The sequence below is a fragment of the Euphorbia lathyris genome, chromosome 1 (assembly GCF_963576675.1).
Source record: "Euphorbia lathyris chromosome 1, ddEupLath1.1, whole genome shotgun sequence".
NCBI lineage: Eukaryota > Viridiplantae > Streptophyta > Magnoliopsida > Malpighiales > Euphorbiaceae > Euphorbia > Euphorbia lathyris.
Window position 1 is genome coordinate 110,688,894 of NC_088910.1, and position 72,089 is coordinate 110,760,982.

Consider the following 72,089-nt stretch of genomic DNA (forward strand, 5'->3'; position numbering starts at 1 on the left):
CAAGTTGTTCAATATGCCATGCTTTTGCGGTTGCAATAGTTAGAAGTGTACGTATTGTTGTGAATTTGGCCACTGGTGCAAAAGTCTCTTTGAAATCAATCCCTTCTCGCTGTGTAAAACCCTTAGCAACCAGCCTTGCTTTATATCGATCTATGCTGCCATATGTTTTGTATTTGATTCGAAACACCCATCTGCAACCAATGGGTGTTTTGCCCTTAGGTAAATCTGTGAGATCCCAAGTATGATTAGATTCAAGAGCCATTAATTCCTTTTGCATTGCCTCCTGCCACAGAGGGTCTTTAGCAGCTTGTTGGTAAGATTTAGGTTCAATATGGCAGGTAATATTAATGGAGAATGCACGTTTATGTGGTGATAAGTTGGCGTAGGAGAGCTGCTGAGAAATTATGTGAGGTGTTTTGGATAAAATGGGAAGGGTTGTATTGGAGAGAAGGGCTGTATGATAATCTTTGAGATAACTAGGTGGATGTTTAGGTCTAGTGGATTGGCGAATTTGGTGAGGAGAAGAGTGAGGTATGGAAACTGTGGTGAGGTCAAGAATGGCGTCTTGCTCCTCAATATTTGGCGGAGGAATGATGATAGGATGTGCAGGTGACGATTCAGATAAAGTAGGTTCTTCATCTGGGATAGTATTGTGATAAGCATCCAGTTGAGCATCACTTGAAAAAGGATGAATGGGTGATAACTGTGAAGAAAAAGGAAATTCGGTTTCATAGAATTTGACATTTCTAGAAACAAAAATGGTATTGCTATCAAGATTTAATAACTTGTATCCCTTAACCCCTGGTTTGAAACCCATGAAAACACATTTAATAGCTCTGTCACTAAGCTTATTTTTGTGTATGTCTAAGGTAGAAGCATAAGCAAGACAACCAAAAACTTTGAGATGGTTTATCTGTGGCGATTCACCGTATAGTTTTTGATAGGGAGTGAGGTTTTGGATGGATGTAGAGGGTAAGAGATTTAGTAAATAAACTGAATGTACCACTGCAGCTAGCCAGAATTCTTTTGGCATAGAACTCTGAAGTAAGAGGGCTCTTGTGGAATTCATAATGTCTTAGTGTTTCCTTTCAACTCGGCCATTTTGTTGGGGAGTTTCAGGACATGATAATTGATGAATAATACCATGTTGATTGTAGAATTCCGGCATATAGAACTCAAGACCGTTGTCAGATCTAATAACCTTGATATGCTTCTGAAATTGAGTGACAATATGAGAATGAAAATGCTGTAATAGGCTTTTAGCTTCTGATTTTGATTTCATTAGGGAGATCCATGTATATCTGCTGAAATCATCAACAATGGTGAGAAAATAATGTTGTTCTGTGAAAGATTCCTTGATGGGACCCCAAATATCAATGTGTATTAAATCAAAACTTGAAACAGCTGATTTCTCACTCAAACTATAGGATAGTTTCTTTTGTTTTGCCCTCTGGCATACATCACAACATATCTCATTTTCAAAAGCACATAATGGAAATAACTTTTGTAAACTCTGCTGCCTCTTTTTGGATGGATGACCAAATCTGGCATGCCAGAGATTCTTCTTGGAAATAGAAACTGCAACTGCTGTATTGCCTACTAAAACAGGAAATTGAGGTGAGGAAATGGATAAGTGGTATAGTCCATCCTTTGCTTCAGCTAAGCCAATCATCTCCCACTTTGTAGTGTCCTATAGTATGCAATATTGCTTAGTGACAATGACACAAGTATTGCTTTCTGAAGTCAACTTACTTGCTGAAATTAGATTGTACTCAAACATAGGCACATATAACACACTATGCAGTGTTAGTTTTGAGTTAAGAATCACACTGCCTATGCATGTAATAGGCACAGACTGACCATTTGGTAGTTGCACTGTATAATTATTCACTGAAGTGTAAGCATCAAAAAACTTGAGATCACAGGTAATGTGATCTGTTGCGCCAGTATCTAATATCCAGGATTCTCTACTTGAATGTGAAATAGAAGTGTTAAGAATTATACCAGACTGCTGCTTGGTACTTGTGTTAGCAAAGCTTGTGTGATTTTGATGCTTAGATGTAGAGCTGCTTGGAATTAAAGCCATCAATTGCTGATATTGGGCTTTTGTAAGCACATGATGATCTGGCTCAATATTTGCTTGCTGTTGAGTGGACTAAGCATTATGAATACTCATGTGATCATCCTGATCAGAATCAGACTCTGATTGTTCATTTTGCTGTTGATGTGATGCATAATTCGCTTTTGGTGTGTTTGCCCTGTATGTGCCTTGATTCCTGTTATGGTTAGGTGGATAACCATGTTTTTTAAAGCATATTTCCTCAGTATGGCCAGGAATGCCATAATAGGTACAGATAGGTTTGTTTTGGTTCTTTTTGGTATTTGGTTTATGGTTGGGTTTGTAATTGGAATTGTATCTCTGTTGTGTATTTGTGAATCCTGCGAATGGTGTGGTATCACTTTTGGTGTTTTGAGCAGAATGATGGATATGTCTCTCATGTTGCATAGCAAGACCAAAAACTCGACTAAGAGCTGGCAGGGGTTCAAGTAAAAGAATCTATGAGCAAATTGTATTATAGTTTTCATTTAAACCCTGGAGGAAGGTGATAACCTGATCTCCATCAAATTGTTCTCTAATAGTTGAAAAAGCTCCACAATCACATGCAGGATCACAATTGCATTTAGGTAGAGGTCTTAAATTGGCTAATTCATCATACAGAATCTTTAAACCGGTATAATAATCATTCACACCAAGCTCACCTTGCTTATAGTTGTGTATTTCCTTCTTTAATTCTGAGATCCGAAGAGAATCTCCTTGAGAAAACCTTTCTCTTAGGTCATTCCATGCTTCTGATGCTTTATCAAACCAGATGATGCTTTATGCAATCTGTGGAGAGACTGCATGTAAGATCCATGACATCACCATATTATTGCATCTTTGCCAAGCAGAGTATATTGGATCATCACTGGCTGGTGCCTGGATAGTTCCATCAACAAATGCGAATTTGTTTTTGGACATAAGAGCCAATTTGGCTGTTCTGGACCATTGATGATAATTGGTTCCAGTAAGAATTTGTGATACCAGAACCAATCCTGGAGTTTCATTTCCAGGAAGAAAATACGGGCTTCCTGGTACATCTACCCTGGCTGCCATTATAGAAAAGAGAGCTCAGCTAAGCATGCTCTGATACCATCATGAGAAATGAACATTGAAAATGGAGAATAAGATTTTTCTTATGTGAATTGTTCATCAAGAATACATCTATTTATAGGAAAAGAAAGCAGCTATTGAGAAATCTAAGATCTGATCTAATGATTACAATTAAAAGTAATAATGATCTAATGGTTCTTAATGATTGGTGCAGGTGATTGATAAAGTGAGCTGTCAATTGAGTCTTCCTTAAATCCAGGGCAGTAGCACAGGTGTCTAACAGATTATTTGAATTCTGTTATGAAGGATTTTGATGGCCTGAGTGTGTGTGCAACTTTAGATAGGTGAGGATCATTATTGAAACGATGTGTTTCAATGTTTTTAATGAAACTCTGCGTTTTAATCAGCTGTTGTCAATGTGAAGCTTTATTAAAAAAAACGTGGTGGAATCAAAACAAATCAAAATGGTTGTGACAACCTGTGTGTTACTGTAAAAAATAAAAATTGAAGAGAAACTTTAACTCACCAAGGGACAGAGTTGGTGTGGTAGATTGACTTATTTTTAGAATAATATGCAAAAAGATTTCCAATGAAACAATCACGAGGAATCTTACCCCCAACGTTGGAAATTAAGAATAACTTTACTTTACATCTAACTTTATTAAGTTGGATAACTTCCAAACATCATTATACAGACATTCTATATCAGTTGTCTATCAATTGGATTAAAAAAAAATCATTTTTTATGATTTAGTAATAGAATTGAAAATTAATATTTTAAATTCCACAAAATATTTGAATTTTTTTCTAACTTATTTAAAATACAGTATAATTTTTTAAAAAAATTCCAAATTATTTTTACAACTATTCGCATAATTGTGATATGCAGTGACGAAACCAGGACCCCGAATGACCCGGGGTTCAAACATATCAGTAAAAAAAATTCAAAACGTCAAAAACAAAATCAAAATTAACTATGTGATTGACGGTAAATTTTCAAAGTGCAGCCCGTTAGGACTGGGCAAATTTTTTTTAACCTCCAAGCATTAAAACTATAAAAATATTATCATTTTTAAAAAAAAACTAGCATTGAACTAATAGAAAATTAAACATGTTTACTTTTTTTAATGGTAAAGACATAATAAAAATGAATATTAAATATGTCTACTTTTTTTAATGATAAAGACATATTAAAAATGAATTCAAAAGTGTTATCAAAATAAAAATAAAAAGGCAATTTAAATTAATTAATAATGGTAACATGTTTTTATAATTATTGAAAAAAATAAAAAATAAATAAAAACAAGGTCAAAGGGAGTCAAACATAGGACCTCTTAAATAGAAATACGCATCCTTAACCATCTCATCTACCTTTAAACATTAAAATAATATTACATAGAGTTAATATAATTCTCTCCAAAATATTACCAAACATCATTACTAAAAAAAATTCTCAAGTCTCCGGCCGCCTGTCGGGGCTCGAACCCTAACCCCCTTGGTTCCGCCCCTGGTGATATGTTACTAATAAGAAATAAAATGTAATATATATAAATCTAACATAACAAATGTTAAAATTTTATCTTTAGAGTTTATAAGGTGGGGCAATTTTTGGTGTTTGACATTGGTAAATCAGTAAAGACTGATTGGAGTAAAAAAAAAAAAAATTAAACTCAATCCTAGATTAGACTTTTATTATTATTTTTCCCTCCTATGCCAAAACAATAGTATCATTTTTGCTAGAGGTAAAAGAAATAGAAGGATACATAAGACGTAACGTAACTACTATGGTTCCGTAACTGTCGTGAGCACATGCCCCTACCTCTTAATCCAAGTAAGAGCAAAATTCTCCATGTACAATCTCAGGTATAAAATTGCTCAAACTGAAAATTTTAATCATAAAATTCTAAAGTTGTTTTTAGTGATAGAGAGATACTGCCATGTTTGGTAAAGAGCGTTTTGGGATAAAAAGAGCGGTTTTGACCAACTTTAGAGGTTTGACCACTGAAACCGCTAATTGGAGTGTTTGGTGGAGAGAGGTTTGGGAGAGAGGTTTGGGAGAGAGTTTTGGAATGAAAACGCTAATATAGAAAAAGCTCTTAAAATGAGCTTTTTCAATTAGCGTTTTGCAATATTAAAATTAATAGATTTCTTTAACCCTAATAGATAGACTCTCTCTTCTCCTGCGCCAAAATTAATGTCCTTATTCGTCTTTTTGCACAAACCGTTATTATCAATCAGCTAATTTTTACCAAACAGATCTACGCAAACAGCTAATGTAATCAACTAACAGCTAATTCCCAAAGACAGCCACTACCTTCCTTTTTTTCTTTTAAGCTAGAGATACTACATTCCTAGAAAAACTTCTAGAGAAAATTGGACATTATCCCAAAATTAAAAATACTCAAACATAAATTTCCAAAATTGGACCTTTCCCCTTCCCCTTCCCCTGTACTTTTCCCTTATAAAGTTCAAAACTTTGAACAAAGACCCAATTGAATTTGAATTCAAACAAAAACTCTCAGTGATCACCCACTCCGCCACTGTGTTTCCTACAAAAGAGGAAACCAGAGTGGTGTGCGTTTCAGAAATTTTCTCCACATAAAATGTCTTCCCTCCTCCTGGGTACTACAACACCTTCTACGCCTGCCAAATTCAAGCCCGACAAATCCTCAATATATCTTCACCCTCACTACCGTTCTCTTCGATTGCATTCCTTTCTTTCTAAACTCAGTTTCTATTCCTTTCTTTTCCTCATTCTCTTCCTCTTTTTCTTCCTCCTCTCCCCTTCCTCTTCCTCTTCTTACTCACGCCACCGCCGCAATGATCTCTCCGGCGCCACCGATTCTCTCTGGGAGAAAAAAGTCACCAAATCCGCCCGACCCAAATCACAATCTGGCCTCACCGTTTTGGTCACCGGTGCCGCTGGTTTTGTCGGAACTCATGTTTCGATTGCGCTGAAACGACGAGGTGATGGCGTGCTTGGACTCGACAATTTCAATCAGTATTATGATACAAGTCTTAAAAGAGCCCGTCAAAAGGTACTAGAAAAATCAGGGGTTTTTGTAGTGGAAGGAGATATCAATGATTTGGGATTATTGAAGAAGCTTTTTGATTCAGTGTTTTTCACTCATGTGATGCATTTAGCTGCTCAAGCTGGGGTTCGCTATGCAATGCAGAACCCTAAATCTTATATTAACAGCAATATTGCAGGGTTTGTAAATTTGCTTGAGGTATGTAAATCAGCGAATCCCCAACCTGCAATTGTTTGGGCGTCTTCTAGTTCAGTTTATGGGCTTAATAAAAAAGTACCGTTTTCAGAGAATCATAGAACTGATCAACCTGCGAGTTTATATGCTGCAACTAAGAAAGCAGGAGAAGAAATTGCTCATGCTTATAATCATATATATGGTCTTTCAATTACTGGGTTGCGTTTCTTCACTGTTTATGGTCCTTGGGGAAGGCCAGACATGGCCTATTTCTTTTTCACTAAGAACATTTTGAAGGGGAAAGGGATTGGGATTTATGAAACAGGTGATGGAAGGAGTGTTGCAAGGGATTTCACCTACATTGATGACATTGTAAAGGGGTGTTTGGCTGCTTTGGATACAGCAAAGAAGAGTACTGGAAGTGGAGGGAAGAAGAAGGGTTCTGCTCAACTTAGGGTTTTCAATTTGGGGAATACATCACCTGTCCCTGTTAGCAGGCTTGTTGGGATATTAGAGAGCATTTTGAAGGTTAAGGCTAAGAAAAAGGTGTTGCCTTTGCCTAGAAATGGAGATGTTGAGTTTACACATGCCAATATTAGTTTAGCTCAGAGAGAACTTGGATATAAGCCTGCAACTGATTTAGAAACTGGATTGAAGAAGTTTGTGAGATGGTACCTCAAGTACCATTCAAACTCAAAGAAGAAGAAGGGTTCCTGGTGAATTATAGATCTCTATTGTCAATTTGAAATATGTATGTATGCTTGCACACACTTTGAAATCTTCATTCATTTGTTTATGCCACAAGTAGAATTACTGATTTCGTTGCAGGACATATCTGATTTGTATCAATGTCTATGTATTTTGATATACCCACAAAATTTACTTCATTATTTTAGGACTTTGTGTACAGTTTAGACAATGTATGGTTCTGAAGACATAGCAATGAATACTTTTGATTCTGAATTTGGGCTTAAGTTTTACCCATATACTTGGATCAGAATGTAGCAAAGTTTGCTAAGATCAATGTTTGTTGTATGCATTAATTAATGGCTTTCATTTCTTGTGTTAATTCATGGGATGGTGAAATCACTGTTATTTTCCATTACTAGGTATGATGTTGATATAGGATGCTGAAATTCTGGGGGTGATGTTATTAGTTAGTGAGTAGGGTTGTTAATTTCTGACATGATAAAAACGATTCACAAAGATAGCCCCTGACACGATCGCATCATATATAATCAATGTGAAATATAGATCACATAGCGATTATCACATAATTCGTTTTGACATCCCGGTGAGTATAGTGATTCCGATAAACCTTTGTGGGTTGCTTATATCTGTAGCACTGGAAAGAAAAATATATACTACTTGATGGCTGAAGTTGCTGGTGAAATAGCTCACTTTCTTTGAGACTTTAGTACTTTTGCAGTTCAGCAATTTGGACTAGTAGGTAATTTAGAAAGCAATAGCAGCAGCAGCAGATTTGTTTGTTAAGTAAATGCATTCCACTTTATTAGAATGTACTGAGAAGTATGTTAAGTTCATTACTAACTACTTGTTTTCTGGATTTTACTGTCATCAAACCGTTCCTAATTTGTGCATAATTGACTGTGTATTTGATTACAGATAGGGGTGGTAATTCGGGTTATCATGTTAAAATCGTTTTAGAAGAGAGTAGTCGTGAAGCATGCACGAATCAATGTTTATTAATATACAAAAAGAAACAAACCTTTTAGTATATATATCTAGGAAACTGACTGAAAATTATCAAATTAGTGTACTTGCTACCTGTAACAAGATCAAATACCATTCTTAAAAAAAAAAAAAAAAATCAAATACCAATATAGATGTTTGGCTTAAGTCTAACTTTTAATATGCGGCTATGTGTATTAAAAATTCAGCTTACTATTAATGCTTAGTTATTCTCTCTCATCGAAATTAAGTTCATTCCTGTTGGATGGGTTATAGGCCACCACCTTCTACATGGTTTGTTCCCGAACAACATATCGTATGTAACGGTTTAATCCAATACCATATAGATATTATTCGTTCTGACTCGAGTCCAATTTATTGGTTCTTGCAGTTTAAACACTTATGTACATGTATCATAGTTAACTTTATTAATATATGCCAATCACTCTCTTTATTTCTTCATTTCATTTCCGATATGAAATTCCATTGATATCCTTTAAAATCCCTCATCGCTCAAATTTTTTTTTTATCCTAGCATCACTCAGTTCAGACCGGTTAATTATGCTATACCACTGTTAAAAAAAAATCCATAATCAGGCCAATATTGGCGAATAGTGAGTTAGCCTCGAAGCAATTTTAGCCCAAATTCCACTGGATCGCAAAAGATACACAGAGGGTTTTTTTTTTTTTAAGCACTTCTTTTATTTTTTGTTTTTTTGTTTTTTCATTTTATAATTAAATTGTGTTTCTATTTTTGTATTTAGTACTGAATTTTAGTGCCAAGACATCATTAGATACACGCATATATTTTCGAATATTGCTAAATTATGTACTTTTTTCATACTACAATACACTTGATGACAGCAAAAGAGTTTTTTTTTTTATTAATTGGGTATATAGACCCGAATAATTATAATATTTCAAAGAAATGAAACTATTAAATGGTAAATGCTAGAAATAAAGTACTTGATTTTAGGTTTTTAAATTTTTTTATGAGAAAGTATATGAAAATCGGTAATATAAATATATTTGAATAGCATATAAACTGTATATTCACTAAAAATATAATTTAAATATTTTTATTTTAAAATAAATGATTTTTTGACTTAATTGAAAATTTTAAATTGTGTTATTAAGAAATAGATGAAAATTAAGAAATATTTAATTCATTAATTTTCAATATTGAATAGAAAGTTAGTATTCAAAAATCATGTGAAAATCATGTTACCATTCAAATTTAATCAATATTAATAATAATTAATAATAATTTTTTTAATGTCAATTCATGATAATTTGAGATATTAAGTTAATAAATTTAATATGAAATAATTAAAAAATTATTAAAATTCAATAAGTACAAAAATTAAAAAATATATATATATACTTTTAAAACTAAATAGTTATTGTTTTTATTAATATTACTAACATATAAAAATAATAAAATAATAGAATATGTATTTCATAAATTAACTTAAATTATATAATTTATTAAATTTTTAAATTTTATTTCTATGTATTTAAAGTTTAAATGTTAATTGAAATTTATTAATATTGAGAAGATAAAATAATTTTTTGTGATATTTATTTAAATATAAAAATCAAAATAAAAAAATTAACACTAAATAATATTTTAATTATATATTTTAAATGATTAATAATAATTATAATTGAAATGGTAGTAAGTGGTGAACATTAGTGTTTATAGTTTAAGAGTCCAAGATTGGAACCTTACATTTGTTAACATTTACCAAACTGCTCAATTTGCTGGGTTTATCGGCATGTTTTCAACGATTCAAAATCCAGATTAATTATAAAATGAAATTACTATAAAAAAAGTTAAAGGTTTAAAACATTTTAACCAAATTTACATGATATAATAATGAGATTTGGACAAGATAAAGTGTGTACCATTTTAACCAAATTTATGGATCTAATAAATCATTGTAACAACTACAGGAGTCAATATGTAATTTTAAACAAGTTTAAAGGGACAATATATCATCCTCAAATTCATCTTTCATTTGTTAATTCATTAATCCCTTGATTTTTTATTTGTACACTAGTATTTTTTTATATCTTTGACCTTTTACTTGTCAAATTAGTTAATTAGTTGTGGATATTTAATTTAGTTAAAAAAATATTATTATTTTTATTTACGTTTGAAATTATATTTTTTAAAATTTAAAATAAGAATTTTAATTTTTCCATTGTCACATTATATATTAAAATTTATTTTCAAACGGTAAAAATATAAATTTTGAACGCATGTAAAACAAATAATACTCTTTAAATCTGATTTTTTTAGTCATCAAATATTTAATGAGACTAATTTAATGTGTCCAAATGAAAGACCGATTGGTTGTTTTTTAAGTTAAAAAATAAATTTTATGGTTTGGCCGGTTTAAAGTAGGGTTCTGTGTTTTGTGCAGTTTACAAATTCAATCATTTTATTAAAAATTATTGTCTTGACTATTTACCTTCAAAAAAGAACGATTTGGAACAATTAAAAAGATTAACTAAAAAATTGACTCACATATCCTTTACAGAAACAAGTTTATTGTGTATAAAGAATACATCATGTCGAAGTGGCATTTGCATCGCTCATGTTGTGCGGGTGCATCTCTAACTCGATGGTGCTTCGATTGTATCCCTGCGCGTAAGAGTGTATTTTCTCTTGTAATTTGTTAAAGACTTATAAAAACCTTTTACTTATAAACTAGTGAAAACTCTTACTTTTTTTCTACGTAGTATTAGGAAGATTAATTTTTTTATCCTTCTCAAAACAATTTTAAGTAGTTCACTTTAAATATCAAAGTTTCATTCATCACTTAACCGTTTTGAACTTGTAATATACCGTTAAAAAAAAATCTCACTCCATAAAATAAATTAACGTATTTCAAGTTATTTCTAAACTTTATTTATTTGCTATATATTTAAGCTTCATGAAAAAAAAAATATTAATAAAACTTATTACTATTTTAATATAAATTTCAGCACTTTTAAACGACCACGTTCTACAAATTGGAAAAACTAAGAGATTTATTTTTATTTTATTTTTTTCATTTAATTAGAACATTGGATCTCATTACGAATGAGCATATAGAACGCTGACTGGCAGTTGAAAACGTTACCGTGAATCGGCCGTTAAGACAAAGCCATGTGTTAATTTGCATCAAATGAATAACAATAATCACCTCTCTATCTATTGCTAAATATAATAAAAACAGAATCGAAAGATTAATCAAAGCCTAATTCCTAACAAAAACCATCAATAATTATTAGGAGAGAGAAACCCAAATCGAAGAAATTTTGTTTCTCAAAGCAATCAATCAATCCTCTCTGTTTATCAAACCCCAAATCCCTTTCCTTTTTCATGTTTCAAAGCCGCAATTATCAATGAAAGGCGTCTCTTCGGCGCCTGGTGATTTTGTTTACTTCAAGTCTCAAGTCCCCCTCCACAGGATCCCTGTATGTTTTCTCATTTTCTTTTTATCTTTCTTAATCTGAATACGATTTTGATCATGGGTTTTATTGTTTACCTTCATTTCCTCACTGGCTAGGTAATTGTTTTACTTGTCAGCTCTTTTTTAATTCTTTACTGAATTGTCTGCATTGGGTTTCGGCGGTTTCTCGCAATTCGATATATTGAATTGATCTGGTTCTGCTTAATTCTAGCTTGATCGCGGGTTTTGGTTGTTTATTTGCTCTGCGTACTAGGTATGCTTTTACTGTAGTTATGAAGTAGCATTAAGTCAATGATAAACTTAGACTTGAACACAGGGGTTCTGTTTTCAATGTGAAAAATGTAATTGATTTGAGGTTTAACGGCTGTATTGTTATGAGAGGGATTTTGATTTCATGTTTCAGTTGAGAACTGTCACTTCTGTTGAGTGTTGATATTGGATTTCATTCTGTTACTTTCTTGATTGTTGATATTGCATTCGAATTTGTACCTTCTTCATTTGTGTAGACACTTTATTCAATATTACTTGTCTGGTTGTGAACAGAGGAACAATTTGATTTTGCTCCTCATTCAATTTTTCACAATGTATCTTAACTTGTATGTTACCACTTTTCCTGATTTATAATAGATTGGCACAAAGCAATGGCGCTATTATGATTTTGGGCCTAAAGTAGTTCCTCCACTTATTTGCCTTCCTGGAATAGCAGGGACAGCAGAAGTTTACTATAAGCAGATTATGGCATTGTCCATGAAGGTAATTTTCTTGAAGTTTGTGGTCCGTTGTTGTGAATATCTCTAGATATTCCTTTTTTCTTTCTGTTTTTTTTTTATACTTTGTGGAGGATTCTATGAAAGTTCCCCTTTTTAAAATACTAATTATAACTTGTTTATTGTTTTTAGGTTTTCTGAATCCATTCCGTCTGTAGTTATTTTGGGTACTACTTGTGCAACATCACTTTTTACGTTTTGGATTTTTGTTTTGGTTGTTATTTTCCAGGGTTACCGAGTGATTTCTGTTGATATTCCACGCGTATGGAATCATCAGGAGTGGATCCAGGCATTTGAGAAATTTCTGGATGTAATTGACGTTCACCATGTGAGAACCATCATTAATATATCTTATAGCTTGTCCGATGGTTTATTTATCACATTGAATTTTTTTTTTTTTTTTTTTTTGGTAAGAATATCACATTGAATTTATAATAGTGTTGCTTTGTGGCTATAATGCCAAATGCTTGTTTGCCTTGATGCGCACTTTTTTATTTCAAATTTAGAAGTTGTGCTCTGTTTTCTTATCACGAATTGATGGTATTTCTCTAGTATCCAATCCCTTCAAACCCAATCTCTTTTTTTCTAGTTGGTTCAGTGGCTTATTTCATTCATAGTGTCTCAACCATATGTAAGCTGTTAGGCTAGTAAGAGTTTGTATGTAAAATTTCAACTATGATACGAAGCATTTATGAACAGAACATGATGAACCAAGAGGTTTACTGGATAAAATTGTCAATTTGTGATCACCATTACAGTAATATCTTAGAGTTTAGTTTCTTAAGACTAGATTTTTCAAAAGGATTTGCAGTTTGTGTGAAACATCCAATATTATCTCCTGAGCTCATCTGAGAAAATAGTGAATCTTTTTGGGTTTATGCATTGACAATAATTGATTTCTAGAACATGGTTAACTGGGAACTACTGTACAACAACAACAAAGCCTTAGTCCCGAAATGATTCGAGGTCGGCTAACATGAACCATCATATAAAACCGTGAAATCAAGTCGTGTCAGCGACATAAATTCTCTCCCTCTACTCCGTCCTATCCACTACCATATTTTCCTCAATCCCCAATAAACTCATATCACTCTCGATCACCCTCTTCCAAGTTTGCTTAGGTCTTCCCCTAACCCTCACCATTACATCCCTTTGCCACTCTTTAGTCCTCCTAACCGGCGCATCAAGCGCTCTTCGCCTTACATGGCCAAACCACCTTAGTCGGTTTTCCCTCATTTTATTCTCAATAGATGTAACCCCTACTTTTGTCCTAATTATTTCATTACTCACTCGATCCTTTCTCGTATGACCACACATCCATCTCAACATACGCATCTCCGCCACCGACATCTTATGAATGTGGCAATGTTTCACTGCCCAACACTCCGTACCATATAACAATGCAGGTCTAATTGTCGTGCGGTAGAATTTTCCCTTCAATCTATTAGGCATGTCGGGGTCACAAAGGAAACTCGTAGCACTCTTCCACTTCGACCAACCAGATTTAATCCTATGAGCAACATCTCCATCTACTTCTCCATCCGTTTGGATAATAGAGCCTAAATACTGGAAGCAATCCGAGCCCTGGACAACTCTCCCATCCAGGGTGATTGTCCCGGCCTCCTACTCCTATCGCCGCTAAACTTACACTCCAAGTATTATGTCTTACTTCGGCTCAACTTAAAGCCTCTAGATTCCAAAGTTTGTCTCCATAGTTCCAACTTCCTCTCCACGCCTTCTTTCATCTCATCAACCAACGCAATATCATCTGCAAACAAGGGTTTGAATCATAGTCTAGGTGATGGTCATGGTATTGTATTCTCTTTTCATACAAAATTAACATTATTTTGTATTTTCACATGGAAGTGATGCATCACCCTGTGCCATTCTGATACAATTCGTTTATATTCTGAGTGAACTCAATTGTAATATACGTTACTTAAACTGAATGTAACTGATAGGTCACATGTAAGAGATATGTTTTTTCTCCTTATTTCTCGAAGCTTTAGTCACTAAGATCAAGTGGACTGATTAATGTGTATTTTACAGATACATCTGTACGGCACATCTCTTGGAGGCTTCTTAGCGCAACTTTTTGCACAGCATCGTCCAAGAAGAGTGAGATCATTGATACTATCAAACACATTTTTGGACACACGCAGTTTTGCAGCTGCAATGCCATGGGCTCCCGTGTATGTGGTGATCATAATGTTCAGCTCTATTGTTTGACTGACTTTGCATGTTAATAGCTGAATCACCACCTTGTTTGTTTTTAACACTGAAAATTTTCTAGAAGAAAAGGCATAATAGGAAATCTTTCACAAAGATTTGGTCACTGTGAACAATTAAATGGATTCTGCCAAATCTTTTGTTAACTGACAACACACCAGAAGAATACAGTATATTATGTTTCCGGCAGTAAATAACTACTGTTAATTGATTAAGTTAGGAGGTGAAGAGGCAATGGTACTGAAGGCATTAAGATGTTTCCTATGCCCAAAGGTTGTATTATTATGCAGCTGTTAATATTTACAAGTGTGATTTTGTAAGGGTTTATGAATTGGCTCTTGCTGAAGCTTGAATCTTGGAGAACTAGCACTGGCTAGGATACAGGACGAATATATATAGAGGAATTATTTCGAACACATTTTTTCTAAAAGCAGATTCCAAAGAAACTTGAAATGATGATCTTATTTTCTTATTCTGGGTGCTATGTTCTTTGTGGAATTTCCAGAGAGTGCATTGAGTTTTCTGTAATATGTATTAAGGAGCTTTTATATTGTACTGGATGATCAGAAAGCTTCTCCCAGTTGGAAGTTGGAGGGTAGATTTTATGAAAGAGTTCTAGTGCCGACTGTGCTCAATCCCATTAGAATATATGGCTTCAGAAGAAAGAAGCCAAAGGAATATATGATTGAAGTCAACTAGTTTAGGGTTAAAATTTGGTGCTGCTGATTGAGGATGAATGTCAGATCAGTACATGAATATACCTACCTAGTATTTCTCCATGAGTTGTTCTTTGGACAATAGCCTGCTAACTAGCAATTCTTTCCTTCTGACTGTTAATAGCAGGGAATTTGTCAAAACAAAATAAAAAGAAAATATGCAAAGTGACTAGGAAAGAGGACTAGTTGTTGAGTTCTTTTGTTTAATCCCAAAACTCAAGTTGTAAATTCTTTTGGCTCTTTTATATCACATTATGATACCATCTTCGGCTATTAATATCCTGATTGTATTCTTAGTTACATCTTTACCATTGTATTGCTTGATATGAATTTTGTAAAGCATATGCTAATGCATCATCTTGCCAACCAACTGCCTTCCATATTTTCCATGCAGTGTTAGTTGGACCCCCTCATTTTTGCTGAAGAGGTATGTATTAACTGGAATTCGGGATGGTCCTCACGAACCATTTATTGCAGATTCTGTGGACTTTGCTGTTTCTCAGGTACACTTCATCCTAACTCTGTGGAGACCCTGCTGAGAATCTCATTTCTGATCTCTCTATGCGTTATCAATATTTCTATGATGTCCTAAAGAAGTCTCCATTGATGCGTTTAATATTTCACAAACTTCACACCGCATTCTTTTCTTCTTTTTCTTTCGTATCGATCATTCATTGTTTTGATTTGATGTGTGATTACAGATTGTCATGCACCCGTATTTCTTTCATCATGCAAAAAGGATGTCAATTTTGGAGTTACTCATACTTTCTTATAATAGTCCTGTCACCCTTTTAGGGCTCTAAATCTAAATATTCACGACAGCCTACAAGAGTGTATGTATGTATGTATGTGTGTATGGTTTTTGCACTGGTAATTTGGGATAGAAAATTAAAGCACCCATCACGGCATTTATTTTCAGTTATTTTAGAAGCCTTTTCAAGAAAATAAAAAATAGTTTATAGTCAACTTGTTGTACTGAATTATATTCTATCCTGACGATTACAGTCTTCTGTTGAAAAACTTATTGAGGTGTAGTACTTGGTTATCATTCTTATTCGGTGCTAATTTCTTCTGATGAGTGCCTGTTCTAGTCATTTCTTTGTTTACTTCTGAATTTTTCAAGTTCCTAGGACCCATTATTAAGGAGAACTAATTCTTTACTTCGGCAAGACACATTTCTTCCTGCTTGCATTCAGTCCTTGTTACCAAATTAGTTATACACTTGACTGCAACAGAGGAAAATTAGAAACGTAAAAAGAAGGGAAAAAAAAATTGGTCAGTTAATCCTTTAACTTTCTGATTATGATTGCTAATTCAGGTTGAAACACTCTCAAAAGACGACTTGGCCTCCAGGCTGACTTTGAATGTCGATGCTGCTTCAGTTGGATCTCTTCTACTTTCAGATTCATACATCACTATAATGGATGTAAGTATCTGAAGCTTCCTCCTACGCACTGATTTGGATAATTCTCCCATCAACCATGCTTTAGAGTCGAGAGAACTAGGTTTAAGCAAGTAGATATCCGTGTCTAATGAGAAAACCGAAGCAGTTTCTATTAGAGAAATACAACCGTAGCTGTTTCTTTTTTCTTACAATGAAAAGCTCCATCATATATGTTTTCAAGTATGATTATATTGCTTTAATAATTATTACATCATTCTACAAGACAGACATGAAAATAAAATTGATCATAACAATGTTGGTATTTTCTGTTTTGTCGTTGAAGACAAATGATTATTGTGCAATTCCTCAACAACTCAAAGATCAATTGAGTGAAAGATACCCTGAAGCAAGGCGAGCTTACATGAAGAGTGGAGGTGACTTCCCTTTTCTATCTCGCCCAGATGAAGTCAACTTGCATCTTCAGGTTAACTTAATATCCACATTGACTTGTATATATCGTTTGATCTATATGCTTGTTTGCATATGCTGTATGATCAAGTGGATATCTGCAACCTGCAGTTACACATGCGGCGAGTTGGGGTTGAACCTCGACCAGACTTAGTCCGTGGTGTCCCGAAAGATGGCACCGGTGGGAGCTACAGCAAAAAGGAGGACAAGAAAGAAGATCCAGAGGATGAAAGTGAAGATGGAGGAAACGATGAAAGTCCATCTGGAACCAATCAGACAACTCCTGTGTCGGAAAGTTCAGAATCACATACACAAGATGATCCACTAGAAAGTTCAGAACCGAGAGATACTTTGCACTCTTGTGCATCATTCAGGGAACTAGAAATTATTAGCAATGCAATCCTTTTGCAGTCTGCGTGGGAGAGTTTTCTTCCAATTTTACTGCTCTCATATGTGCAGTCATTATACCTCATGACCAACTTGTTGTTTGAAATCGGAGTAACCATTGTAAAATAGGCATACTTGCTAAAGACTGTTCTGTTCTTCACTTGGTTGTGCCAAATTTCCACAAGAAAGTTGATTGTCCAGGAAATTGCTAATGTTGTCTGAGAACCAGTTTTTCTTTGACATTGTTGTACATGTGTACATTTCAATTTCAAAATTTTGTCATTTTCAAAATAGTCGAGTGGATTGTTCTTTTGGGTGTGTTTGTAAACCTACTACGCTGTGGTAAGAAATCAGATACATCTTCAAATAAGTAGGCAGAAATTCGTCTTCCCATATCAGCGGTGAACTAATATTCTGCTTCCATGTGAGCTGAAAATCAGTTGCCATAACAAAGAATGAGGAGAAAACCAAACAACTCATCTTGCCCTTAATCCTTATCATCAAAAATTATAGAAAGTGAGTACGAAGACCACAGGGAGACGACTTGGAGATTTCACCTAAATGCCTATACAATTTGCCAATCACACTAAAATTTCTAAAATTACAGAAAGTCTAAAACCAATAATTACAAAATACCAATTTATGCCCAAAATGATCTGTCAAATCCAATGCAGTCAAAGGTTAACTTGTTTGGTCTGTGTTTTAGGACTATCCGAAGGCTGCAGTTTTAGCCTCAGTGATGCTGCAAACGGCACAATGGATGTGGCTGCATCTTAAATCAACTCTGGATGAAGAATACAAACATCAAAGTGATAATTTCCCTGTAAAATGTGTGATGGGCATATGCATAGAAATCGGCACAAGGGGGAATCTTGACATGTCGTATGGTTTGTTTTAATAGCGTAAGAGGAGCAATAAAGTTCCAATAAATTTTTGTTGTAATCTGATAGTGTCACCTGATTGAGAAACTGTCAATAATTGGATTGATTTTATCACTTATAATAAGTTGCAGAGTATAAGTCTGATTCATTTCTTTTACGGGTCGTTTGGTATTCTATTAGGATAAGGATATAGGTTAGGATAGGGATAAGGATAAATGGTTGGGATAAAAAATAAAAATATGATAATCGGGAATTATTATTCAATGTTTGGTACGTGGAATAGGGATAAAATAATACATTTTACTATTTTAACCTTATTTAAACTACATAAGGTTAATTTGAGGGATAAGAGGCTTATCCCTCATCTGTCTCACTCTTCTATCTCCCCAAACAAACATGGGATAACTTATCTCGTGTTTTTTATCCCTATCCCACCTTCTAACAAACACCCCGTTAGTATACAGATTCTCTTTTAAGACTGTTGATCAAGTTGCACCTCCAACCAAGAGTCGAGGATTTGCGCATCCACAAAGGGATATGCCTCCGTGAAACTCTTGCATTTTCCAATTTTGCAGCTCATCTTCACGGGTGGATCTTGGACCTCATTTTCATTCTATTGGGCTTTACTTGTTTAGGCTAACAAATAAATAAAATTTGTTTCTAAATCACTTGTACTGTTTTATGTGAAACAGATTTTTAACATGCCTCATACAACCAGCACAAAAAAGCAAGCACGGTTCTAAAAAGGTTGCGTAACGGTAGATAACAGAATTCCTAGTTATCTGCTTCATCAAAACAGCCATATAAAGCTAGACGTGGTCTGGGGGGTGGGGGGATTTCGACAACATGAGTAAAAATTGAAATACAGTTTTAAGCAGACATGCCTGTGAAACAATTCTTAAAACCAAGGTATTTTTAGTAATTTCTCCTATTAACTGTGTTTGCAGGCCCAATACGATACAAATTTTCTGACTTTCCTCATGGTCCATCAAGTAGGAGCACGGAATTTATAAAATCATATTCAATCAAAATTTCCATAACATGAAGTGATAAAAACATACCAGCACTTCGATAACAAAATTTTAAAAAAAGGTTCATTTAATGACTAAAAGAAACATTGTTCTATACTATGCCTAAAACTTGGTCAACCGAAAATAAATCAAACCGATGAGCCAGGAACAGGTAGACATTAGAGCCTTTTAGTCTACCAAGCTGGTATCACTCACTCCTTAAGCAACCAGAGTGCTTGCTGTTGTCGACTCGCTGCATAGAGGGAGAAATATATCAACAATCAGTTGTAAAGGCAAATAAATCAACAATTATATATCAGCAACAAGTCATGACACATCATAATAACACGACTATAAAACAACAGCATAAATTGACACCCCTACTCCTTCACGTACATCTGCCATGAAAAGACAAAGATGAAGAATATAACACAGTAAGAACAAGGTATGAGACTAATAGCATCTAGAGCATAATAGGATATAGAAGCACGTAGACTAATCCAGAATAATGAATCCAATCAAGACGTGTTTCATTCCCAACCATTTCTCTCCACTATGTGTATAACAAAACACAAACAAACCCAGAAACAAATTTACATAAATGAAAAAACCAGTGCCCATGAGATGTTTCCAACAAATGGACTTTGTATACAGCTTCCTGGCAACATAGATTATAGGAGTTAAAGTTGAGCACATATGTACAGACACTGTCAGGAAGTAAAAGAACAACATATCCAAATCTAAGAGTCACTTGGGCAAAGGAGAAGGATCTTCAAGATGTGCTTTAACACAAATAGAAAACAATTGCACACCAGAATATAAGATTTATGGAGGTCCCCCTACTGCTTCACCCAAGGGCTGCATTGTCAATTTCTGATTGGACAACATAATTTACAGAGACAACCCACTTGACACAATTATCATTTTTGTGTCACATATATATATATAAATATGTGAAATATATAGATCACATAGCCCGATTATGACTCGATAACCTGTTTCAACAGGCCTACCTAGCGTCAAAGCTCTCAACTCTACCCAAACATATATCTCAATCACCAAAATGCAATTAGTCAAGCGAGCAATCTATCCACACTAGCTAGTGAAAAGGATTCACATAGACAAAACAACTGAAATATCACAAACACAACAGATTTCAAAACCCTACGAAGTGCTGTATATAAAAACGTACTATTTCCAAACAGGGGGGAGCTTCTTGGTCTTCTTGTAGTAACGAGCAAGCCTATGAATTCTGCTTTCCACCAGAATCAACCTAAATTTGGAATCTTTGTCCTTCCTGTTCCTCTCCAAATGCTTGCGGATAGCAACAGCCTTCTTAATCAAATGGTAAAGATCCTCTGGAATCTCCGGGGCTAGGCCTGCTCAAAGCACAAGAATACCCAATGTAAAATAAGCAAAAGACACAAAATCCACATTCGAAAACAAATTCAAAATACCGTGAGCTTTGAGGACGCGAAGTATCTTGCTCCCAGTTACGCTCTTGACCTGAGCAATACCGTGAGAATCACGGAGGATGACACCGATCTGAGAGGGCGTAAGACCCTTCTTTGCAAACTTGCAGATGTTATCCTCAACCTGAATAGAAAAAGGTAATCAGTAATCATTTGATTGACGAGAAAAGGGAATGGGATTGCGGAAACTCACATCTTGAGAGGAGATTTTGAGCCAGCTGGGAGGAGTGCGCTTGTAAGGGAGGGCAGACGCGGAGATACCCTTACTGTAAACCGAAAAAAAGGTTTAGTGAATAAACTTAGCAATTAGAATATGAGGAAGAAGATGAAAGGCCAACTAACCCTCGACTGTGCATACGCCCCATGGTGGATGGCCGGAGGCTGCTGGTGCTGCTGGTGCCGCTGCCTTGTCTTCGCTGTTACTGCAATTACGAAAGCAGAGCGAATGAAACCCTAATGAAATAGAGGGTTTTATATATACTTTGGGAAAAGAAAACGATGAGCTTGGATCTTTTGACAAGGCCCGCTCCAAAACTCCGTCCTTTCCTTCTAAACAATCTGAACACCTTTAAAAAGTAATTGTCATTAGGTTAAAATGCATAAAAGAATTTAAAAATTAATTACCATTTATATATAAAATCATCCTTTAATTAAGGTAAACAAATAGGATTTTACCACCCGAGTGGTAAGAAGTTGATGCCTCTAGTTGTCGGGTTGAGATTCGATTCCTCACTCCGTTAAAATTAAACCCTTATTGGTAGATAATCAGTAAATTTCACTTTCCATTCTCATTTTGTCATGACCTTAGGAGTGGGTATGTCTACTATTACCTAAAAAAAATTCTCAATAAAAAAAACAATTAGGGTTATAAAGCGGAATGGTTCCTCCAAACAAGTCCCCGAATATTTCAAGCAATTTTTGTTTTCCATTCCCGTAATGGTTCCTCGTCCTTTTGGGGATTTTAATTTTTTTATCTTAAATATGAATTAAAATTAAATTTATATGAAAAAACATCGAGTTAATAAAAATATAATTAATAATTTAATTAAATACAAATTATGTATAGTTTTTTCAATTTTAGATTGATAATAAAAAAATTATTAATATTAAAGAATATATATATATATATATATATATATAGAAAATTCTTGAAAAAAATATCTCGTAAGATAGAAAGATCGTATTCTTCATCCTCGTCTCTAACCTCAGGAGTAAAAAAAATCTCCATCCACATTCTATAGAGATTTTTTTTTCAAAGAAATTTTCTACAACATCCTAAAATATTCATAATTTGTTTTATAGTTTGTATATAATAATTTCAGTTTGCAAAAAAAAGGAAGTATGATAAATTTATGTGGAGTTTAATCCTACCTATCTAATAGGGTGAAATAGTTTCTAAGGCTTAATGAGATGGTATTAAGGGAATTAAAGTTCGTAAATTGTTTCTTACGTCTCTTTCTCTCTCTAATGAGTGAACGTTGAGAAAATTGATAAATTCTTCTTCGTTCTTTCATCTTTTCCTCTTTTCTCTTTTTTTGATCATCATAGAAAGATATCTAACCAGCATCTCAAAATAATATCATCATATTCGCAAAAATGATTCACATAAGTCAGTTTTGTTATAAGATTGTTCGATTTCGCTTGATGAACTCAAAAATTACTTCTTTAAGATTTAGTGGATTTGATTCTTATAATTCATTTTGTTTTGTTGAAATTATGTTTAATTAATTCTATCATCATAAACAGGTTAATTAACTTGTGTTTCGAATTTTGTACAAATCAGAATTCAAATCGGACGTAAGATGTTTTGGTGAACAACTACTAAGAACATCAGGCTTCAGTCAAACTTTGTGAGTAGTTGAATCTAACTCGTCGAATTAGGCTAAAAATGGATGTTGTAGAGTCTTAGCTAATATTTTATTCACCAAGTCAATTTGGCTTAATCAGCGAGTCAGGTAGGCAAATTCGACACTATTTCGTTTTATGGTTGCGCCGTCGAAAGCTCGTGCTTATATTCTAAAACTATCTCGGGTGTTACTTCTCACGGTCACTAAGTATCGCATTAGATAAATATATCGCTTACTTATTTTGAAAGAGTCTTATAATCATATTTTGTAGTTTGATACAAGACTCTTATGGACCGTATCACATAGTTCGATATAATTTAACACTTTGAAACAGTTAGTTTCTAAAAGATAGAGTCATCATCCAGTTTAAGCCAACGGGGAAATATTCTATAAAAGAGACCATAAATTACTACTCTATCTTCTAGAGACTAGGTTCATGAATAATCACTTACTTAACTAAATGGTAAATGATATAAACTTTAATAAATGGTTTTCCTTATAATCTATATGTTTATTTACATTTATACAATTTTACATGCTAAAGCAGTACATGATAGCTCTCTATTTTATAGTGTTTTTAGGATTGTTTTAAATTGTTTTCGCTTTGTTTCCATTCGATTCTAGTATTGTTTTGTTAGTTTTTAGTTAAATTCAGTATTTTCCATTATTTATGGCATTTTCGGTATTTTCAGGGATTTTCAGGACTATTTGAGCATTTCCCGAACCAGACTCAAGCCTTTTGGAGCAATTCCGAACTATTCAGGGACCGTCGGAGCACTTTTAGCACTCGTCGGGGACCATTAGAGCATATTTCGGAAGCCCAGAGACCAAAACGGATAAAAACCGGAGTTCTGCCCCATTTTAGCACCTGTCTCGACGAGACAGGGCCTGCCTCGACGAGACAGGTCCTGCCTCGACGAGACAGGTCCTCGTCTCGATGAGACACTGCCTGTCTCGATGAGACGACGCGAGGAAAGGCGCAAAAATGCATTTCCCTTGCTGTAATCTCGAAACTTAAGCCCTGGAAGCCTCTTTTTATTATACGAAATGTCCATTGTACCCCCAAAAACACTAGGGTTTCGCTCTATCTCTATAAATAGGGAGCTACTCTCATTTCTTCAGGGGGGGATTCATTCAGAGCCGTCATAATGTAGACAATTAATTTTAGTTTTTAGATTAGATTTCCAGCTTTCTAGGTTAGATTCATTTCAGTTTTTATTTCTTCTATTGAAGAACAATTGACGGGAGAAGCGATTGATCTTCTATTTTTGTAATCGAATCGACCAAGCGGGTTTTAGATTTCTATCTCTCCCTCTTATCTTTTACTTTTATAATCCATTGAAGATGTTTTCCATTATTCCTTTACTCCATATTGTTATGATTGGTTTGTCTATGAACTGGTCCCCATCCAATCTGAGATGGGGATGAAATTGATTGTATGAATATGTATGATCAGGGATCTAGGGCCTTTGATTGATCAGTTTATGCATGCTTAATTAATGCCTTGAAATTGTCAAGAATAGGATTATTGCTAGAATGAGACTCGATGACGATCAACTAGCCTGTTTTGTATATATGATTGTGCTTAATGCCTATAAACCTGACAAAGATAGGATTATAGATAGATAAGAACTTGACCATGGAATTATCTATGTTGAACCTGTGTAAACCTGACCTCGCTAGAGACCACTAGGAATGCGGCTTCGTGACTGGGCTACGGCTTTAGTCTTAATTGTCAAAGAACCTACTGCTTTGCATGCCCTAAGTTATATGCCTAATCAAGTCGTTAGCTGAATGCATGTGAATAGGTTAGATGAATCTTGATCGCATTTGTCTTTCTCATTAGGGTAATTACCGTCCATCACTGGTAAAACATAAATCTGAACTCCCTGAACCCATACATAGTATTTAATCAAAGGATTCCTCATCCTAGATTGTGTCATCCATTAATTCACCTTCTACACTGTTAATTGTTCACTTTATTTTGTTATGTTATAGTTTTAATTCATTTAATTAGTTATTCAAAACCCAAACTATTATTTAACCCTCTAAATAATTAGATCAGCTTAGGTAGATTTACTAATTATGACAAATACTCTTTGTGGTTCGATCTCATGCATAGCACAATATTACTTGTTGCGATAGGATACACTTGTCCTATTAACTGCTATATATTTTACGAGCATCAAGTTTTTGGCGTCGTTGTCGGGGACTATTTCGATTATAATCTATGTAAATTGAATAGATTGAAATAATTGTTTAGTTTCAATATATATATATATATATATATATATATTCGGGTTTGTCGCCTCATCTCGTCGAGACACCTGTTTGTCTCGACGAGACACGAATCTCACCTCGTCTCGTCGAGACATTGTTCATCTCGACGAGACGGATAAAAAAAAATTAAGAAAAAAAATTTTAAACACTTAAACTTTTTTCTTTTCTTTTGCTTTCTCTATTCTTATGTTTGTTTTTTTTTCCCTATTGGCAGAACCCTCTCATGGGAATACTCACCGACGCCGGATTGATTTCCAAGACATTCGCTTGGATTTGAACAATTTAGCATCGGATATTCGGGGTTGGATGTACCGTCACCCTTGAGGGAGTTTTTCTATCCTATTTCCTTTCTGCACTGTACGTTTTACTTTTATACATTATTGGAAGTAAATGCATGTGTAAGTGTGGGGAGGAGGTAATAGGATAGATGATTTTGATTTTATGCCATTTGCATGTTTTTCCTTGTTTTATTTCATTTTTATTTTTTTCTTTTCTATGTTATTTTACATGATTGTATGTTTTTGCTTTAGTTTTATCTTAGGATTTCATGCTTTCTGTTCTTGTTTACTTTTTATTTTGATTCTAGGAATAAAAAGAATCTTAGGCAGTTGAATTTGATACATTTAGCTAACCCGACAATACAGTTGACAATGCGCTTAAAATTTTGCACATTCTAAATGAAATTGATGCATGCGAAAAATTTTGAACAGCGTTTGAGTCTCCAAATAGTATTATTTGCCTAAAATTGACATGAAACGGGACGTTAGTTGAGGCTAGGATTGATACAAATAACCCTTAAATTATGAGTTAGAGCCATAAAGATCAATATTTTAGACTCATATTTAGGAACAATTGATCTCTTAGGTGTGAGATTACATTTATTGTCATTGTGCTCATAGGAATTGCATCCAATACTGGTTGAATTTTGTGTTTTTATTAAACTTGAAATGATTAGGCAACCTAGGTATAGCCCTTTGTGAAATTTAGCCTATTTCTTTGTTTAGCCAAAATCCCTGAACAAATCCACTAGATAAGGCCCTTTGAGCCTATATTTACCCCTTTCTTTGATCAACCTTGTTACAAACCTTAGCCTTCTTAAATACCCTTTCTCACCCAAGTTAATTGACTCAATTTAGTCTTGAATAAATCCTTAGACACACATATCCTTCAAATTCCCGCTAGCAATCATTAAAAGATTGTAATTTTAATAGAAGAAACAACCTTTACCCATTTGAATTTCATTCTTTTTCCCCTCTATTCAAAAGAAAAAAAATGGTTAAAAACCAAATCAAAAGAATAAATTATAGAGGAAAGGATAAAAGACGTGTTTATATTTTTAGTTGCTTCCCGAATACTTCATTGAATCACCAAAATAACCTTGAGCTTAAACCTTCTTATACATAGCGGAAAACGTGTCCCTTTTGGATTCTGACTTGCTTGAGGACAAGCAAGATTTATGTGTGGGGAGGTGGTTGATGTTGAAACACCTTTCCACATGATTTTGATTTGACAAAATTATTTAAGTTAATCCATGATTAAGAGGCAATTAAATTTAAGTGCTTTGATTTAATTGTACTAATATGTTTGTTCAATGTTGAATATAAGTATAAATAAAAAGTAAGACAGGACGAAGTCAGCATGAGAACACAGCACAAGCTGAGTGGAGTGCAACTCAGTATAATAGAAGAAAAGTCATCTTCAGAACAAATGCTTGAAGATGAAGCTGACCAAAGAAGCTGAGTGGAACGCAACTCAATATCAAAGAAAAGAAGTCTTCCTCTAAACTAAAGCTTGCAGACGAAGCTGACCACGAAAGCTGAGTAAGAATATGACTCAGAAGCAAAGAACAAAAGCAACGTCAATAAACTCAAGCTGAGTGTTTGTCAGGACAGCGCGAATGATCCGTTTGCTAGAAGACAAGATCCGACAATTGTCTGCACCAATGACAGAAGCTTTGGAATTACGCACAGAGTCAATTTTGAGATGCATGGGTCAACTGTCCGTTAGCTAAAAGACGAACTGGCGCTAGAAGACGAACGTGCCGGAAGAAGACAAACCTGACGCCTGTTAATTTTAGACGACAGGATTGGCCTGCTATTCTGAATGCTGACCAAGGGAATGACGCAATAGATCCATTTGAATCCAACGGATATTTCCAGATTCAAACCATTAGAACTTCAGAATCAACTATAAAAGGACAAGTCTATCACTTGGACTAATTGCCGAAAAAAATACAAGAGAAAAAGAGCATACATACAAAGCACATTCAAACAAGAAAAAGATCTTACACCAAATTTCCATTTCTGTGTAAAAGCTAGATTGAATTTGTATTCATCTAAAGTGTTCTTCATCTAGAAAGAACAAGTTTGTATCAATTGTAAAATTGAGAGAGTGGTGTTGAGTACTCGGTTTTAGTACTCAGTGGTAGAGAATCTGAGTGTTCGGTTATAGCGCTCAGTAGGAGTTGAGTAGACGAATAGAGGAAGGTACTCTTGCATATTCAACTGCCTTGTAAACGGTTTGTGCTCTACCTTTAAAGAGCTCAGTATTGGATTGAAAAAGCTCGGAGGGATTCTAGGGACTGGACGTAGGCGAAGAGGCCGAACCAGGATATGTCTGCTGAGTAATTTCTAACTCTCTCTCAGTATATATATATATGTATGTGTTGCTTGATTAAATTGCTCAGGATATAAATTGTAAAAGCTGACACTGAGTAATCTTGGTACTGAGTTGGAAGCTGACCTCAAGTGTTAATTCCCAACTCAAAAGTAAAACAGTTCTAGTCAGCATCTGACTAAAGTTGTCTTACATCTCTCGGCCGTGCTGACCTAAACTAAGTTAAGTAACTTAAAGAATTAATTAAGTCAGCATAATTAAGCGAAAAAGTTTCATTAGTTCCTAACCCCCCCCCCTGGAACTAATCACACGGGACCAACAGTTGATAGCTCCCTAATTTAGTGTCCTTTTTGCAAAAATCTTAACTAGGTGAGTCATTAACTTTTTGCTTATAAATTCTCTGTTTCCTACCCCAACCTTTAGCCCACGTTACAACCCCTTAAAAACCTATGATTTTGTTTAATTTTAATGCATTAATTTCAATCAGATGGATGATGCAATCCCAACGTAACCACCTTGTGTAATGAATTGTAGAGTGTTTACCAGATAAAATATTTACACCCAAACACTTGAGCGTTAGAGTAACCACTTGTGAGCTATCAATTTTAGTCCTCTTCTTTCGTTTTCATAAAGTGTTGATCGATAAAACCAATTAATCATTTTTGGAGATTCATCCGAGGTTCATTATGTTTTTTATTGCAAAATGAGTAGTCTGAACTGTTATGGATAATAAAGTGTAGTAGAATCTTGTTTTTGTACGGGAGCTATTTGTTGATTTTTCTTTGTTTTGGATTCTGTCTTACTTGAGGACAAGCAAGATTCAAGTGTGGGGAAGTTGATAGCTCCCTATTTTATAGTGTTTTTAGGATTGTTTTAGATTGTTTTCGCTTTGTTTCCATTCGATTCTAGTATTGTTTTGCTAGTTTTTAGCTAAATTCAGCATTTTCCGTTATTTATGGCATTTTCGGTATTTTCATGGATTTTCAGGACTATTTGAGCATTTCTGAACCAGATCTAAGCCTTTTGGAGCAATTCTGGACTATTTAGGGACCGTTGGAGCTGGCAAGCTAAGAAAACAGCTGTAGAAGAAGCTCAGGACTTGACCACATACAAATATGACGAGCTGATCGGATCTCTGCTGACCCATGAGATCTCAATGAAGAACTTTGAAGCTAAAGAAAAGTCAGAGGACAAGAAACAAAAATCACTTGTCATGAAAGCTGACTCAACCGAAGCTAACTCATCAAATGATGAGGAAATGGCCATGTTCACAAGAAAAATGAAGAAGCTGTTCAGAAAGAATGACAAGAACAGCAAAAGGCCATTCAGAAGAAGTGATAAGTACAAAGCTGAGTCCAATGACAAGTACAAAAAGGACAGCTCCAAGCCTGTCACGTGCTTCGAATGCCACCAAACTGGGCACATTAAATCAAGCTGTCCAAATCTGAAGAAAGAAAAGAAAGGTAGCATAAAAGCTCTGGTGGCCACATGGAGTGACAGTGATGAGTCTACCTCATCTGAAGCTGATGCAAATGAGACATCAAATATATGCTTCATGGCCGACGACGCTGCTGACCTATGCCAATCTGAGCAAGCTGACCTCTCAGATGATACTGACCAAGAGGACCACTCCAATGAGGTAACATCTTTTCTCTTACTTAGAAATGAAATGGTTAACTCCCTGAGTGATCTCTATACACTGACCAAAAAGTGTAATAAGAAAATTAGAGCACTCAGCAGGCGATGTGATGAGATCGAGGAAGTCAAACTGAGTGACATCCGACATCTCCTTTAGGACAACACTAGGCAAGATGAAAACTTAAAAATAATGCATGGATTTGTCTCTGAAGTCCAATCAGACTCAAAGAAGCTGAAAAAGGACATCACAACCATACAGAACCAGTTGAGTAAATCGGCTAAGAAAGGGTTCTATCCCAATGCTGAGTATCAAGGTACTGGTCAGCATAGACGGCTCACTCAGTGTGACTGTTGTGGGAAAAGAGGACACACCATAGATGTGTGTTGGTATACTCGGCGGAATGTCCAATACGACTTCTGTGAAAAGAAAGGCCACACCATTAAGGTATGTTGGCATGCTCAGCACAATCGTGCTGACTAGAAACAAAATCACCCTCAAAGGGTGACCTATTGTGACTTCTGTGGTAAAGCTGGCCACACAATAAATATATGTCGTCACAAATTAAAATATGATGTTTCACCTGTTCATGCTAACAAACGAGGACCCAAAAAGAATTGGGTACCTAAAGATGAATAGTTCAAAATGCAGGTGAGCCTGAGGTGCGTGGAGAAGTCAAAGCTTTGGTATATTGACAGCGCATGCTCGAGGCATATGACCGGTGATGAAACTCAATTCATCACACGTGAGCGTAAACGGGGTGGAAGTGTAAGCTTTGGAGACAATAAGAAGGGTAAGATAGTAGGTTCAGGTACTATCGGAGGTAACCCTACTATTGAGTCAGTCTCCTTAGTCAGCGGCCTCAAATATAACCTATTGAGCGTGGCTCAGCTGTGTGACAGTGGTACAAAGGTTGTATTTGATGCTATTGAGTGTCGGATACTCGAGGTAAAAGCAAACAATTTGATTTTAACTGCCCCTCGTGTTGACAATGTGTACATGTTGAGTTTAGAAAAGAATTTTTCGAAAAACATATGCTTAGTGTCAAAGGAGGATAACTCCTGGCTATGGCATAGGAGACTTGGTCATGTAAGCATGGATCTCCTTGCCAAATTAGCAAGAAAGCAATTAGTTGAGGGATTACCTAAACTTAGATTTGAGAAAGATCAATTATGTAATGCTTGTCAGCAAGGTAAACAAACTAAAAAGTCTTTTCAAAGTAAAAATTTTGTCTCAACAAAACGACCATTGGAATTGCTACACTTGGATCTTTTCGGACCGGTCCAGCCACTCAGCTTGGGCGGTAAGAGATTTTCCTTAGTCATTGTAGATGATTTCTCTAGGTATACATGGGTTCTCTTGCTGAGTAGCAAGGATAAAGCCTTTGAGATGTTTTCAACATTAATAAGAAAACTTGAAAATGACAGAGAGTTAAAACTGGCTCACATCCGTAGTGATAATGGCGAATAATTCAAAAACCAACAGTTTGATGAATTCTATGAAGTCAGCGGCATTGACCATAATTTTTCTGCTCCTAGAACTCCTCAACAAAATGGGGTTGTTGAAAGGAAGAACAGAAAATAGCTAGGACAATGCTGAGTGAAAATAGACTTCCAAAGTATTTTTGGGGTGAAGCTGTCAACACAGCATGCTATATACTCAATAGGGATTTAGTTAGACCTATTCTTAAGAAAACCCCCTATGAACTTTGGAAAGGATGAAAGCCCAATATTGGATACTTTCGTGCTTTTGGTTGTAAATGTTTTATACTCAATACGAAAGACAACCTAGCCAAATTTGATTCTAAAGCTTACGAAGCGATCTTTCTAGGGTACTCAACTAACAGCAAAGCATATAGGGTGTTCAATAAACGAACTCAAGTTGTAGAAGAGTATGTCCATATAGAGTTCGATGAAAGTGACCCTGCAGGTAAAACAAGTCAGTCTGCCGAAGATGACCCAAGCTCAGCTTCCGCTGACCAAAATGGAGCTGCTGAGTCATTACCACACGGGCTGACCAAAGGTAAAAGCGAACCCGAAATTACCTTTGCTGACCAATCTAAAACTGCAGAGATTGTTGAAACACCAGCTGCTGACAACTCAACCTTACCCAAAGAAATAAAAATTCCAAGAGGACATTCGGAGAAGTCCATTCTTGATGCTGCTGAGAACAACCTGATGACAAGGAATCAACTCAGGAGATATCTTAGCAATGTTGCATTCGTCTCAGTCCATGAACCAAAGAATTTTGTTGATGCTGAGCACGACGAATTCTGGATCAACGCTATGCAAGAAGAGCTTGATCAATTCAAAAGAAATGAGGTATGAGATTTAGTATCAAAACCTAGGAATCAAAAGACCATAGGAACTAAGTGGGTCTTTAGAAACAAACTAGATGAGCAAGGCAATGTAGTCAGGAACAAAGCCCGACTTGTAGCCCAAGGCTATAGTCAGCAAGAGGGCATTGACTATGGTGAGACCTTTGCTCCCGTTGCTAGGTTAGAGGCTATAAGAATTTTATGTGCATATGCCAGTTTCATGAATTTCAAACTATATCAAATGGATGTCAACAGTGCTTTTCTTAATGGATTTATAAACGAAGAGGTATATGTTAGTCAGCCTCCAGGGTTTGAAGATCCAAAATTTCCAAACCACGTTTATAAACTCAATAAGGCCTTGTACGGCCTGAAACAAGCACCACGTGCTTGGTATGAGACGTTGACCAGTTTCCTGCTGACCAGGAACTATGTCAGAGGCAAAGCTGACACAACCTTATTCATTAAGAAAAAGGGTAAAAATACCCTGCTGGTACAAATTTACGTAGATGACATAATCTTTGGTGCTACTGATGAATCTATGTGCAAAGAATTTAGTAAACAGATGCAAACTGAGTTCGAGATGTCAATGATGGGGGAACTCAATTTCTTCCTTGGTCTACAAATAAAGCAAGGGAAGAATGGCATCTTCATCAGTCAGTCTAAGTATGCCAAAGAAATGTTAAAGAAATTTGATATGGAAGAATGTAAGCCCATATCTACTCCAATAGGTACTGACACTGTCCTTTGTGCTGACGAGAAAGGTAAGTCAGTAGATAGTAAATTATATCGAGGTATGATTGGCTCTCTACTTTATCTTACTGCTAGTAGACCTGACATTCAGCACTCAGTAAGATATCAAGCTGACCCCAGGGAATCTCACCTTATAGTTGTAAAAAGAATTTTTAGATATTTGCAGAGCTCAGTTAATGCAGGTTTATGGTATCCAAATACAAATGACTTCACACTCATTAGATACACTGATGCTGACTATGGACGAGATAAGCTAGAGCATAAGAGTACTTCAGGAGGGTGTCACTTCCTTGGAAGCTGTCTAGTATCTTGGTTCAGCAAGAAGTAATAATTAGTGGCCCTATCCATAACTGAAGTTGAGTACATTGCTGCTGGAAGCTGTGTGGCCTAGGTCCTATGGATTAAGCAACAGCTGGAGGATTACGGAGTATAAACTGACACAATTGAAGTCAAATGCGACAGTAAGAGTGCTATTGACTTGTCCAAAAATCCAATCCAACACAGCAGGATGAAGTATGTCAGCATTCGACATCACTTCATTAGAGATCATGTACTCAAAGGGGAGATAAAGCTGACCTATGTACCAACAGATGAACAGCTTGCGGATATCTTTACGAAGCCTCTAGCTCATGAGCAATTCAACATACTAAGGGAAGCTATCGGTATGTCTAATCCTCTTCAATAAAATTCTATGTTTAAATTGAATGTTGAGTGATTACCATGCTGAGTGATTTGTGCCAAATTAGTAACTATTGCATGCTAAGCTAAATATGAATTATATCACCCTATGCTGAGTAGACACACATACTGAGTGATTATCTTAAGCTGAGTTACTAAACACATGAATATTTCCTCTACGTAAAACTGAGCACTCAAAAAGACAAAAACGCTTGGTATTCTAGATGCTGAGTAAAGCCAGTAAAATAATAAATGCTAGCACGCGCATTGAATATCCACCTAGGATGACGTAAGCGCAATAATTAGAAAACACATGCGCCAATTGTGTCATAAATGCTAGAATAATTATCGATTGATCATCTCGAGGCCAAACCGCCACTCCAACGTATCAAATCAACTTGGCACTTCTATAAATAGTGGACGAATTCCCACTTGTCTCTCTTTACACTCAAAAATTCTGGCATCCAATCTCTCTCTCTCTCTCTCTCTTAAATCCCAAAATCCTCTCAAAGTCTCTCAAAAGAATCATGTCTGACGATTCACAAAATAACTACGGTGCCGGTTACGACGACAACCGCTCCGATGAAAACCCTCCTTCTCCTGCTCAGCAGGACTACGAAGAGACTTCTACTGAGTCTCAAGAACATGGTCAGCATGACCAATCTAAAGCCACCACTCCGAGCAAAAACCCCCAAGCTGACCAGGCCACTCCGTCAAAGAAACAGAAGAAGAAGAAACAACCTAAGGACAAGGTATTTCTTCAGGTTTACAACAATGTAAAGAATTGTGAGGTACTTCATTGCTGGTGGTTTTCCTCAAGTTTTGTAATAGCTGAGCAACCGTTCTGTGAGTGGATCTCCAAAAATGGCTGGTCCGGACTTTTCTCTCTCCCTAGTGATACCTATCCGCAGTTAGTAAGGGAATTCTACACCAACCTCTGTGTTGATGAGGATAATGTTGACCATCTGGTAACCAGGGTCAAAGGCAAGAACATAACGATTACTCCATCCTATTTAGCCACTTTGCCAAAGCTGCCGGTCAAAGGCAAAGAATTCCGGACCACAAACGCCAAACTTGACTACCCTATTGAGTTCTGTAAACCGAAGGACCACAAAGGAGAAATAGCCAGCACGTGTATGGGTCAGAATAAAAAAATGGCTCATTACATCCTGACCAACTTCATCTTCCCTAAGGTCAACTCCGCCTCATCTGCCTCAAACTTCGAGCAGTGCTTCAGTTGGCACATGCTGACCTATCAACCACTCAATATGCCCGTGTTTCTTATCAGTGCTTTCCAACGAAGTACTGGCAAACTCAAGATGGGCTCCCTCATCACGAAAATTCTCCAGGACCACCAGGTGAGCACTGTCGGGGAAATAGAAATTTGGGGTACAGAAATAACAGCGGCTCTGCTGTTCGGGTTAGCATACAACCAACCCCTCAAGTTGTTAAGCCCAAAATATACCTAAAATATCATATATAAATACGTTAAATTTACATTGAAATCGTGCTAAATATATTCATTTAGAGTACTTTTACGTCTTTATTTACTTCTTTGATGCAAGGTACTTAATTATTTGGTTAAATCCAAATAGGAGCTAAAACGGAGCTAAAACGAGGGAAAAACCTAAGTTACGTGCCGAAAATACGTGTAAATTAGAAGACTGACGTAAGGAGACGAGAAGCAGCCGAAAGACGGGGAAGAATGCCCCTGTCGCGATTGAGATTTTTAGAATCTCAGTCGCGACACGTTGATACCAGTCACCGAAAATCCGAAGTTTTCAGCCTTCTTCCTATGCCCCCCTGTCTCAGTTGAGATTCTCAGAATCTCATATAAGACAACGAAGAATTCTGCACAGCTTTCACATGTTTAAATCTAAAAAATGCGTCTGTTCGTTTGGATAAAAATGACCCTTCACCAGCAGACACGTCCCTTCATTTACAACCCTTCACCAACTATAAATAAGTGATTCATTTCAGAAATCAAAGTGGGGAAATAGTTAGAGAAATTAGAGAGTTGTTATTATGTTGAAGAAACTCTGACTCAGAAATGAGTCAGATTAGTTTACATTTCTGTACAAACAAACCTGATGTACACAAGTTGTTATTAGATTAGTTATAAACACAGTAGTATTAGTTTAGTTTCAAAGGTTGATCAGAGACAAGTTTTCATTCTGGTAGTGGACTGACCGGTCTCTATTCCGAAGATTCAGCGAGAAGAACTAACGGCTGAAGCGCAAAGAGGTCTGACAAACCTACGGAGTTTGAGGGAAAGATTGACAACCCGGATCTCAAAGTTTTCGTCAAAATGCTATCCATGTTTCTTCCTCTCTGTTAACTTGTGAAGATTCACAATTCACTAATAATATATTTATTTTATTCAATACATTCTTCCTGTTGTTATTTTGATATTGTTCTGACAAAATGATTTTCAAAATGATAAATTGGTGTTTTTATTAAAACGTTTTATACAATCATATTTATAAAGAAACTTTGTTGAACACTTGAAAGAATTAGTTTTTACGGAAGATATGATCGTGACCGCGGCTTATCGGATATAAAAGACTAATTTGATTAAGGTAGAAATCTGCTCCGACCCAGAGAGATTTCTACGGTTCAAAGCCATTTAATTGCATAAATTCTTGTATTATTACACGCTCATAATCTTACCAAAGTTATAGTTGCTTTCTTTGCTTAATGTGAATAAGTTGTATACCTTTGATTCATTCCAAATACGAAAGCTTCTGTCTTGTAATTAATTCTCAAGACGGACCTGTACTCTAAGTTCAATATAATATTCTTATCTAATCCTAATTAATCCGAACCAATACAATCAATTAAACGATTTTCTTAAGTTAAACCTAAAGTCGTGAATAAAACTGAATTAAAATAAGTTTTAGTTAAAAAGCGTTCCCTATGGGTTCGATATCTTTTATTACTACAAGCGTATACCGTGCACTTGCGGAAATCGCTCAACAAGTTTTTCGCGCCGTTGCCGGGGAACGCCAAATTTTTAACAAAAATTTATGTTTTTCGTATTTTATTTCGAACCTTGATTTATAGTATATGTATTTATTTATTTTATAGTTTTTTTTATTGAGGATGGTCACTAGGACTAAATCCTCGTTGTTATTCAACGTTTGCAATTTGATATTTGCAGATAAAAAAAATCCAAGTTTTTTTTCAAGGATAAACTGGAGATTTGATCATCAATCTAAATTCACAGAAGAAGTCTACAGAAAAGAAATCCAGTATACATATACATCAGAAGAGTGAGAAAATTTTTGAACCAGCATGTCAGACGTGACAGATGATTTTCCCAGAAAAATTTACTTTTTTCCAAACACCTTTAACCCTTTTCTATAAACTTAACCCTTCACCAAAACATCATTTCTCTTTGTAAAAAATTTATTCAATTCCTACATTACACCCAAATAATTTCTTCTTTTATCATATCATTTCCTTAAACACCTATATTTATCTCTCTAAGAAACATCCGATCAACTCTTCTCAGACAGATATATCAGCAAGTAGGAATGAGGAATACAGTCAATGAAATTATCTTATCCGCTAGGAAGGAATTGTATACTTTTAATATAGTTTTGAAAGTTTCGGTTCATGTGCGTAGTTTTTTGTTCATGCGCGAAACCAGAAGTTCGGGCATGTAACCGAACTCATTAGATCCTTAAATTGAGAAACGTTAAAAAAGAAAGCGCTTAAAAAATGCTAAAAAAAAGAAGAAAAAAAGAGAAAAAAAAATATAATAATAATTTCAAAATGTGGGATACAGTTCTACTTTCTTTTATTCCCACTTGAAATTATTCTCAAGTAAGTTAAATGGACAGGACCATTATTTAAAACCGGTCTAGGTAATTGACTCTGTCCATAATTTTGATTCTCCTTGAGAATTCTTAAGGATTATCACATTTTTAGTTTTTAATATTTCATATTCTAAATTTTACATTTTATTTTAGTTTAATTTTTATATTCATCTTTAGTTTAGCAATAATGATTAGATTAGAAATAAAATTTTTTATTGAAAGATATTGAAAATATGTTATGTATCTTAAATATTTGTACTTAATGAGGAAAGTGTCTTTAGATTTAAAGAAATCTCAATTGAATTAAAATCACACATAATTTAAGTTTCTGATTGTATAGAGATTTTTATACGAATCTCTACAGTGATTTTTATTTGACGTTTTATAAATTTCTGAACTTACTGAGAATTTTTAATTCTCAACTGAGATTTTAAAATTCTCTATAGAACTAGGGAGGACCAATGCAAAGCATTCCTTGCCAATGGGCAAGACGAGTCGCGATCGATATTCCAATTTCTCGATCATGACACGCATAATTTTTAATAAGATATCTTTTGTTCTATGAAAATTAATTTATTTCGTTTTCATATTTTTAATTTTTAGTTTTTCTTATCTTTTGTTCATAATTTTTATTTTTAGTTTAATTTATTTTTATTTTTATTTTCATTTTTTTAATTTTTATTTCTAGTTTTTGTGTACAAATAAGTTTTTACAATTCTGATCTAGCCATGTTTTGAAAATTTTCATAAAGTGTTAAGTGTTATTGAGAAAACTATATATCTAGAAATCTCAGTTAAGATTCTCCATGTTTTAGGATTTGGGAATTCTAAGTTGAGATTCCGAAAATCTCAGTTGAGATTTTCAGTATTTTAAACATTTTGATATAACTGTAAGAGATTACAGACATCTCATTTCAAAAATTCAGTCAGTTAAATCCAAAAGGTATCAGTTAGACATCTTTTATTCTTAACAGACACAACCTTTCACTTATGTAATCTATATATTCTTGTAGGTTCAGAATTCTTTCATTTTATTTCATCTCTTTTAGATTTCTGAATTTCTTTCTTCAATTCTAAATCCTACAGACATAATCTTATTTCACAAACATGACCAAATCTCTGAAAGATGCTAGGAAAAATACTTATGCTCGTAGCAAGCGCGTTGATATCTCTTCACGCTATGGAGCATGGTTTCCAATCTACAATCATGATGAGGGAAAACGATATTTGAAGTTTAGATATGCACAGTTTTGTGGAATGCTGTATATGGACGAGTTCCTGAATGAAGAACTCGGGATAAGCGATGACATGAATCACTATCTGACAAACTTAGGATGGACCAAGTTTGCTTCCATGAAGTTTCCTATTATTGGAAACTGGGTACTAGAGTTTCTGTCTACCGTTCGTTTCGTCAATACGAGGCGTGTTCGTCTCAGTTTTCGATGTGAGGGTAAGATATTCACTTTTGGATACCCTGAACTTCATTCTTGGTTTGGTTTTCCGCCACGAGACACCACTCCACATCATCTTGGAAGAGATATGACTTCTACAGATATATGGAGAATGTTGACGGGATTTTGGAGATTCAATCCAAGTCCTGCCTACAACAAATCAATAAATTCTAACTCCATGTTGTATCTTCACAAATTTCTCTGTCATAGTTTGTTTGGTCGAGTCAGAAGCAGTGTCGTCCAAGATACAGATTTATATGTGCTAGGTGATATTTTCCAAGGTAACACAGTTGATTCCTCAAAAAATTTGATGGAGGGATTAGTTGCCGCTTCCCGTTCGAAGAATCGGACAATAGGGTTTGGGAATATTATATGTGGAATAATCCTAGGAACCAAGGGATCAGTTTCTGTTCCTTGGACTGATAAGGAACCATTTCCCATAATGAATTACGAGTTTCTAAAAAATGAGGGACTTGTAAAGAGAGAGTTTCGTTCTGGTCCAAAATTTCTTTCTCCTGCAGAAAGGCAAATCTTCATTCAAGCGAAGATTGACCGGGCCACTGTACGTCATATTCCAATTCATCAGGATACTATTTGAGTTTATGTTGTTTGTTTGTAAATAGTGTATATATGATTGTTGTTTTCATGCATAGATGTTTTTATGTAAATATGTACTAAGGTATTTTATTGTATTTCTTTTCATTATGATTAATAAAGTGCATTAATTCTTTCATTCATTTCTTTTAATTAAGGAACAACCTTTGGTTTTCCTTCAATTTAATGTTTCAGTTTTGTTTATTTCAGTTTCGGGAATTAAACTTAGAATTAATGTCACTTAATTACAAGAGGAGTTGAATTAATCATGTTGATAGTGTCAAATAAGTCCAATTTTTACCGAGAAATTCTAGAATCTCAATTGAGATTCTGAAATCTCGGTTGAGACAGCAAAAGGAGTAAAATTTCAGCGAATTTTAGCCCCCTACAAGCTTGCTGTATGCGACTGGTATGGCGGGATTTGGACGGATTTTTGCATTCTTTCCTATTTCTACTCTAATTACTTACCTATTCATATATCCTAATCAATACCTACTACTTGCACCTATTTATATCACCTCTATTTACACCAATCAATCATCTTTTACTCTTCCCAACACAAAGATTCACTCACATTCCCCATAAATCTTTACCATATTCATCTTCTTCTTCCCTAAATCACCACCATTATCTTTACTCTACCATTTATCTCTTTCAAATTTCTTCATCTCTTTCACCAATTTCACACACACAAAAAAATGCTTAGACAAAAAACCGTAGCTAACAAAACCAAAGCCACTGAAGTCAATAGATTACGGGTTCAATATGGAGCACCATTTGATATTGCAACGGAGGCCACGTAATAAATCGCATATTAGGGAATTTTTGGTCACTCTAACTTATGATAAAAAGAGAGGTATTATTTCTTTTCGAAATAATGGAGTTCGTTTTGAAGTCGGGTATGCGGCAATGGGCCGTTGGTTTGGTTTTCCTACTAACGATTTTTACTCTAAACCAAAGAAGTTTAATGCACACACGGTTTGGCAATCTTTGACCGACCTAGATGTTTTTCGTCCGAAGAACACATCTAGCAAATTAATTAAGGATAATTGTATCTTTTTCTTTCACAAATTTTTATCCTTCTCTTTATTTGGTCGGGTTGAGAGTTCCAAAGTGCAAATCCGTGACTTGTTTGTGCTAGATTGCATTTTTAAGAATTTGACCATTGATAGTATTGGAATGATATTTACTAATTTGGTCTGAGCTTCCGCTTCACGCAATAAGCAAGTGCCAATGGGTAATTTAATTACCGGCATTGTTTTGGGTGCTCGGGGTGAATTAGCGGATTATCAAAATATGCCTCATGTTGGTTTACCTTCCTTGGATATTACGGCACTTCAAAGAGCCAATTTGTTGAAAAATTTGGGACCACCCGCATTTATCTCCTACGAGGACCGTACAAGACGTGTTTTTGCTACTTTGGGTGGTGAAGCTTCAAGTTCTCAAGGTTTCGGTGCCCAAGACGATGATGAAGACGATGATGAGGAATTTGATGAAGAGGAGGAGGAGGAGAATGTTGATTCCAATGCACAAGAGCAAGTAAATGTAGAACCCAATGTTGAAGAACAAGTTGGATGGCAACATGTTTTGACACAAATGAACGAGCATAACCGTCACATGAATTTGCGGTTGGATGAAGTCGTTGCCAACAATACCGAAATGAGTTCGAGGATAAACACGGTGGATGCCAATATCACTACTTTGAGACGTGAGCATAAGTCTACTCGTCGCCGGTTGCTATCTTTCTTCCGACGCCAAGGAGTTGAGACTACGCCTTCCCCACCGAGTTCACCTTGATAGGTTTTATCCTTTCTATCTTTCACTCATTTTCGTTATTATGTTTTGTTAAGTTTGGTACAATATTTCTATTTATGTTTGGTACAATTATCTTTATTTTTAAATTTGAATGTTATCGTACCATATTTTTAATTCCCATTCGTATGATTTAATTTCGTACTATTTTTCATGTTTTATCGCTTTTTGCACCTATGAGGACATTGTCCAAATTAAGTGTGGGAGGAGATATTTCATATTCGTTTTAATTTTAAGTACGAATGAATGAAACGAATGAGATTGAATGCTATTTATTTAAATATAAATGCATGTTGTTATTCAAATTTTAAGTAAAGTATATAATGCAACATTTTCAAAACAGAAATGCAACATTTTTATATTAAGTGCAACATTTTTCGAAAATAATGACAATTTTTCATAAACGTAAATTTTTTGTCAAGTATATTTTTCTTATATTTCAAACAATTCTACTTTCAAAATAATGTTTAACATATTTTAAAGTTATCATTATCGTTAGAAATAATATTTCTATACGGGCAATATTTTTAAACAAATATTTCTACAAATCTCCGAAACGATTTTATCAAAAACGTCTCGAGTAAATGTATATAAGTAAAATTTCTTTAGTTTCAAATCTCTATTTTATATCATGAATTCATGATAAATATAAATCTTATTTTCAATTTTCAATTAGGTTTATAGGCATAAATCGAACTAACAACTTTAGCTTTTTAGCTCGGTATGATTTTCGTCTTACATTAAAAACCAATTGAAGTTTTTAAGGAAACTTTAGCCATAATACATGTTGAATTTCAAGTCAATATAGGATGAATGTGCTATTTTTCTTTTCCCAATTTATAATTTTCATTTATAACTCGTGTTAATTAAATCAAGTAGTCGTATTCTTAACTTTTGGCCACGATTGAGACCAACCTTATCACAATCGAGGTATGAAAGGGAAGAACATTAAGTACCGTTTACTTTTGGCCACGATTGTGACCACCCTTATCACGGTCGAGGTATGAAAGGAATGTTAGAAATTAAAGCAAAATTAAACGTGTTTAAAGTTTTAAGTAACGATTGCGTCCACCCATGGCATGGTCGGTACCTCTTAAACGAACACAAAAGAAAATTAATTCATATAAAGTCACGGACGAGACCACCCTTATCACGGGCGTGACTAAGTAAATATCAAACCTAAGTCCTTAATAAATCTATATTTGTAATAGTTTAGGTTTGTGAAAGGAAATTTTGTGCTTTTAAATGCCTTGAGACGAAAGATTCAAAAACATGCGTGCTTACACCGTCCCGAATACTTCAATATAAAAATTGAGATACAAGACGAATGATATATCTCTTTTACACTAGCTAGTTTGATACTTTGCGTATAAATTTACCATGAAAAGTTTTTCTTTCGGTTTAGCTAATTCAAAAAAGGATATATGGATGTATGTTCTATTTATAAAGAGATTGATTAAAGAATAAATTCAGTGAAATTTTGCTCGGGACTAGCAAAAGCTTAAGCGTGGGAGTTTGTTAAGCCCAAAATATACCTAAAATATCATATATAAATACGTTAAATTTACATTGAAATCGTGCTAAATATATTCATTTAGAGTACTTTTACGTCTTTATTTACTTCTTTGATGCAAGGTACTTAATTATTTGGTTAAATCCAAATAGGAGCTAAAACGGAGCTAAAACGAGGGAAAAACCTAAGTTACGTGCCGAAAATACGTGTAAATTAGAAGACTGACGTAAGGAGACGAGAAGCAGCCGAAAGACGGGGAAGAATGCCCCTGTCGCGATTGAGATTTTCAGAATCTCAGTCGCGACACGCTGATACCAGTCACCAGAAATCCGAAGTTTTCAGCCTTCTTCCTATGCCCCCCTGTCTCAGTTGAGATTCTCAGAATCTCATATGGGACAACGAAGAATTCTGCACAGCTTTCACATGTTTAAATCCAAAAAATACGTCTGTTCGTTTGGATAAAAGCGACCCTTCACCAGCAGATACGTCCCTTCATTTACAACCCTTCACCAACTATAAATAAGTGATTCATTTCAGAAATCAAAGTGGGGAAATAGTTAGAGAAATTAGAGAGTTGTTATTATGTTGAAGAAACTCTGACTCAGAAATGAGTCAGATTAGTTTACATTTCTGTATAAACAAACTTGATGTACACAAGTTGTTATTAGATTAGTTATAAACACAGTAGTATTAGTTTAGTTTCAAAGGTTGATCAGAGACAAGTTTTCATTCTGGTAGTGGACTGACCGGTCTCTATTCTGAAGATTCAGCGAGAAGAACTAACGGCTGAAGCGCAAAGAGGTCTGACAAACCTACAGAGTTTGAGGGAAAGATTGACAACCTGGATCTCAAAGTTTTCGTCAAAATGCTATCCATGTTTCTTCCTCTCTGTTAACTTGTGAAGATTCACAATTCACTAATAATATATTTATTTTATTCAATACATTCTTCCTGTTGTTATTTTGATATTGTTCTGACAAAATGATTTTCAAAATGATAAATTTGTGTTTTTATTAAAACGTTTTATACAATCATATTTATAAAGAAACTTTGTTGAACACTTGAAAGAATTAGTTTTTACGGAAGATATGATCGTGATCGCGGCTTATCGGATATAAAATACTAATTTGATTAAGGTAGAAATCTGCTCCGACCCAGAGAGATTTCTACGGTTCAAAGCCATTTAATTGCATAAATTCTTGTATTATTACATGCTCATAATCTTACCAAAGTTATAGTTGCTTTCTTTGCTTAATGTGAATAAGTTTTATACCTTTGATTCATTCCAAATACAAAAGCTTATGTCTTGTAATTAATTCTCAAGACGGACCTGTACTCTAAGTTCAATATAATATTCTTATCTAATCCTAATTAATCCGAACCAATACAATCAATTAAACGATTTTCTTAAGTTAAACCTAAAGTCGTGAATAAAACTGAATTAAAATAAGTTTTAGTTAAAAAGCGTTCCCTGTGGGTTCGATATCTTTTATTACTACAAGTGTATACCGTGCACTTGCGTAAATCGCTCAACAAGTTTTTGGCGCCATTGCCGGGAATGCCAAATTTTTAACAAAAATTTATGTTTTTCGTGTTTTATTTCGAACCTTGGTTTATAGTATATGTATTTATTTATTTTATAGTTTTTTTTATTGAGGATAGTCACTAGGACTAAATCCTCGTTGTTATTTAACGTTTGCAATTTGATATTTGCAGATAAAAAAAATCCAAGTTTTTTTTTCAAGGATAAACTGGAGATTTGATCATCAATCTAAATTCACAGAAGAAGTCTACAGAAAAGAAATCCAGTATACAGATACATCAGAATGGAAAGGAAATTTTTGAACCAGCATGTCAGACGTGACAGATGATTTTCCTAGAAAAATTTGCTTTTTTTCCAAACACCTTTAACCCTTTTCTATAAACTTAACCCTTCACCAAAACATCATTTCTCTTTGTAAAAAATTTATTCAATTCCTACATTACACCCAAATAATTTCTTCTTTTATCATATCATTTCCTTAAACACCTACATTTATCTCTCTAAGAAACAACCGATCAACTCTTCTCAGACAAATATATCAGCAAGTAGGAATGAGGAATACACTCAATAAAATTATCTTATCCGCTAGGAAGGAATTGTATACTTTTAATGTAGTTTTGAAAGTTTCAGTTCACGTGCGTAGTTTTTTGTTCATGCGCGAAACCAGAAGTTCGGGCATTTAACCGAAATCATTAGATCCTTAAATTGAGAAACGCTAAAAAAGAAAGCGCTTAAAAAATGCTAAAAAAAGAAGAAAAAAAGAGAAAAAAAAATATAATAATAATTTCAAAATGTGGGATACAGTTCTACTTTTTTTTATTCCCACTTGAAATTATTCTCAGGTAAGTTAAATGGACAGGACCATTATTTAAAACCGGTCTAGGTAATTGACTCTGTCCATAATTTTGATTCTCCTTGAGGATTCTTAAGGATTATCACATTTTTAGTTTTTAATATTTCATATTCTAAATTTTACATTTTATTTTAGTTTAATTTTTATATTCATCTTTAGTTTAGCAATAATGATTAGATTAGAAATAAATTTTTTTATTGAAAGATATTGAAAATATGTTATGTATCTTAAATATTTGTACTTAATGAGGAAAGTGTCTTTAGATTTAAAGAAATCTCAATTGAATTAAAATCACACATAATTTAAGAAAGTGGACAAGGAACCTGCGGATCGCACTAGGCAGTGGTAGTGGACAAGGAACCTGCTGATCGCACTAGACAGGATAAGAAGAGGAAATCTGCCCAAACCTCTCCCAAAGATATTAATTCAGCACCGAAGAAGATTCGGTTTGTATCAAGTGCGAAGAAAGCTGATGTTGAGCAAGGTCAGGAGAACCTATGTCAGCAGAGAAATGAAAAAGGCAAGTTGAGCCTGAGGAAGAAAGTGAGGAAACCCCCGAGCAACCTTTGCAAAAGAAGAAGAAAACTTCTGGGTTAAAACCGATTGATGCACCTCCTCTTGACTTTTTAGTCTCTGAAGACTCACACTTTGTGAGAAGTCAAGAAATCGATCTCGAGAAACCTCCCACTGACCAAGAAGAAGAACCGGGTAATATTGGAGGTCAGTTTGATGGTGAAAAGACAGGTGATGTTGAGCCAAGTAAGGATGTTGATGCTGAGCAAAATCAAACAGTTGATGCTGAGCAGACTGAGAATCCAACTGAGCAAAGTAAGACAGTTGATGCTGAGTCCACAGCGAAAGACAAAGCTACGAGTGATCTCAATGCTGAACTTGGGCTGAACTCCTCTTTTGAGTCCCTTGACTCCATTGCTGCTGATCCCTCTCCTCTAACAAATAAACTCAGCACAGGCAAACGACTCAAACGAAAGGCTCAAAAATCTCCAATCATTTACCTTCTGGACGATTCTCCCCTAAGGGAACCAATCTCTGGCCTTATCACACTCCAGTTCCAATTCTTCTCCACCGTCATTGAGCCAACCCCAAATCAACTCAAGGAAAAGCAAGCCTCTGTTTCTCAAGCTGAGGAACAAGCCGACCCCAAAGCTCCACAAGGTCCTCTTTCTGCCGAGCAAGAGCTCGAAGTTTCGGCTACTCAAGACAAAGAGTTAGCAAAGGAAAATCCTGCTCAGGTCAGCACTGAACTACCTCAACCTTCTGAAACTAATCAGCTTCAGACTGACTCTGAACAGGTCAATATCTCTGTCGATCCACCTCTTCCTACTCCTTTATCGTAGAATGAAAACCAGTCAGTTCCTGCCGCTGATCTGAATAAAAGCCCAGTTGCTGACCAAGCTGGCACATCTAAGTCTGGACAGCACCAAACACCTCCTCCATCAGGTGCTATTCCATTCCGGCCTCTGAACCACAATCTGATGAATCCTATGCTTTCTTACATGCCACTGAGTCTGGACGAAGAATCATCGACTCAGCTCAAGCCCTACTCAGGATATCCATCAGCCTCATGCCGATGATGTTGGGTCCGCTAATGTTGAGCCAACACAACTTTCCTCTGTCACTCAACTTTTAACTGAAATCAAGGGTCTCAAGGACTTGATGAGTGTCATGACATCTTTCGCCTCTCAACAACCTAAGCAAGAATCAATAGTGAAGTTGGCTGAACTCCAGTTGACAATGGTCAATCATATGAACTCTATCCAGGGCCAACTCAACACTTTGTCAGCTGCGAACTCAATCTATGCAACCTCTACTGAGGTTAATCAACTTTTTACCCAACTAACTTCTGAGCTGACCGGGACTCGTGAATTAATCTCCTCCTCCTCCCAGTGTTCCATTGAGCAAATTAGTGAAGTCGTTCGACTACTCAACTTGAGTAAAGAAGAAATGGATACTGACCAAGTAAAGACAAATGAGATTCTGCAGTACTCTCAAGCCACACTTAAACATGTCCGGCATACCAATGCTCAACGTCAGTTCTATGATGCGGCATTGCTCAAAATGTACCATCAATCATATGCCAAGCTGACAGAATCTATCACTTGGATCGGGAAATCACAAGAGTATCTCTTAAGCATGCTCAGTGCCACCATTAAGATCCCCGCTTCCACTCTGGACGATGGCATGGCAGTCTTTGACGGTCTTCGGGAGAGTACGAGTCAACTCCAAGTATACTCATCAAAACTGACTCGTGCTGTTCTTCGCGAGATATTTATTCCTCCTTCATCTGATGATGGCAAAACGGGGGAGAAAGAAAAGCAAGCTGCTGGAACTCAGCAGAAAACGAGGGAGGCATCTGGTTCCGCAACTCAGAGTCAGCAACAAAGAAATGCCAAAGGCAAAGGACTAGCTAACCAAGCTCAAGTCAACATGAATAAATAGATTGGCTAGTCTTAGTTTTTGACTTGTAGTTTTATCTGGCGTGATCTATTTTGTTAATGATGACCATCTATGTATATTTATGCATCCTTTATTCAAATTAACAAATCTTATGTGATGCTTACTTACTTATTGTGCTTTGTGCTGATCTGTCTTAAATGAACAAACAAACAAAATTAAAAAGGAATATACTCAGTACACATTAGCTCTGATACATCTTTTCATAACTCTGATACCTGAACTAACTATGTATCAAACTGAGTAAACATATGTGTCTAGCATTGAACTCTTCTGAAAGCTGACCTAGGCTCATCTGAATTAGATCTTGGAAGGTCTAGAATTGAACTAAGTCAGTATAGGCATGTCTTACTTTCACTCGATTAAATCTTAGAAGGTTTAGAGTTAATTTAAGTCTATAGATGCAACCCTTACGGGAGAGTAACTTCAGAAGTATAAAAATAATTTCAATCATGGAGAATCTCATTGCTGAGTTCCACAATTAAATATTTTTCCAACATCAAAATGGGGGAGTTTGTTGAAACACATTTCCACATGATTTTGATTTGACAAAATTATTTAAGTTAATCCATGATTAAGAGGAAATTAAATTTAAATGCTTTGACTTAATTGTACTAATATGTTTGTTCAATGTTGAGTATAAGTATAAATAAAAAGTAAGACAGGACGAAGTCAGCATGAGAACACATCACAAGCCGAGTGGTGTGCAACTCAGTATAATAGAAGAAAAGTCATCTTCAGAACAAACGCTTGAAGATGAAGCTGACCAAAGAAGCTGAGTGGAACGTAACTCAGTATCAAAGAAAAGAAGTCTTCCTCTAAACTAAAGCTTGCAGACGAAGCTGACCACGAAAGCTGAGTAAGAATATGACTCAGAAGCAAAGAACAAAAGCAACGTCAATAAACTCAAGCTGAGTGTTCGTCAGGACAGCGCGAATGATCCGTTTGCTAGAAGACAAGATCCAACAACTGTCTGCACCAATGACAGAAGCTTTGGAATTACGCACAGAGTCAATTTCGAGATGCATGGGTCAACTGTTCGTTAGCTAAAAGACGAACTGGCGCTAGAAGACAAACCTGTCGGAAGAAGACAAGCCTAACGCCTGCTAATTTCAGATGACAAGATTGGCCTGCTATTCTGAATGCTGACCAAGGGAATGACGCAATAGATCCATTTGAACCCAACGGATATTTCCAGATTCAAATCATTAGAGCTTCAGAATCAACTATAAAAGGACAAGTCTATCACTTGGACTAATTGCCGAAAAAAATACAAGAGAAAAAGAGCATACATACAAAGCACATTCAAACAAGAAAAAGATCTTACACCAAATTTCCATTTTTGTGTAAAAGCTAGATTGAATTTGTATTCATCTAAAGTGTTCTTCATGTAGAAAGAACAAGTTTGTATCAATTGTAAAATTGAGAGATTGGTGCTGAGTACTCGGTTTTAGTACTCAGTGGTAGAGAATCTGAGTGTTCAGTTATAGCGCTCAGTAGGAGTTGAGTAGACGAATAGAGGAAGGTACTCTTGCATATTCAACTGCCTTGTAAACGGTTTGTGCTCTACCTTTAAAGAGCTCAATATTGGATTGAAAAAGCCCGGAGGGATTCTGGGGACTGGACGTAGGCGGAGAGGCCGAACCAGGATATGTCTGCTGAGTAATTTCTAACTCTCTCTCAGTATATATATATATGTATGTGTTGCTTGATTAAATTGCTCAGGATATAAATTGTAAAAGCTGACACTGAGTAATCCTGGTACTGAGTTGGAAGCTGACCTCAAGTGTTAATTCCCAACTCAAAAGTAAAACAGTTCTAGTCAGCATCTGACTAAAGTTGTCTTACATCTCTCGGCCGTGCTGACCTAAACTAAGTTAAGTAACTTAAAGAATTAATTAACTCAGTATAATTAAGCAAAAAAGTTTCATTAGTTCCTAACCCCCCCCTTGGAACTAATCACACGGGACCAACAGTTGATAGCTCCCTAATTTAGTGTCCTTTTTGCAAAAATCTTAACTAGGTGAGTCATTAACTTTTTGCTTATAAATTCTCTGTTTCCTACCCCAACCTTTAGCCCACGTTACAACCCCTTAAAGACCTATGATTTTGTTTAATTTTAATGCATTAATTTCGATCAGATGGATGATGCAATCCCAACGTAACCACATTGTGTAATGAATTGTAGAGTGTTTACCAGATAAAATATTTACACCCAAACACTTGAGCGTTAGAGTAACCACTTGTGAGCTATCAATTTTAGTCCTCTTCTTTCGTTTTCATAAAGTGTTGATCGATAAAACCAATTAATCAGTTTTGGAGATTCATCCGATGTTCATTATGTTTTTTATTGCAAAATGAGTAGTCTGAACTGTTATGGATAATAAAGTGTAGTAGAATCTTGTTTTTGTACGGGAGCTATTTGTTGATTTTTCTTTGTTTTGGATTCTGTCTTACTTGAGGACAAGCAAGATTCAAGTGTGGAGAAGTTGATAGCTCCCTATTTTATAGTGTTTTTAGGATTGTTTTCGCTTTGTTTCCATTCGATTCTAGTATTGTTTTGCTAGTTTTTAGCCAAATTCAACATTTTCCGTTATTTATGGCATTTTCGGTATTTTCATGGATTTTCAGGACTATTTGAGCATTTCCGAACCAGATCTAAGCTTTTTGGAGCAATTCCGGACTATTTAGGGACCGTTGGAGCACTTTTGAAACTCATCAGGGACCATTAGAGCATATTTCAAAAGCCTAGGGACCAAAACAGATAAAAACCGAAGTTCTGTCCCATTTTAGCACCTGTCTCGACGAGACACAGGAGTGTCTCGACGAGAGAGGTCCTCGTCTCGATGAGACACTGCCTGTCTCGACGAGACGAGGCGGGGAAAGGCGTAAAAACGCCTTTCCCTTGCTGGAATCTCGAAACTTAAGCCCTGGAAGCCTCTTTTTATTGTATGAAATGTCCATTGTACCCCCCGGAGACACTAGGATTTTGCCCTACCTCTATAAATAGGGAGCTACTCTCAGTTCTTCAGGGGGGATTCATTCAGAGCCGTCATAATGTAGACAATTAATTTTAGTTTTTAGATTAGATTTCCAGCTTTCTAGCTTAGATTTATTTCAGTTTTTATTTCTTTTATTGAAGAACAATTGACGGGAGAAGTGATCGATCTTCTATTTTTCTAATCGAATCGACCAAGCGGGTTTTAGATTTCTATCTCTCCCTCTTATCTTTTACTTTTATAATCCATTGAAGATGTTTTTCATTATTCCTTTACTCCCTATTGCTATGATTGGTTTGTCTATGGACTGATCCCCATCCAATCTGAGATGGGGATGAAATTGATTGTATGCATATGTATGATCAGGGATCTAGGGCCTTTGATTGATCAGTTTATGCATGCTTAATGCCTTGAAATTGTTAAGAATAGGATTATTGCTAGAATGAGACTCGATGACGATCAACTAGCCTGTTTTGTATATATGATTGTGCCTAATGCCTATAAATCTGACAAAGATAGGATTATAGATAGATAAGAACTTGACCATGAAATTATCTATGATGAACCTGTGTAAACCTGACCTCGCTAGAGAACACTAGGAGTGCGGCTTCATGACAGGGCTACGACTTTAGTCTTAATTGTCAAAGAACCTACTGCTTTGCATGCCCTAAGTTATATGCCTAATCAAGCCGTTAGCTAAGTGCATGTGAATAGGTTAGATGAATCTTGATCACATTTGTCTTTCTCAAACTATTATTCAACCCTCTAAATAATTAGATCGGCCTAGGTAGATTTACTAATTATAACAAATAGTGTTTGTGGTTCGATCTCATGCTTAGCACAATATTACTTGTTGGGATAGGATACACTTGTCCTATTAACTGCTATATATTTACGAGCATCAGTACACAAGTCCCTTATGGGGCCTCATGAAATATTTTTAATAAAACAAAGATGTTAAAATCATTATATTCACAATTAAATTTCTTCAGAAATCAAATCTTTATTTAGAAAGGAATTGGGTCAAAATAAATATCAAAATTCCATATAAAGACCAAAGCTGATAAAAGTCGTACTTAAACTTATTTACATTTCTCTTTTAAAAATTTAAATCAATAAAAATATTTCATAAATATCCAAGAAAAATATAAAAATAATTAAATCAAGATAAAGTGAGAAATTTTATATCCCCTAATATGTTATTTTTGGAGCATACCTTTAGTATCTGGTTTTGTTCTAACTAGAGGTGGTAATTATATCGGGTTATTGTCGTGACAATTTTGGATTAGTATCAATTTTGAATTAGTGTCAAATGAGTCAATCTAACACAATAAAAAAAACTTATGTGTTATAATCCTGTTAATCTAATTGGGCTAGTGTCGATTTCATGTCGCATTTGCAAGTTACATGTAATTTTATTGTGTATGTATATTACATATGACGTTTAGAAATATAGGAGTATATGGTACTATTGTAGATTTCAAGCCTCGCCCGAAAGACCCAAGGGGATGAAATCGTTGGTCGACCATGTGCTATCGAAGCGAATTCGATGTGGGAATTGAACAACTCGGCAGGTTCGGAGTTTGGAGATTAGTAAAGTCGCCACCCGATTTAAACGAGAAAAGTAACCGAATTCCTTCCGGGAGACCGGTTAGGTTCAGAAAATTAGGTACGTTATGGGAAGGCTAGTATTTTCACAAAGAAAAGTGGCCAGACACCCCATTACCGTCCAGTGAACCACCGACCTCCTACTTAACATTATTATTCACAAAGAGATACTGTTAACGCAATAGGTTTGAATATTCAACTAATTGATCTTATTAGGAACCATTTTTCAGGTTCTCATATATGTGTTCTATGGAACGGGGAGCAACTTTAAGGTTTCACTCCTTCTTGTGGTCTTAGACAGAGAGACCCATGTCCTCCTACCTGTTTGTGCTTTGCCTAGAAAGGCTTAATCATCTTATATCTAATGCGATTCGGAATGAGGCCTGACATCTTATTTCTCTCTCTCTCTCGGCGGCCCAATGTTGTCTCATATTTTCTTCGTGGATGATACTGTTCTTATGAATGAAGCTAATGTGAGTCAAACTCTTATTAGAGATGTTCTTCATCGTTTTTGTTATAGCTCGGGTCAGAAAGCTAGTCCTTAGAAGTCCAGAGTCTTCTTCTCCTCTAATGTTTTGACTGTTACTAGCAGAGGCATCTGTGATATTTAGGGATGTAAATGGGGCGGGAATTCCCCGTCCCTATCAGTGACCCGCCCCAACGGGGATGGGGAATCCCCAATAATGATCCCTATGGTATGGAAACGAGGATAATTTTGTTCCTCGTGACGTGGATGGGGAAAAGTATCTCCGCCCTACGAGGATCCCCGATGATGATCCCTTATTTTTTTTCCTATGATAATTGATTTTCTTGGATGATTTAAGTACATTTTAGTTAGGTGGTTGGTTGTTTTGATTTTTTAGTTTTTTGTGATTTGCAAAATTTGAGAATGATTATTAATATTTGGTATTATTATCCATTGTTTCTTAAACGTTTTTGTCTTTACTGATTTTTTTAACATAAACGATGATTCCCCGTGGAGAATGGGGAATGTGGATAACATTTTTGGAACATTTGTAAATGGGGAATGAGGATCTCTATGGGGACGAGGATTCCCCACAGGACGTGGATAGGGATAAGTTTGTCTTTGTTTAGTTCGTAGGGATGGGATGGGAAATGCATTTCCCGACTCGTCCCGCCCTGTTTACATCCCTATTAGGTTCTCTCAAACTAGTGATTTGGGTCTATATTTGGGAATGCCTCTTCTTCACAAACGAGTCTTAAAGGAAACCTATAAGCATGTGATTGTTTGAGTTCATGCTAAACTAGCTGGGTCGAAGGAAAAATGTTTGAGTTTTTCCGGTCTCCTCACTATTGTCAAATCCGTAATTTTAATTATTACTCTATGCAGACCACTATTCTCCCTAAGAATATCTGCAATAACATTGATCCTTGCAACTGAGGGTTTTTTTAGGGCTCTTAAGGAGGGTAAATTACATACATGGTGTACAATCTTTACCTGTTATCACACTTTGGTGTACAACCTTTAATTTTGCACACTAAAGTGTACAAACTTCAGGTGACCTCACACTAAAGTGTACACCCGGTTATTATGACCGGTCAACTAAGGTCAACGCTGCCACATCATCTATTTACCCTTCCAGCTAATTAAAAATGTGTCCCAATTAATGCGAGAAGACCTTTATACCCCTTTCCTATTTCCCTATTTTTTTTATAAAACATATGGATTCTCTCTCCTCTCTCCTCTCTCCTCTCTCTTATTTCATCTGACATTACGTCTTCCTCGTTCATCCATGGTTCATCTTCATCGCGAGAACCGCAAAATTAAGTAAAAACCCCTAATCTTCAAAAATCGCGGGCTACACCTGTACACGCAACGCAAGGGTTAAAGGCTGCGAAACCCAAAAAAAGATCCAAGATGCCTTCTTCATCCTCTGCGCAGAATGTACAGAACTTTGGGGGAGGATTGATTTTCCACTGCGGAATCCAAGCACCTCTCTCGAAGTCTTGGAGCGATTCAAACCCAAGGAGAAGATATTTCAATTGTAAGAATTTTGGGGTAAGTTAGTTCTCAAACAAAAATTTGCGTCGTCCTCTTCTCTGTGCTCTGTTAATGGTGGGTTTAGGAAGAAAATCTAAATAGGTCAATTTTTAACTTTTTGACCGGTCAAATGGCTGAGGTGGCACGTTGATCAGGCATTGATCGGTCATTTTTGCCTGTTGTACACCATAGTTGGAGGTCACCTATAAGGTCGTACATACTAGTGAGACAAATTGAAGATTGTACACCAAAGTATGAAATGAGGTACAGGTTGTACACCATTGATGAAATTTACCCCTCTTAAGGAGGCCAACGTTAGTTTCATCCTGTTAACTGGCGTTCTACTTGTTTGAGAAAAGCTAATGAAGGCTTAGGGATTAAGAGTATGCGGCGTTTTAAATTAGCAATGATTACAAAGCTTAGCTGGAAAATCCTTGTGGATAATGATTCGCTTTGGGCACAAGTTCTTCATACTAAACAAAGTGGTCAGAGGGACAGTCTTGATAAGTTCCAAGCTAATTCTTCTCATTCTTCCACTTGGAGAGGTATTATGGCGGGTAGTTGTGTTAGTAAGAAAGGAGTGGGTCGACTCATTTTTAATGATAGGGATACTTTATTTTGGAAGGATTATTGGTGCGATAATGTGACTACTTTCTGCTACGATTGTTCCTCTTCATGGCGAGATGATGACTGCTACGGTCTGTGATTATTAGGACAACGAGAACAACTCTTAGCTCTGGTCAGCATTTTCTACATTCTGAACGCCTCAACCATTATCCATATTGCTGCTTTTGTTGTCTGTACGAACAACCCAATTACAGATTGTTGGTATTGGTCTTAGTGCTCCTCTGGTATTTACAAAGTCAACACGAATTCTGAGATAATTGGGAGTGAAACTAATAATTCTCAACCTATATAGAGCATGATTTGAAAGCTTAACCTCCTAGAGAAAATTAAATGTTTGCTTGACAATGCAATATTATGTAACGTGAATAGAGTGCGACGACATTTGTTCTTGGACGCCTCTTGCCCTCGCTGTCAAGTCCCCGAGAATCTATTTCATCTGTTCTGTGAATGTGCCTTTACTCGTCGATTTTAGAATTTTGTAATTCCTCACAGTTTATATCATAAGCTTTTCACTACTGATCTTGATGTTTGGCTAGTCGAAAACTTGAACTATTGCTTAGCCTATAGAGATATTCTATGGTCAATATTTTTTGGTTTTGCAATTTAGGATTTATGGAGAGGGCGCAATGATTTTATTTTCAAAGGGTACTCTGATTGTGTTGTTACTTTGACAATGTGTTTAAACTTAGTAATGAATTCTTAATAGCCCAGGAGATGTTATGTTATGCACTAGTTGGGTTGTTGGATTCATTAGGGACCTATGTTGTGTCTAAGTTGGTTTGGATTCATTAGAAACCTCAACAAAGACGGACTTGTAAAGGTAATCCTGGGATGACATCTACAAAGAGTCTCGTAAGAGATAGAAATGGATTTTGGTGTGGTGGCTACTGTATTGAGCTTTGAGGTCTTTATTTTAGTCTACAACTAACCTGGGAGAAGAACTTCAGAAAGATGATTATCGAGCTTGATTCAAAAGTTGTTTCGCACTTCATGGCAAATATGGTTGAAATTCATCATCCGTCCTCTCAGCTGATTCATAAATGCATCTTTCCTTATGATACAGATTGGGATATTCAGTTTGTTCATGTGTAAAGTTGAAAAAAAAAAAATTAATTAAACTTTAATTCATAAATAAGAGAGTATAAAAAATAGAGGCCTATGCCTCTGAAATCTGAATCCGCCCCTGTCCCTAAACTTAAATGAGTTCTGCATATCATTGTCATAGCCACATGTTACCTTGCTCTGCTCCCTTGCTTTAATTGTCCACGTTACTTTCGTTATGATTTTCCGACCCAACTGAATTTAGAAATTAAAAAACATGTACTGCAAATGGGGCATATAATGATTTCAAGATCAAGCGATTGTACAACCACTGAATTTAAAGAAAGTCCCAATTTTTATTTGAGGGGGCTACCATTCATGTCAAGACTTTCAAAATACACTGTTGAAATTCTTAACCTAACCACTCACTTCACTTGTATGTTTTCTACCAAGCAAGGCATCATCATCGTTTCTGAAGGGAAAAAATTAACTACTCTCTTCAGGACATCTCAATCAGATAAGACTTAAAAATGGAAAATAGTTTAATTCATAAAAATGGAAGATAGTTTGGGATTGAACTTTAGACATCAATCATGGGACAGGTTTTAAAATTTTGGAATACGTACATGCATTAATTTCAAAAAGATATCAAGCTATCACTTATCATTATTTCATGTACATGCAAATAGAAAAAAAAAAGAGAGAGACAAGATGTGAAGACCAATAAAAGGATTAGGTTTAATTTACTTCTCACATTCCCTGAACATGTATGAAAGATTAACAAATAGTATGATCTAATACCTTAATATATTCAATTTAGCTCAATCAAAAGGCCCAGTCTCTGTGTATTCAAATTAAGTGTTGGAGACGAGTTTTTCTTCCATAATTGCAAGGTCCAATCCTAAGAAACAAAATCAAAAGTTTTCTGCCAGAGGATTATGCGAGCTAAGGGACTTTTCCTTCATGAAAGCAACAAAAATGTCATGTTCCAATCATGTCACAGGCTCGCAGCAGGGTTTCATGAAGAACAAACCATTTGAACATACTCTTTTAAAGCAAATTTAACATATAGATATCAAGTCAAGCCTTAAATTTAAGGCTTTAAAACAAAAACTGTCGAAGGTTGGACTTCAGGAGATAAAAAATTGTTCAATACAGAGCATACAAATCTAAGTAGGAAAACATTCTACCACCTTGAAATAGCTTGACTCAATAAAAAGTATTCACTTGACAAAGTTTGAATTAAGCATGCCATGATCAAACTTCAAAGTGTGCATTTGATATCTCAAAGTTCAGTGCACAAAGAACTGACATACGGATCCATTCTCCCATTGCAACAGTGGACTCAACAAAGATGATAATTGCAGATAAACTAATTTGGAGTTGTGGAAAACCTTAATGTTTGAGGTCAAAATGAACGGATACACAAGGACAAGGCTTTATTTTCTGTGCTATTCCAAATGCACAAGGTCCAATAAACATCTAGTATCCAGAGGAAACTGATTTCCTCAAATGCCAAATTTGGAAACAAGAATTTAAAGAAAAATAAATGAATAGAGACACACTAGACTTGATTCTCAGCCCAATCATTTCAATTAAGGAAGCAGCAAACTTAAGTTGCTTAAAAGAGAACAAATTTAGTGAAAGTGTCAATACATTAGCTGCACACTATAAACAATATGACAGATAATACACCCCAAAATCTGTAATTAAAGAGCTTAGCATTACTTCAATAAGTCAATGAACACCAAAATCATTCATCACATAAATACCCCAAGCAAACCCTAAGCCCCAAAACATTAAGCAAAACCCAGAACTTACCGAAATTACTTCCGAAAATATGAAAGAAATTAAAAAAAAAGGAATTCAAACACACGCCAAAGTCTTAACCGATCTTACTTCATTTAGCCACCATCCTAGCAATGAAATCCTCGTACCGGATTCTTCCATCGGGCCCGACATCCACTTCCCGGATCCACTCATCGAACTCAGATGGCTCAAGCTTCTCTCCAATGCTAGTCAAAATGTGTCGCAGATCCGCAACAGAAACGAAGCCGGTGTTATCCTTATCAAGCACCTTGAAAGCATCGCGGAGCTGGCGATCGAACGGCTCGGTTTTCAAGTGTTTAGCCATAAGATCGAGGAATCTAGGGAAATCGAAGGGAGAGGTTAGTTTTTCCTCGGAGATTATGGACTTGAGTTGGGCCTGAGTAGGGTTACCACCGAGAGAGCGCATGAGGATCCCCAATTCGGATGGGGCGATCTTGCCATCAGCATCGGTGTCGAAGAGCGTAAAGGCTTCTTTCATGGAAGAAACTTGGTCGTCGCTCAGATCCTTGCCCATTTTCCGATTGGGATTCGGTTCTTCTTTCTCTGTTGTTCGGAAATGATTTTCCAACTCTCTCTTTCTTTCTTTGCGCCTGGAGATGGTGGTGGTGGCTGGTGCACGTTGTGCGTGATTTTGAAGGAAAGTGAAGTGACGGAACTGAAAGGGAAAAGCTAAATAAAACGGTGTGTTTTGATGGTAGCATTAAAAAATAAGGATGTCGTTTAGGGGAGTACGACGTCGTTGGATGGGTGTAGACCGTGTCATCAAGTTGCGACTGGTTATCTAGTAGTGGCAACTAGCAAGCAATCATTCCTCTGCGTTGGAAATTGGAAGAATCAGGAATACAACATGTGTGTTCTCAAATTGATTTAAAAGGATGATTTAAAATCTTGATTTAAATGATAAAATCATTTTATTTCGTATTTTGTCACGTGTATCACTTTACGTAAAGTTTAGAATCTAATAAGACACTTTATAAATTTATAAGATTAATCGGTTTTTTCGATCAAGTTCAAAAAACTTATTCATTAAGTCTAAATATTTTGGATTAGTTACTTAAAATAGATCGTTTTAAAACAAAATTATCACATTGCTCCCCTTTCACTATTATATTTTAGAAATTACCCAATAATTTTCAATAATTGTATATTTGAACTCCAACTTAAATAAACTTTCAATTTGGTCATTGTTTGGACGAAAACAATTAATTATTTTGATTACTTTACATGCTTAATGGAAAAATCAAAAGAGAGTTCTAACTCTAATAATCAATCTAGATTGCCTTCGTTTCATGCCTTACATGATGAAGTGAATAAACTTCTTGAAAAAATCCATGTAAAATGAATGATATGAGATACACCAGAACAAAAACAAGTCTTATCTCGTGAAGTAGGAAAACTAATAAATAAAATACTAGATGCAGTCGACCGAGAGAGAAGTTTAAAAAGATCACATAGCTCAAATAAATCAATATCTCAAATAGAAATTCTAAAATTAAGGTAAGATAAAATGATGTCTTATATTTTAGATCCTCACAAAAAAAAAAGAGCAAGCAATGTTGATAAAGAGAACTTGATTCAAGATCTTAAAAAAGTCTCCAGGTTTGGCAGGTGAAATTCTATTACATATAGATGATAAAACATTTAATGAGCTTTTAACTATGAAAAAGGAAAAATACAAACCTAATTACACGCATATGATGAAATCTGAATTTATACTTATAGATAATCTTTTGAGGTCTGAAATTAGCCTTGTAGCTTTCTCAATTAGATTATAAGAAACGCCCATCTGAGAGGATAGATGAGTGGATTACCATGATAAAATTTACAATTCAATCTATTAGTTACACTCGTGATAGCGTCTATGAGTTGTGAAAAACAACTATGGTTAGAAATGGCCAAAAATATTGGGAAATGCTAGTTGGACACACTCCCAAACAAAATCGAAAAGAACTAATAAAGAATAGAGTACTAACCATAGTGGTAGATACATTAAAATAGGATTTTGTGGTTTCTCATTATCAAGAGAGTCGTTAAAAAAAGAACAATCTTTAATAGCTTTAATGTAACGATAAATATATGCATGTGTTATTTTGATAGTTTTGCTTGTGAATTTCAAATACATTATTCTAATCTAGGTATGGCATTCCAAAATTACATGTCATAAATGTTTTTTTTGCTAAAATTCTAGAGCCCTACCCTGAAATAGCTAAAACGACCTTTAATCTCCTTTTTAGATGAAGAAAAAGTGGTAGATGGTTTAAAAGGCGGGATTGAGGCAGCAAGGTATGTCATAAGAAAGACATGCACTAAACTCCAAGTAAGACAAGATGAAAACGTATGAAAAACATCTTCCTTATTTAAATAAGAGTGGTTGTTCTAAAATTTAATATGTTCTTGAAAGATATGAATGTTATTCTGGAACAAAAGAAAAATAGACAACATACTGAGAAAAGAGAGATGAAAGAAAATAAGATGTTCAATAGACCGTATAAATTTATTAAAAGAATGACCAAATTTAAAGATAAAGATAGGATCAATGCATTAAAAAGAAATATGGCAGAAAACCTAAATATCCAAAATGAAATCTTCTAAGCAGATGTTCATGATATTGGGCTTGTTTAAGATAGTTGAAGGTAGTCCTATAATGAGAGAGACTAATGTTAGATGGTTTGACACATCGAAACTGAAACCTTCATATGTGTTGTTTTGAGCATAGACATGCACTTCCTTTAGATGGAAGGATTTGAACATCATAGCACATGTTTTTCATACTATGTTGCTTTGTGTCGAAGAGATGGAAAAAGAACAATCTCACTTTTTTTTTCCTAGTGTGAGACTCTCTACGTGAAAAACATGTTTTTTTTCTTGAAACGTTATCCTCGATATCCTTAACTAGTTCAAAAAGTGTAAGTCATTTTGGCTATTTTGGAAGGATGCTCTCAAGAGCTAGGTACTAATTCAGCTCGGACATGGGCCAATTGAACAAGTAAAATGAATTATTATGGAAAGAACGTAGTAAGAGGCAAAGACTTTATCAAGTTCACATCTTGTAGTTCTATATTCACGGATCTCGGATAGTTGTGCATATGTGCACACTTGTGAATATAGATGAACTGTTGAGATAATAATGATTACATTGGATGTAATATGAAGTATAGGATAAAGCATAATATTTCTTAATTATACACGTAATTCGAGAGGTTGTATATCTCCAATGAGTATACATCGTTTGAGTTCTCGATTGTATGTCGGTCCCACGAACTATTTATGAGTATGAATGAGACAGAGTGATGGAATATGTTTCCGTTACGTGCAAGTGAGAGATGTAGGAATAAATGGAGTAAACGAACCCTGACCCATTTACTGATGCATTTATGACCCGCCCATAACCTGATATGTTAGGGTTAGGCCTTTAGGTTTAGCCTAGCTATAAATAGATAGCTATGGAGGTTAGAGACAAGAAAATACTGCATACACTAGTTTACCATAGACAAAAGATCAGAGGTTGCATAACGACAATTCTATCTTCTCTCTCCCTAAAACCGTCGTTCCCCTTCTATTCTCGGATTGAGCTCTTAGTTCGTGGAACAATGGAGATTGCTCCTTCGATGTAGCAACCTCTTAGATCAGTGATATAGAGCCAAGGTTGATTACTTTCACTGTTGTTCAACGGATATGCGCTACAAGAGGCAAGTCTAAATCTGTTGATTTATTTATTGATAGATCTGGGTTCATTATCCATCCTTTAGAAGTTAGAAAAATCCATTATGGCTATTAGAGCCTTCATATATGATGCGAACATGCCAGGAAACTTAGTTCCCAAATGATTTTTGACATTTCTAAGAGAGTAATTGCACCTAAAACTTGACTTCTAAAACACAAAACGATTGGTGAAGGACTCAAGGACTAAGAAACCTTAAAGGTAAGAAATTTCAGCATTAAATCTGAAAAAATGATGTCTCGGGGGTCAGAATTGGTAAGAAATTTGAGCTTCGGGCAAGGTTCCAGGCGAAATGAAGGTTTGAGATCCAAGTTTCGTATGTTGGGGACTCGAACAAAACAAAAAGTGGTGGAATTAACGAGCTCGGAATGACTGGAAAAATATTAGAAAATGGATGGTCGAAACTGAAACTTTGGAGGACTGAAAAACTGATTTTTAGTGAACTTTGGAGAAATTAAAAGCTTGTATTTGGAAGCAGATTTGGAAAACGAAAAATTGGAGGCTTGAGATTGATTATTGAAGAATATTTAGAAACCAAAATTGGCTAAAAAGAGGAGTTGGATGTCGGGTAAATTACATACGTGGTGTACAACTTTTACTTGTTATCACACTTTGGTGTACAACCTTTAATTTTGCACACTAAAGTGTACAACCTTCTGGTGACCTCCCACTAAAGTGTACAACCGGTATTTATGACCGGTCAACACAAGTCAACGTTGCCACGTCATCATTTTTTACCACTTTAAAAGTAAAAAATTCACCTCCCTAATATAAAATTACTAAAATACCCTCATCACTTCCAAATTGAAAAAAAATAACACACTCTCTCTCTTCCATTTCTCTCTAAAAGCTTTCAATCTCTCTGTCTTTCCCTTTCTCTCTCTAAATATTCTCTCTCTCTAAAAGCTTTCAATCTTTCTCTCTTTCCATTTCTCTCTCTAAAAGCTTTCAATCTCTCCCCTTTCCATTTTTCTTTCTCTATTATCGATGCCAATGGCAGTGATTGGATTGACCTGTTATTTTATTAATCTTAGAGAAATTATAATAAATGCTACTGGTAGCTCATGGAAGAATTCCTCTTAACTCACTACTGCAGTGAGAAATACTCTCGTATCCATAAATTTTTTCTACCCGTACTGTATTTCAGATGCTATAACTACAGATTCACACATTCAAAAAGAGGTCACTATATGATTGGCAGGATTCATTGGAAAATTGCTCACATAAGATCAATGTAGCAAGGTCTTAGATGCCTACAAAACCATGGAACTGACATAGACAAAACCTGAAATCCATTCTCCAGACTATTTCCATGTAATAATAAACCTATCCAAGATACACTAAGCCTGAGAGGATGGACCTTAAATTGACATAATTAGATACAAAAAAAAAATAGACACAAATGAAAACTCAAACTCCAAAAGAGACGAGATGTGGAGGCTAATGAAGAAATTGAGGTATAGAGGAGCTGCTGTAGACTCAGTAGAATGCACAAAGGCAATTTCATGAGCTCCATAGTCGGTATACTTTTATAGTTTATGGCAACAAGATAAAATTGGTTTGCTTGCTTGAATCTTTATTATTTTGGTATGGGTTAGATCCAGATATGGAAGTTGCTTCAAGACCAGAATATTTGGTGAAACGCATGTATAGAGAGACAACAGTTAGAGAGAGAAATGGAAAGAGAGAGATTAAAACATTTAGAGAGAGAAAAGGAAAGATAGAGAGATTGAAAGCTTTTAGAGAGAGATAGAAGAGTTAGAGAGAGAAATGGAAGAGAGATAGTGGGTTATATTTTTTTCAATTTGGAACTGATGAGAGTATTTTAGTAATTTTATATTAGGGAGATGAATTTTTTACTTTTAAAGTGGTCAAAATGATGACGTGGCAACGTTGACTTGTGTTGACCGGTCACAAATACCGGTTGTACACTTTAGTGAGAGGTCACCAGAAGGTTGTACACTTTAGTGTGCAAAATTAAAGGTTGTACACCAAAGTGTGATAACAGGTAAATGTTGTACACCAGGTATGTAATTTACCCGTTGGATGTCAGTTTAAATTTATCTAGAAATTGGGTATGTTGTTGCTTTTGGTCAGACCCGTCCCTGAGCATGGGCAGGAGGGGCGTCTGCCCAGGGCCTAAGAATGTGAAGGGCCCCAATTATAGTAATGTATTAGTACATATTAAATTTTATTTGATTAAATTCAAAAAAAAAATATAGTTGATTAAAAACGTTGGCATTAGATTCTTTCCAAATTAGTTTTTCCAAATAAAAAATGTTGGCATCGGTTATTAAATAGTCTTTCTAAATTCCCTAATTTATCTCATATTCTTTCCAAATTTCCTAATAAAAACTTTGGGCATCAATTCCCTAATTTATCTCAAAGTATTTCTATAATTATCTTTCCCACCTATCAATCCCAACAAAAATTTACAATTTATCTCTCACTTTTTTAATCACACTCCAATCCCAAAGAATATTAAACAGTAATATTATCTCACATCTTCAGTTCATCTTCTCAATTCATCAGCTATATAATCAATTTTGTTTTCTAATCACCTCACTGTGAAATTTCCAATTACTAATAGCTTTTTTTGTTGTCTTTTAGAAACTCTATCAGATTCTGATTTACTCGATCTTCAAAAGAAGTTTGGAAAAAACGTATCAAAATCTTCCAATTTCAAGAACTTAGGCGCTAAACCTAATTAAATGATGTGATTTTCAAATTTGGTTTTTTATTTTTTTGTTATCATGCTTTGTATCGTAAAGAGCATAAACTCTATTAGAACTATTTCATAATTTATTAAATTTAAGAAATTTACTTCTAGAAATACTTATAGACATCATTTTGTATAAGAAATTGGGTACTTAAAGTAATATAAAATGTTTTTATTAGATATTTTGTTAAATGTAACAAGAAAAGTGTCATTTTTAAGTAATCTTCTTTTATACAATTTACTTTTCTACTTATTTTTTTTATTTCCACTTATTTATTAGGGTCTCATTTGGTAATTCGCCCCGGGCCTCTAAAATCTCAGGATCGGTCGTCGAAAACGTGGAGGTGAAAACGTGGTTGGAAGTTGAAGAAAGTGGTCGTCGAAATGTCATGAAAATAGTTGTTCACGTTTGTGCAATTTTTAGCTTTTGTCTTTTCTGAACCAGCTTCGAAAAGTTATGTCTTTTCTGATATAAGTCCGTTTGAGCTCCATGAATATTCACTGAATTCTTTGTTATCTTTAGTTTTAGAATTCCATGTTCTTGTGGTAAGAATATACCGTTTGATGCTTCAAAAAAAATTGTTGAAGAAGGGTATATATATCATTGCTGAAAAATAGCAACTACCCTCCTTTTTTTCTATTTTTCCTTTTCTTTTATTCTTTTTATTTCTTTTCTAATTTTATATTTTTCTTAATTCATTTGTATTTTCACCAAAGTTTATAATAAAATTTAGGATATGTTTTATTTATATAAAAATGAAAAATTAAAATCAACCCAATAGGGATCTCAAAAGGAATCATGGGGCTTAATATATCACTTGCTCCCTGAACTTGTCCAAAAAAACTTGATTGACCCTCTAAATTTTAAAATATCTCGATAGCCCTTTGAGCTTGCATAAAATGTTCATTTAACCTTTTGAGTTTGCATAAAATGTCATTAATTGATCATTCGGTTGCAAAAGAGTAAAATTAAATGCGGAATATGTATTGCATGCGTCTTAAAAAAGTAAAACGACCAAGAACGGGTATACGGTTCTAATAATAGCCGGACCGATCCTGAGATTTTAGAGGCCCGGGGCGAATTACCAAATGGGACCCTAATAAATAAGTGGAAATAAAAAAAATAAGTAGAAAAGTAAATTGTATAAAAGAAGATTACTTAAAAATGACACTTTTCTTGTTACATTTAACAAAATATCTAATAAAAATATTTTATATTACTTTAAGTACCCAATTTCTTATACAAAATGATGTCTATAAGTATTTCTAGAAGTAAATTTCTTAAATTTAATAAATTATGAAATAGTTCTAATAGAGTTTATGCTCTTTACGATACAAAGCATGATAACAGAAAAATAAAAAACCAAATTTAAAAATCACATCATTTAATTAGGTTTAGCGCCTAAGTTCTTGAAATTGGAAGATTTTGATACGTTTTTTCCAAACTTCTTTTGAAGATCGAGTAAATCAAAATCTGATAGAGTTTCTAAAAGACAACAAAAAAAAGCTATTAGTAATTGGAAATTTCACAGTGAGGTGATTAGAAAACAAAATTGATTATATAGCTGATGAATTGAGAAGATGAACTGAAGATGTGAGATAATATTACTGTTTAATATTCTTTGGGATTGGAGTGTGATTAAAAAAATGAGAGATAAATTGTAAATTTTTGTTGGGATTGATAGGTGGGAAAGATAATTATAGAAATACTTTGAGATAAATTAGGGAATTGATGCCCAAAGTTTTTATTAGGAAATTTGGAAAGAATATGAGATAAATTAGGGTATTTAGAAAGACTATTTAATAACCGATGCCAACATTTTTTATTTGGAAAAACTAATTTGAAAAGAATCTAATGCCAACGTTTTTAATCAACTATTTTTTTTTTGAATTTAATCAAATAAAATTTAATATGTACTAATACATTACTATAATTGGGGCCCTTCTCATTCTTGGGCCCTGGGCAGACGCCCCTCCTGCCCATGCTCAGGGACGGGTCTGAATAATAGAGAAGACAATCTTTATTGTTGAGCAAGTAATAACTTCCTTTTTAATATATTTTTAATTATGTAACAACTTGCATAAAATACGTGGAATACATCTTCCACATGTAACTTACTTTTCTACAATCGAGTGATCAATTGATTACATTTTACGCAAGTTCAGAGGGCTAACTGAATATTTTATGCAAGTTGAGAGGACTATCGAGACACTTTAAAAGTTCAGCGGGCTAATCAAACTTTTTGGACAAATTCAAGAAGCAAATAATGTATTAAGCCGAATAATGGTTATATTATTCATATTCTAGAACCGAACAAACAGACAGAATAATTCAGGCTAATTCCATTCAATTTTTTTTTTTTTTTTTTGAAGAAATTGTGTGTAAATTTTGCATGCCTGTTGTTTGTGTAAAAAAATTGAGTCGATATATTTAAACAGTAAAAATTTAATAAAATAAAAAACTTGAGAACACAAATATGTAAAATTTTAAAAACATTTTATTTTGCTAAATATCTGTTGATTGTCTGCACTCAGTTTATGTTAAAATGCGTTCAACGTGATATGGGCAGCTCTTCTGGCCCATGATATTGAAACAATAAGCCCGAAATCCCCCAAAGTGAAATAACAGTAAGCCTACTTGTATTTCCACTCATTCTCTTACATTAATCTCTTACATTAATTTAGATCTTCAATGTTTAGTAAACTTACATATAAACATTTTTCAATACAGTTGCACACCAATTTCACCCAATTTATTGAGTTGCAGACTGTAATGGTTACAAATAATCATTTTTCAGTATCTTGTGGCTTCAAGAATAATTCTGCCTTGTAAATTTCAAGGGTTTCAAACACAAAATATATCATGTGAAAGAGTATGAAAGTGAGTGATAGTGGCGGATATTGCCTGAAATTTGTTGACACTAGCTGAAGTTATTCTGTATTAACTCCAAGGTTTCATACAACTATAGTTAATTATGTATAAATGCAGTTTCACATAAATTTCATCACAATTTAACCTCATATAGAATTGGCTGACGGTAATTGAAATTATTCTCAAATATTAATTCCAAGATTCTAAATAATTAGATAATTAAATGTTTAAATAATTTTACACCATTTTCACCCAATTTAACCTCATGTAAAATTGGATGAAATTGACGAAATTTAGATAAAAATTGCTGAAATTAGCTAAAATCCCATAGATTTACTGAATAGTAAATTGACTAAAATTAAAGATAGGTTCTTGTTATGAAACAGTATAAAAAGATACTGAGAGAATACATGAATATGAGACTATATTTTTATTTATTAATTATTTGTCAAAGATCGAGTCCCAAATTCAACACAATGTTGCACAGAAGGGTTCAAGAAAACGGTCTCCTAGATTGGTTAGGCCCTGTTTAGACGTAATGGGTAAGAAAATGAACGTTTTACATATATGAACGTTTCATTACAAATTTATCAAACAATTTAAGGGATAGGGTGTAAAAATACCCCTAACATTTACAATCAGGAGCAATTTTATCTCTAACATTTAAAATATTGCAATTTTATCTCTAACAGTTGCAGTCAATAGCAACTTTACCCCTAACCTTGTCAAGTATGGTCAATTTGAGAAATAATTCATCAAATTGTATTCTCTGTCATGAATCTTGTCATCTACACTTAACATATGAGTCATTTTTATCACTCATTAGTAACGAATCATAAACATATGATTAGACGTGATTTTTTTTAAAAAATTAAAAATATACAGTCTATTGTATGATTTGGACAAAAAAAATCGCCGAATTTATAAATTTTAATCTTCAATTCTATTATTAAATCACAGAAAACATGATTTTTTTTTTTAAAACGAACTGATATGCAAATTGGTGTAAAATAAGAAATAAAATATGTGTGTTTTATAATAATGTCTAAAATTGATCCAAATTATCAACATTAGAGATAAAATTACTTTTGACTGCCAATGTTAAAAGTAAAATTGCATCATTTTAGACATTGTGGATAAAATTGCTTCTGACCGTAAACATTAGGAGTATTTTTATGTCTTATCCTTAGTAATAACAAATAATAATAGCTGAATGAAATATGTCCGTTTAGAGAATGCATAGAATTTTACCTATGAGTGGAGACTTGATTGTTTCCTTGATGGTGACCTTTAGGTATTGAGAATTTTAAAACTAAGTGTTTAGTCATTGTGATAATTTTCTAGAAAGAAATTGAAATTGGAAGGAAGGAAACATTACATAAAATCAGTCTGTCTGAAATTTCTTCACATAATTAACTAATTTTGTCTCCTTTTGCCATTAAGAAATAGTTGCCACTTTTGAAATTTGCACTTGCTTTTTCTTTATCATCATCTAATTTATTTCAAAGCTAGTCGAGAATGGTGGGGAGATTTTGAAACGTAGAGTTAGCATAAACCATTATTCTTCAATCTTATACAGTAGCTTCATTATGTCCAGTGTCCACCTCCTTTTCTTTTTATTTTTCTAAACAATTACCACTGCACGGACATGATTAATGAAAAAAAACTATATATACATGTGTCATAAATTTATTAGTTAGAAGTATTACTCCCGGAGTACTGTAAAATTTCTCTAAAAGAAGTCGTAAAACCAACATAAATCCAAATAGAAAAAGAAACAATAATTCTAATTGGCGACAGAATCTGAAAGAAACAACGACAATTAAAAAAAAAAAAAAAGCCTAAAACCCAAAGATTGTCTGTTTTTGACTTATTCTTTCCATTTCAATCATGTAATCTTGCAGAATATGTTATAATTGCTAGTTTCAGATTTTATTTATTTTATTTAAAAACATCGAATTTGTGGCCTCCAAAAATAATTGTTAGTATACTCTTTTTCCTAAGAGCATTTAGAAATTCTTCCATTTTCCATCGCTTCCATCTTCCATTGATTCACCAGCGATCAAGGTTCATCATCCACTTTAGATAACGATTGCTTGACTTAGCAAGCTCCAAAAAAAGAATTCTCTTCTCCTTTTCCCTTAGTTAATTTGTAAGATATTTCTAGATTTGAATTGGTTGTAAACATTAATCCATTTTCATCTTTAACCTAGAGTTGATTTAATTCCATTCCTCTTTTTATAATTTTGTTAATTATGTGTGTTTGGATTATTGATTACATTTTTCATAAGTTTGAATATAATTTAGAGTTCATATAGGCGAGTCTTAATTGTATTCAAACCGAAAATTGTAGGTATTGACAACACCACGATAAACAGACACTAATTTCTGAGCAATTTGAGTTAGCTACAACCTAGTTAGGGAATCACGTGCTAGGAGCAGTCATAGGATAAGTTGGTTCGATCTCTGATCCATGTATGCATAAATAGTTTTTTCATAACTAAGTTTGATTATTACTCAAAGTTCTTATTATCCTATCATTTCTATTATCATTTATAGGGAATAACAGTTGATCTGGATCATTCATCAGAAATATGATTAAAATTAGTAGTTAGATTATAGAATTACCATAACAAACCCAAATCCACTTTTCATCGCTTAAATATCAATTAGGAATTGAGTAAATTGATACTTGCAGTATAAATCCCGTGGATTCGATACATGGACTTTTCCAGATTATTACTTGATAACGATGAGATACACTTATCCTTTAGTGAATCTTTTGATTGTTAACTTGAGGCACATCATGAGTCTACCATGATAGCAGATTAGAGGTTGAAATGTGCCTTTCTAGTAGATAATTCCATGAATAAGGGGGGTCATGGGGTTTTAGAGTTGCATGGTATGGAAATCGTTGGGGCCGATCCCACGTTGACACGATAAGCGTTTATCTTGGTAAGGTTACTGATGTTGCTACTCAATATCTCGTTTCTTGCTTTGTCTTGAATCTCTTTACTTCTCTTGATTGTATTTATAATTAAGATCATAACATGGGATTGCTTTGGAACCAGGGAAGTGTGTTCCAACAGGCTCTTAAACACCTTGTTAAAATTTGTGATCTTATGATTATGGCTCTTCTCAAAACTCGATTGATGGGAGTCCGTCATTTAGATTTGAAGAAGCTTAACTCTTTTTCGGATATAAAGATTGTTGATATTTATGGTTTTAGTGATGGTATCTGGATGTTATGGCATTCAAATAACACTAACATTTGTATTACTAAAATGAATAAGAAGTTTCTTCATGCCCAAATAACTATGTACAAAGGTTTATTGTATGGTTTTTGTTGAAGCACAATTTCCACACTAATTTTGATTATGACAAAAATATTAAAAGAAATTAATAATCTCATAGTTAGTAAAACATTAAAATTAAATGTTGATTTAATTGGAGTAATGTGTTTGTTAAGTGTATGTTTGAATAAATGAGATTAAGAAAGGAATATACACAAAGGCCTTGAACTTGGATCAAAGGCCCAATGATCAGATTCAGCCCAATAGCTAGAAGGATCCAAAAACAAAGCCCCTGCCACAAGGAAGACTTATTCTGGAAGAATGAGATCAAAGCATAGAAGACAAGATCAACGTTGACTCTAGACCACTAACACTGTGTCTCTATATAAGGAAAGAAGTACAAGGAACAGACGGCTTGTCCCCTGGTCAACTTGAAATCTTTACCTCATTTGGTTAGACAGTCAGTCTGCCTCTGTCAAGACCCAGAAGTGTGTTGTCTCCTGGACGCAACAAAAAAGAGAAACTCAACGATTTGCTGAGTGCACTGAGTATTGAGGATGAAAGCGAAAGAAGGGAACCTTTCCCTCCAACGGTTATTTTGAATTTCGAAATCACTTGACTCAAAGTGTCACTATAAAAGCCCAATCATTTGCTCATTTCGGACTTGATCATCAATGCTGAAATCTAGAGAGAATCATCTTTGAAGTCCCAAAAGCAAAACAAAAACTCATACACATTTACTGTTTCATTCGTGTAATAGTTTATAGTTTTTCATTGTGTTCTAAGTAAGAACAAACTTATGAATAGCATAAGAAAAGTTCAGAAGCTCTTCTGTTCACTTCAGTTATAAGTGGATAGCAAGAGAGGTAGATAGATAGCTGAGTGTTGAGTGTAAAGGCCAGTACTTTACAGAGCCTCAGTATCTATTGTAAGGGTTTATGCTCTACATGTTGGAAAGAGTTCACTACTGGATTAAAACCTAGAAGAAGGTATTATGGGGGACTGGATGCAGGCAGGAGGCCAAACCAGTATAAACTGATGCGTAACTATTTCTCTAACCCTTTCCTTCTGACTTATTTACATTGCTTGCTTTTGTGTTTAAATCTATAACTTGTGTTTCTGACTATTATACTCAATAGCGTATTTAACTAAGTCCCACAGAGGCCCTTCCAGTTAAGTGGCCTGGTGTTTAAAACGTTCAGAAGCAGAATCAAGCTTTGTTCATGTCCAACGCAGCAAATAAAGTTTGCCTCTAATTCTAAGTTTGTCTTGTGCTATTGAACTAAATTCTGTGAGAAAATTATAAAAGGTTAAATTTATTCTATAGTTCCATTCACCCCCCTTTGGAACTAAATTCTATCTCACAAGGGACCAACGGTTTTACGTGGAACTTTACCAGTATTTATGTTAGGCCCTAATTGATTAATAAAAGATTGTTTTTTATGACATGCGTGTGTTGAAGCAGTCTGTCAATGTTGATTGATTTGATTTTCACTATATCAAAGCTTCATATGAGAAGATGGAAGGGTCAATGAGAACGTTGGGTTGGTGTTCCATGTTTTCTAATTGGATAACGATCTTGATCTGGTGGATTTTGGCTTTTGTGGCCCTTATTTTTCCCGGTACCGAGGGAACTCTCTTAGAACTATAAAGTTGTTTGTCATCTTGACTGAGCCTTAGCGGATATTAATTAAAGACATAAATTCTTGGAAGTTGTGGTGAGGCATCTTCTTCAGGATAAGTGTGACCATGTCCTCATTTTGATTGATCTAAGTATAACAATGTCCTGAAGCCTAGTTATCCTTTCCATTTTCAAGCAAAATAGATCAAACATCTAGGCATTGCTTATTGTTTTTAGTCATGCTAGAAGAGCAACATTGGGGTGATCAGTAGGCTTTAGAATATAGTGGATTCAATGTTTTTGGTGTAATAATGAACTCCTTAATAACATTTTATATAAGAATAATTTACGCTTCGTGAGATATGCAAAGAAGTCTTATTCGACGGGTTTCTTCAAGCTTATTGAAGTTAGAGCAAAAATTCAAGACGAATTTAAATGATATCATACATTAGAAAACCTCAACACTAGGTTTACTAAATTAAATGTTAGAAAGGTGCTACTGCAATACCTCCTATTAGGATTGTGCCATGTGGCATTTTGCACACATGGCACAATCTTAATGGCAAACACTTGATACATACGATAAGGTCTCCTATCAAAGGGATGGAATTGTTAATGAAATTGGTTGGTACCAAAGCATTGAAAAAGATGGAACATACATACTCTATTAAATGGTAAAGTCGGCAACCTACTTTCTTATGCACCATCATTCAAAAGAAAATGTACATCAATTTCTTTGTATTGTAT

General features: G+C 34.9%; 4 protein-coding genes across 4 annotated transcripts; 2 read left to right on the top strand and 2 right to left on the bottom strand.

Annotated features, from left to right (window-relative positions):
- Positions 1-5,619: 5,619 nt before the first annotated feature.
- LOC136210600 (UDP-glucuronate 4-epimerase 5) lies at positions 5,620-7,331 on the top strand. The gene has a single exon (XM_066001936.1). The coding sequence runs from the start codon at positions 5,755-5,757 to the stop codon at positions 7,075-7,077; it is 1,323 nt and encodes a 440-aa protein (XP_065858008.1). The 5' UTR covers positions 5,620-5,754; the 3' UTR covers positions 7,078-7,331.
- Positions 7,332-11,253: 3,922 nt separating this feature from the next.
- On the top strand, positions 11,254-17,704 carry LOC136210601 (uncharacterized). Its single transcript, XM_066001937.1, has 8 exons — positions 11,254-11,517; positions 12,141-12,266; positions 12,510-12,608; positions 14,330-14,472; positions 15,620-15,728; positions 16,544-16,651; positions 16,953-17,093; positions 17,189-17,704. The coding sequence occupies exons 1-8, from the start codon at positions 11,446-11,448 to the stop codon at positions 17,591-17,593; spliced, it is 1,203 nt and encodes a 400-aa protein (XP_065858009.1). The 5' UTR covers positions 11,254-11,445; the 3' UTR covers positions 17,594-17,704.
- A 1,605-nt stretch (positions 17,705-19,309) lies between these two features.
- Positions 19,310-21,324, bottom strand: LOC136210602 (small ribosomal subunit protein uS15-like). The gene is made up of 5 exons (XM_066001938.1): positions 21,170-21,324; positions 21,021-21,093; positions 20,813-20,951; positions 20,548-20,734; positions 19,310-19,608 (listed from the first exon to the last, which is right to left on the bottom strand). The coding sequence occupies exons 1-5, from the start codon at positions 21,190-21,192 to the stop codon at positions 19,575-19,577; spliced, it is 456 nt and encodes a 151-aa protein (XP_065858010.1). The 5' UTR covers positions 21,193-21,324; the 3' UTR covers positions 19,310-19,574.
- A 35,532-nt stretch (positions 21,325-56,856) lies between these two features.
- LOC136210603 (probable calcium-binding protein CML13) lies at positions 56,857-57,765 on the bottom strand. Its single transcript, XM_066001939.1, has one exon. It carries the CDS (start codon positions 57,628-57,630, stop codon positions 57,187-57,189), a length of 444 nt encoding a protein of 147 aa, XP_065858011.1. The 5' UTR covers positions 57,631-57,765; the 3' UTR covers positions 56,857-57,186.
- Positions 57,766-72,089: the final 14,324 nt, after the last annotated feature.

What these genes read in the sequence shown, in the direction of transcription:
- LOC136210601 (XM_066001937.1), top strand. Translation starts at nt 11,446, where the DNA reads ATGAAAGGCGTCTCTTCGGCGCCTGGTGATTTTGTTTACTTCAAGTCT. An exon ending in TCCCCCTCCACAGGATCCCT is followed by an intron (nt 11,518 to 12,140) that starts GTATGTTTTCTC and finishes GATTTATAATAG; the next exon opens with ATTGGCACAAAGCAATGGCG. An exon ending in GCAATGCCATGGGCTCCCGT is followed by an intron (nt 14,473 to 15,619) that starts GTATGTGGTGAT and finishes TTTTCCATGCAG; the next exon opens with TGTTAGTTGGACCCCCTCAT.
- LOC136210603 (XM_066001939.1), bottom strand. Translation starts at nt 57,630, where the DNA reads ATGGGCAAGGATCTGAGCGACGACCAAGTTTCTTCCATGAAAGAAGCC.
- LOC136210600 (XM_066001936.1), top strand. Translation starts at nt 5,755, where the DNA reads ATGTCTTCCCTCCTCCTGGGTACTACAACACCTTCTACGCCTGCCAAA.
- LOC136210602 (XM_066001938.1), bottom strand. Translation starts at nt 21,192, where the DNA reads ATGGGGCGTATGCACAGTCGAGG. An exon ending in TCAAAATCTCCTCTCAAGAT is followed by an intron (nt 20,952 to 21,020) that starts GTGAGTTTCCGC and finishes TTTTCTATTCAG; the next exon opens with GTTGAGGATAACATCTGCAA. An exon ending in CTCCCCCCTGTTTGGAAATA is followed by an intron (nt 19,609 to 20,547) that starts GTACGTTTTTAT and finishes CCCTCTATGCAG; the next exon opens with CGAGTCGACAACAGCAAGCA.